At 37.0% G+C, this 72,089-nt stretch overlaps 4 protein-coding genes and 1 pseudogene across 5 annotated transcripts; 2 read left to right on the top strand and 3 right to left on the bottom strand.

Annotated features, from left to right (window-relative positions):
* Nucleotides 1-3,045: 3,045 nt before the first annotated feature.
* Nucleotides 3,046-5,383, top strand: LOC109155066 (protein FAR1-RELATED SEQUENCE 7-like). The gene is made up of 3 exons (XM_019302794.1): nt 3,046-3,123; nt 4,449-4,530; nt 5,073-5,383. Exons 1-3 carry the CDS (start codon nt 3,046-3,048, stop codon nt 5,381-5,383), a joined length of 471 nt encoding a protein of 156 aa, XP_019158339.1.
* A 12,628-nt stretch (nt 5,384-18,011) lies between these two features.
* On the bottom strand, nt 18,012-19,100 carry LOC109155022. Its single transcript, XM_019302752.1, has 5 exons — nt 19,012-19,100; nt 18,798-18,926; nt 18,569-18,712; nt 18,277-18,483; nt 18,012-18,170 (listed from the first exon to the last, which is right to left on the bottom strand). The coding sequence occupies exons 2-4, from the start codon at nt 18,897-18,899 to the stop codon at nt 18,316-18,318; spliced, it is 414 nt and encodes a 137-aa protein (XP_019158297.1). The 5' UTR covers nt 18,900-18,926; nt 19,012-19,100; the 3' UTR covers nt 18,012-18,170; nt 18,277-18,315.
* LOC109155019 lies at nt 19,088-25,332 on the bottom strand. 2 transcript variants are annotated; one of them, XR_002049835.1, is made up of 6 exons: nt 25,162-25,332; nt 24,812-24,996; nt 21,461-22,433; nt 20,143-21,015; nt 19,298-19,492; nt 19,088-19,187 (listed from the first exon to the last, which is right to left on the bottom strand). XR_002049835.1 is itself a non-coding variant. In XM_019302747.1 (4 exons), the coding sequence occupies exon 3, from the start codon at nt 22,429-22,431 to the stop codon at nt 21,472-21,474; it is 960 nt and encodes a 319-aa protein (XP_019158292.1). In that variant the 5' UTR covers nt 22,432-22,433; nt 24,812-24,996; nt 25,162-25,332; the 3' UTR covers nt 20,129-21,015; nt 21,461-21,471. The 2 variants fall into 2 exon arrangements, 1 of the variants encoding a protein (XP_019158292.1); XM_019302747.1 differs by lacking the exons at nt 19,088-19,187; nt 19,298-19,492 and having other exon boundaries at nt 20,129-21,015.
* On the top strand, nt 23,404-34,820 carry LOC109155067 (annotated as a pseudogene).
* A 6,143-nt stretch (nt 34,821-40,963) lies between these two features.
* On the bottom strand, nt 40,964-41,827 carry LOC109155068. The gene has a single exon (XM_019302795.1). It carries the CDS (start codon nt 41,825-41,827, stop codon nt 40,964-40,966), a length of 864 nt encoding a protein of 287 aa, XP_019158340.1.
* Between the last annotated feature and the right edge of the window lie 30,262 nt (nt 41,828-72,089).

The raw sequence follows: 72,089 nt of genomic DNA on the forward strand, positions 1-72,089 counted from the left end.
ATTCAAAGTCAAAGGGAAAGATGATTATATTTGCAGGTTAAAGAAGAGTTTGTATGGATTGAAACAAGCTCCGAGGCAGTGGTATAAAAAGTTTACTTCCGTTATGAGTAAGCATGGGTACAAGAAGACTTCTTCAGACCACTGTGCTTTTGTAAACAGATTCTCTGATGATGACTTTTCTATATTGTTGCTTTATGTTGATGATATGTTGATTGTTGGTCGCAATGTTTCAAGAATTCAACAGTTGAAACAGGAGTTGAGTAAGTCATTTTCAATGAAGGACATGGGACCAGTAAAGCAAATTCTTGGGATGAAGATCATTCGTGACAGGCAAAACAAGAAGTTGTGGTTATCTCAAGAGAAGTATATAGAGAAAGTACTTGAGAGATTTAGTATGGATAAAGCTAAGCCAGTGAATACACCGCTTGGTATGCATTTCAAGTTAAGTAAGAAGCAATGTGCCTCTAGTGAGAAAGAGAATGAAGAAATGCAAAAAGTTCCTTATTCTTCAGCTGTTGGTAGTTTGATGTATGCCATGGTATGTACGAGACCAGATATTGCTCATGCAGTGGGTGTTGTTAGCAGATTTCTCTCAAATCCAGGGAGAGAACATTGGGATGCTGTGAAGTGGGTTCTTAGATATCTTCGGGGTACTTCAAGTCTGAGTTTGTGTTTTGGTACAGAGAAACCTATTCTTGTCGGGTACACTGATTCAGATATGGCCAGGGACATCGACACCAGGAAATCTACTTCAGGTTATCTAATTACCTATGTAGGGGGAGCAGTTTCATGGCAATCAAGATTGCAAAAGTGTGTTTCTTTGTCTACCACTGAAGCTGAGTTCATAGCATCTGTTGAGGCCAGTAAAGAAATGCTATGGATGAAGAAGTTTGTTCAGGAGCTCGGGTTTGTTCAAGACAGGTATGTGCTCTATTGTGATAGTCAAAGTGCAGTTCATCTTGCAAAGAACTCCACGTTTCATTACATGTCAAAACATATTGACACGAGATATCATTGGATTAGAGATATCTTGGAGTGCAAGATGCTTGAACTTGAAAAGATTCATACTGATGATAATGGTCTGACATGATGACTAAAGCATTGCCGAGAGGGAAGTTTGAGGATTGTTGCTCTATCGCCGGGATGGCGATATCTTCCACATAGTCGGGAGGGGGAGATTTGTTGGGTTGGGCTTCCCTCCTATGTGGTAAATAGTCCAATTTGGACCAAGCCTATTTATATCCACTATATATATATATATATATATATATATATATATATATATATATATATAGTAATATATGTGAATTGGGTTTTTTGGTGAATGCAAGACAAAAAAAAAAAAAAAAACGTGAGAGAAGGCAGCAGTTCGGCGGCAGCAGAGGAAGAAAGCATCTTCATCTTGTTTCTTCGTCCTTGATTCAAGTGTGATGAATTTTAGCCGTGAATTTGTCTAACTTCTTGGGTGGTTTCTTGATCAAATATTATTGGAGGTCAGCTTGTTTGTTCCAGGCATCTTTTGGGTATTCTCGTACTATTTGTATTCTTTTCATCTTGCTTGTAGTGGTTGAATATTTTAAGTACGAGTTGGTATTCTGTTTAGGCATGTGGAATATAATAGAAGTCTTTGGCCTAGAATTATTGCATTTGATGATTTGTGGATGTTTGGCTCGTGTGGTAGCTTGAAACTTTGTACCCAAGATTTATTATAGTGGATTATTTGGTTGGTGGTAGTCCCGTGGTTTTTTCCCCGATTTGGGGTTTTCCACGTAAATCTTGTGTCCCTTGTATTCATATTTATTTTTTGGCTGTTTTGTATCCTCTCGTATTTGTGCACTGTGTCGGGTCTGTGATTTTCATTGTCACAGGTAGTGGGATTTTTCCCAACACACATAAACTACCAAGATACAAAATAAATGTGAAATAGCACACAACATGAACCATATAAATAAGTCACAGCCAACTAAACCCTGCACCTCATGCAGCCTGTTATTGAACTTACGATCTTAAAAAGCCTCCATTTTCACTCCTTATATTAGATAGTATATCTTAAAGTGTCAAGAAAATCAAGTCTTACTGAACCATGGCCACTGCCCGACTGACCGACCAACAACCCCCACCCCCTAAACAACTCAGAACCCCCGAAGCACCCAATTTTGAAAATTGCAAGTGAAAAAGCATAGAAACCAGTTGAATATGCACAAACCTCGCATAACCCACTGGTGCGTGATCCGTCGCCGTGCAGACACCCTAGAAGCAATCTCGGGGACGGCCCGTTCGAAACTGACACGATCGATCGGCCGCCGCCGGAGACTGGCGCCCGGCCTCCGCGACTCTGTGCAAAGCAACCGACGGCAGAGTCGTCTGTGAGAACGATGGGCGGGACCTACCCCTCCTAGAACGGCGACTGCCACCTGACCGAGCCATTGCGTATCACACCTCCTTCCGCCGAGAACGACGCCTTAACAGAAACAACGGGTGGAAACAAGAACACAAACCTTGACCCCTAACCCCAGCCAAAATCCTGCCCCTGAAAATTACAAAATCAACCTCACACAATGCATCACTAACAAATGGTAGAGGTGACGGGGTGCACCCGGAACCCCTGCACCCTAATTTACACCCATGGATCAGCCTAATCACACGGCCAGTATGAGTGCACACGTGCACATATTACCTGAAGTTCACACCTGAACTTTTACCTATATATATATATATATATATATATATATATATATATATATATATATATATGCAAAATAAAAAATAATAAAGTTGCCGTTGCAGCAACGGCAACTTCTCAAACCAGTGTGAAATTTCTCCACTGGTTTGAGAACTAAATATAAAATTAATTATATATTACTTTATGAATTACAATTAATTGAATATTAATTAATAGTAATACATATTACATACTAAAATACCACATACTACATTAACGTACCGAAATTGAGAACACATACTACATTAACAAAATTACAAGAATAAAAATTACATTTTAAAATTAAAAATAGAGTTACAAATACGAAAATTGAACATTGGCGGATGACGTACCTAAGGAGATATGATGAGCTACAGCTTGGGGTTGCCAACTTGGAAGGTCTTTCACAATGGCCCATACGTGTTCGTAACCAAAAAAATTTCTCGACCATGTTTTTGTTTACATTCTTCCAAGGCACGCACAACGATATCCGCATCGTTGGCACAGTGGCCACATTGATTGTAACTTACAATAAATTGTATTAAAATCCATGGTCATAAAACGAATATGAGCCCAATGAGCCTTTAATCTTTGGTGAATTCTCCTTGGCTCACCATTGGGATGATTGTTGCTGTAATATATATTTCAATATGCTTCCAAAATGCGCAAATTATGCCGTGGAAACGTGTTCACCATGCTTGGTGAACACGTTTCCAAACGACGCCGTTTTACAGGCGTATCATTAAAAAAAAAAATCATTGTGCTATTAACGGCGTTAGTCGCGATTTTGAAGGCAATTTCCATTATCGTTTTTGGCAGTTTCAATTCGCTATTCACTTCTTTGATTCCATTCGCTATTCACAATTTTCTTCTTCCATTCGCGATTGCTTGATTTGAACTCGTAGATGGAGGAGACAGCGGTTCGCGGAGAAGATTTAATTGGTGATTCGATTTCTGCGGTTCCAGGTTTGTTGCATTTGATTTTCTGCGTTTGATTTCGTTTGGTTTATGAGATTTTAGCATATTGAAATTGAAATTGAATTTGAATGTATATTTGTGTTTGTTATTGCGAGATTGTAGTGTGAGCGTTATAATCTATTAAATGTGTGTTTGTAGGATTTTGTGATTCATGGTGATTATTTGCAATGTTCTTTATTTGAGTTAATACCATCTGAGGTCCTCCGAGTATAGTGGATTTGCCACTTTTAGTCCTAAACTTTCAAATTGACCATTTGTCGTCCTTCGAATTTCAAATTTAACCATTCGTGGTCCAAGTTAACCACCCATGGTCCTTCAAGTTTCGAAATTTAACCAGTGGTAGTCCTCTTGAAAGGACCATGATTGGTTAAAATTTAATAGTTGAAGGACCATTGGTGGTTAACTTGGACCACAAATGGTTAAATTTGAAAGTCGAAGGACCGCAAATGGTCGATTTGAAAGTTTAGGACTAAACGTGGCAAACCCACTATACTCGGAGGACCTCAAATGGTATTAACTCTTCTTTATTTTTAGTTTGTTTTTAATGGTGTTTGTTCAGTATCTATGCAGTTTGAATGTTCATAATGTCGCAATTGTTATTAATATTATGTTTCTGTTATGAATTTTACAATTATGAGATTATGAATTTTCTGTTATGCAATTATGGATTTGATACTCTGTTCCTGCATGTGGTATGGATGTTCATAATTTGATAGTTCTATGTTCATAACATATTAACTGGTATGTTACTCTGTTTGCATATATTCAGAATGAAGATTTTGTTGGTGATTCAATAAGCACTGATCAAGCAGATGCAAAAATTGACATTGATGGCTCGTCTTCAAGTCCAGGTATTTTTCTTAGCTTTTAATGTGAATGTGGTTTCTGGTAGTTGTAGGTATTGATTCATGGTGATTATTTGCAATGTACTTTATTTTTAGTTTGTTTTTACTGGTGTTTATTCAGTATCTATTGCAATTTGAATGTCATTAATGTCGCAATTGATATTAATACTCTGTTTCTGTTATGAATTTACTATGAGATTATGAATTTTATGTTATGAGATTATGACTTTTCTGTTATGCAATTATGAATTTTCTGTATGAGATTATGAATTTTATGTTATGAGATTATGAATTATGTGTAACTGTTATTGATGGACAATATATTCTTTTTCTGTAGAGCATGGTTGGATTTATTCGTCATTCGCCATCCCCCCTCTACTTAAATAAAGAATATATTTCCATCAAATTCATTTCAATTTTGTAGTATATTATATTCATTATAGTTGAATTGCACATTCATAATGTGCAGACTTGTTCTGAAGATATTGCTGGTCAAAAGTTAGTAGTTGGTATAGTTGTGGTTATATTTTTTTTTTTTGCAATTGCAGTTGATGAAGATTTGGTTGGTGTTGTAGTAAGTAATAGTGATGAAGCTTTTGAGTTATATAATGGATATGCATACAGAGTTGGTTTTAGTGTGAGGAAAGGTCAACAACGTTACAAGGCATCTACTAAGTCAATTCAGATGAAAAGGTTCTTCTGTGCTAAAGCTGGGTATAAGGAGAAACCAAATAGTGGTGTCAAGGTTTATTCAAAAATTGATATAAGGACTGGTTGTGGTGCACTTGTTCAGTTTGACGTGTTGGGGGGGGGGATGGATGTGGACAGTTACAAAACATGTGAAAGAGCACAATCATGAGTTATGTTCTTTTGGCAAGAGTTATCTACTCCGTTCACATAGAATGGTGGGAAATAATCATCTTGAATATTTAAAAGATATGAAGAATAGTGGCGTTGCTTTGGTGGATGGTATGAGGTTTTTGAAACATCAGTCAGGGGGTTCTCCATTTGTTAGCTTTACCAACCGTGATGCTTACAATTCGATGGCTTTGAGAGTTTGAAGTGTTTGGATGAAACTGATTCCAATTCTTTGATTGAAATATTTAGGAGGAGGCAATCTAATGAGGCTGATTTCTTTTTTGATTTTGAAGTTGATTTGGATGCAAGACTGTGTAGTTTTTTTTTGGAGGGATGATCAAATGAGACGGGATTATGAGATGTTTGGGGATTTGTTAGTGCACGATACAACATATCGCACTAACAAATATGATATGATTTGTGGTCCTTTTGTAGGGATGAACCATCATTGCATGAATGCAATGTTTGGATGTGGGTTCTTGATGAACAAGAGGATAGAATAATTTGCGTGGTTGTTTAGAGCGTTTTTAAGATGCATGGATGGCAAGTGTTCACAGACTATCATGATGGATCAATGTTAAGCTATGGCTGCTGCCATTTCTATGGTATTTCCTACATCACGCAACCATCTTTGCATATGGCATATTGGTGAGAATTCGAAGAAGCATAACAAGACATTAAGGAATCATAAGGATTTTTTGGATATGTTCAATTGTGTGTTGAAATACACCGAGACTGAAGTTGAGAATGGACAAGGTATATTATTATTTACTTTGTTCATTGGGTAGAGTATCATATTTTGGTATTTTAGTCGTTTATATTGTGTATTCAAGAGGGGGTAAGAATTATGAATATACAGTTAGAAGTTATGAATATGCAGCATAGATATTATGGATATTCTATGTATATATTATGAATGTACATTATTCTGTTTGGACTTTTACTCATTTATATTCTGTATTGCAGAGGATAAGAATTATGAATATGCAGTTTATATATTATGGATCTATAACATAGAAATTATGTATATAGTATTACGTTTTTTTTTTTTATTTATTTTTTTTTTTATGATATTGTTGTTCTGTTTCATATAAGCTTAGTAAACGTGAATTGTAACTTTCAGGATGGTGACATAATATAAGTGTCATAAGAATACTTGGCTAGAGAAGCTTTATGATTGTATGGAGAAGTGGTGTCCAGCATTTAACAAGGATTATTTTTCCGGGGGCATTTTATCTTCTCAAATGAGTGAAACTACAAATCATTCAATTTCTAGAAGGTTATCTAAGACTGCTGGTTTATGTGATTTTTATTCATCCTTTGTTAGTGTTATTTCTGAATGGAGAAGTAAGGAAAATGGTGAAGATTTTCGGTGTTCTCAAGGAGTACCTTCCATGATGATGGATCATGTGAAACTTCTTTCACATGCTAGAGAGGTATATACTATTGAGATATACTTTTTGTTCGAGGAACAATTTATGAAAGGTAGCTCTTGTTATCAAGAAATTGTTTTGAATGATGGATGTAAGTGCAAGTATCATGTGTGGCGACCAGATATATATACATTATAAGGCATGAAGTAATTTTTAAGCCAATCAATTTGGATATATGTTGTAGTTGCAAGTTGTTTTCAGAATTGGGAATACTTTGCTGCCACTGTTTACGTATACTTCAAGTGCACTGTGTTTCTAGTATTCCCGATAAATACATTCTAAAAAGATGGACTAAAAAGGTTGTTGATGGTAGAAATGTGGACATTGCATCTGTGTTTTATAATGTTGGTGTCCCTCCTTAAATTTGGGTTGTCGAGATTAGTAGGAAATTTCACAGATTGATTGTTTCCTATCAAGATAATAGTGTTGCTAGACAATTTTGCGATGAAGCTGTTGAGAATGCAAGGAAAAATGTTGAAGTTGAGATTGGGGATGTGAATATTGAGAAGGGTGTTGTGTATTCTTCAAGTGGTATTGTACAAGATCCTTCAAGCCGGAGGAGTAAAGGTGTGAGAAATAAAAGGAGTAGTAGTGTTATTGAGAAGAAGTACAGTGCAGCAAGGGGGAGAAGGAGTGCTGCAAACAAGCTTGCTTCAATTACAAAGGGTGCTGTCCAATCATTGGTTTTGGAAAATATATCAGAGATTGCCCGGGATGAATATCTCGTACATCCAAGTTCTGGGGGTTCACAGTTTGTTCATTTTAATAAGAATTTAGATCACAATGTAGATATAGATTGAGATTGTGTTAATAGAACTTGATATATGTTAAGCAGTTATGTGATGAACACTATGCAAAATATTCAGATTTGAACTATATATTTGCACTATGTTTGATGTACATCTGCAAGTTTTGAATTATATGTTGAATTTACATTTGTTAAATTATGAATTTTCTCTTATGTGATTATGAATTTACAGTTATGTAATTATGAATTTCATGTTATTGAATTATGAATTGACAATTATATAATTATGAATTTTCTGTTATGAGATTATGAATTTACGATTATGTAATTATGGATATAGAGGTTACAAGTATGGCCAGAAAATCCATAACTATAAATTCATAATCTCATCCCAGAAAGTTCATAATTACATAACAGAAAATTCATAAATCCATATCTGCACATTCATGATTATATTTTCATAATTTATGGACTCAGTAATTATAATAGATTAAAAATTAAACAATAGATTTAAATTAAAATAACAGATTTTTATAATTACATAACTTTGAATTCATAACCCTGCACATTCATAATTATTTAACTTTAAATTTATAATGTCATACAAAAAATTCAGAATTGTATAACTGTAAATTCATAATCACATAACACAAAATTCATTATTACATAACAGAAAATTCATAATTACATAACAGAAAATTCATAATATGATAATAGAAAATCCATAAATCCATATGAACCATATATTCATAATATCTGAAACCTGAATTAACAGTAATAGATTTTATATTCACACGTGCAAAATATTTGTTCACATTACAAAATGAGAGATTATGAAATTAGGGTACCAACAGTCATAATTTCAAAACGAAGTATTCACAAATTCAGTGCTTCATGTTCAAAACATTTTCAAACCCCAAAAACAATATAAATTCATTTCTTCTTTGAGAGCTCCCTTGCTGCCTTCATAACCTGGGTTTTTACAGTGTTCATACCGCATGTGATAATGTTTGATGCATATTTAGCTCTCAATTCACAAATGAGGTCAGCCTTAAAAAAAAACATTAAATAATCAATTTAATGAGATGTTAAAAAATAAAAAAAGTAAATGTAAGTTGAAACTAATATATGTTATACTCTTACATTTACACGAGTGTTTCTCTTGAACCCACTGTTCCAATCTTGCATATTCCCCTTGTATGTTTCTAGGTGTCGCATAACATATATGCCACAGTCAATGACATTGTCAAGCTCTTTCCAGTGAATGGCCAAGAGTTCTACAAGAATCTTTTGTATCTTACGTAATATGGGTGATTTTTTTGCAGTCAAGTATTCCTTTAAAGCAGTCATCTGGAAAAAAATCAAACTGGTGTCATAATGGTTTATAGCAAATGTATAACAAATGATTAGAAGTTCAAGTTTATTGTTAAGTTACCAGTAGACTTGGGCAATCTGTGTAACATCAGTAGGCAGGGATTTGTTGTCTATGATATCCACTTTTTTTGCAATGATGTTAATGCAGACAACAAAGTAATGTTCGTGTCGAAGCACGGGAAAAAATATCTAATGTCAAAAGAAGAAGAAGAAGTTAGAATAGAGAAAAAAAAGTGTCGTTAATAAATAAAAGTTGAACGTGGGTAATTATAAATTACCAAATCATCATCACTGATGTCTAGATTCCAAAACTTGGTAATTTCATATTGTAACCTCTCATTGAAATTTTCCTTCCGTTTTTGAAGTGGAAGATCCTTCATCCATTGATCAGTTGAGTCAAGTTGTAGCTAAGGGGAAAAAATACGTATTAATGATAAGTTGTGCAATATGTAATGAGAATGATTAAATTATATATTCAGAATTATAGAGTCATACATTCATAGTTTTAAATTTTAAAATTGAGTTTTTTCACAAAATGGTCCCTCGACTATTGCTCATTCTCAATTTTGCATTTCGACTTTTAATTGCACCCAATGTGGTCCCTTGACTTTTAGAAACTCCCCCAAATTGGTCCTCCGTTAGAAATTCCGTCTATTGAGTGTTAAAATAAAGGGCATTTTCGTCCATTTACCTATTATATGTCTAATATACTCTGAAAAATAGTCAAGGGACCATTTTGGGAATAGTCGAGGGATCATTTTGAGAAAAACTCATTTATTTATTTCATTTTTGTTTATTTCCATTTTTGTAAGACTATCAAATTAGAGTTTCTATACATATTTTTTTACAAATATAAATAGTTAAAATTCACAATCAAACCTCAAAATTTTAAACTTTCTATACAAATTTGTTCCTTCTGTCTAAACATACAAACTTTTCCTCTAATCCTATCAAGTTTTACAATAAGTTCTGTAAATTTCAAAAATATAATACTCATATACTTTTTATGTTCACACACACACACACTAAAACTTCAATAGACAATCAATCACTATGTATCATATTAAATATTATTTTTACCATTGAAAATAACATTACTAGTTTTATCAGTTTAGACACCCAAAATGTACTATTCACTTCTTGGTCACTATGCCTTTTGAAAATAAAATTATTATTTTTTACAATCAATCGCTATGCTCTGGCACTTCTTCGAACTGAGAAGTACGCGTCACTTCTCGGTCAATGACAAAATTTTAGAAAATATTTTTGGAAAGTTGACTTAAAGGACAAGTAAAATAAACCGAATGCAAAAATAATTAGCACAAAACAAACAATTCTAAACCTAAAGTCTCATCATTTACCAATATTACCAGTTCTTGTCATTTTGAAGTTTGTTTGCATTTTATATATGAATGTTAATAAACTTAAATTTGAAAGTTAAACTTGTTTACCAAAGTACGTAAAAAAATAATAATTTTATTTTAACTATAAAAATAATATTTAATGTAATACATAGTGATTGAATGTCTTTTGAAGTTTTAATATGATTATATGATTATATATATATATATATATATATATATATATATATATATATATATATGAACATAAAAAGATAAAAATAAAAAGTATATGAGTATTTATGAATGTTACGAAAGGAAAAAAATTGTAGAGAACGTTTAAAATTTTGAGATTTGATTGTGGATTTTAACTATTTATATTTGTAAGAAAAAAATGTATAGAAATTCTAATTTGATAGTGTTAAAAAATGGAAATAAAAAAATGTGTTTTTCTCAAAATGATCCCTCGACTATTCCCAAAATGGTCCCTCGACTATTTTTCAGATTATATTAGGCATATAATAGGTGAATGGACGAAAATGCCCTTCATTGTAACACTCAATAGATGGAATTTATAACGGAGGACCAATTTGGGGGAGTTTTTAAAAGTCAAGGGACCACATTGGGTGCAATTAAAAGTCGAAATGCAAAATTGAGAATAAGCGATAGTCGAGGAACCATTTTGGGAAAAAACTCTTTTAAAATTTTTTGGTTTCAACTTACATGTACTAATGTGCTAAAATAGATGCATTTTGGCTGCCCCAATGCGCGCTCTGTGTTGAGCAATGTAAGCCTCAACGCCCATATATCAATGAAGGTGCTATAAATTTCACCACTGCTCAGTGTGTGGAAATCTCCCCGTGTCATAGAGAATTCATCAAAGCTAAATAGTGTTTCACTACAACACCAAAAAAGATAGATAAATAAATAAACAAATTAATACATGTTTATAAATGTTAAATATTCATGATAATAAAAAGTTTATTAAATATTTAGATTCAAACATACTCTATTGGATGAGTTGGAGAAGCATCCATGAAGGCATAGTTTGATACGACCTTCTCTTTGACAGTAGCATTATGAACAAATGGTGCATTTTTTGCCCAGAAAGGTGACCTCAAGTTCAGTGGGATGTTTTTGAATTTTCTGATTGGCCTCTTTCGGATAGTGACATCTTCAACATCAGATTCGCTATCCTGAAATGCACTGTGTGTTTACACAAAATGCATGAAGTTAGTTAACAATATCATAATTGCATAATCTCATATCAGAACATTCATAATTGCATAACTGTAAATTCATAACGGCATAACACAAAATTCATAATTGCATATATCCAAATTCATAATATCATAACAGAAAATTCATAATCTGCTAAATGTAAATTCATAATCTCATAACTGTAAATTCACAATCTCATAACTGTAAATTCATAATCTTATAACAAGAAAATTCATAATTGCATAACAATAAATTCATAATTTTATAACAATAAATTCATAGTCGCATAACAGAAAATCCATAATCTCATAACTTTAAATTCACAATATCATAACAAAAAATTAATAATATCATAACAGAAAATTAATAATATCATAACAGAAAATTAATAATATCATAACATAAAATTCATAATATCATAACTGCATTAGTTTACCTATCAACATCATCAAGGTCAATAGCAGGTGTAGCAGCATCAGCAACACCAAGGATATCTTTGGGGAATGACACCCTAATCAATGGAGTTCTATCTTGGCTTTCAAAGGTCGAAGTAGCAGGAGCGTCTTCCACAATGGTGTGAACGAGGGCATCTAATTGTTGTTCCTCCAATGTGCACTGCCCTTGTGGTTGTTCACCCAATGGTTTTGGGGGATAAGAAATTCCCAGATCAAATGATGGAGGTTCCATCTTCATTTGCTTTTTAGTATTTTGAAATGCTTCGACCAAAGCATCAACTGCCTCTGTGAAAGACTCCAAGCCAAAGAAGATGTCATCGAGTTGAGAGGAGGTTGGGGTTGATGGTCTGTCCATCGTACTAGCCACGGTAATCATGGTAGAAATGCCTGAAAAGGCTGTCTTCATAACCTCAACATGTGCACATTGTTTGCCAACTTCAGCCGTCGCCTCTCCAAATTCCAAGGCCGTAGCACTTGCGTAACTCTGTCAACACTGGATGGCGGCACAGAGACTGATGGGACTGTCTGATGAGCAACACGTCAGGTACATAATACCTGTAAGATAAGTGAAGTAACTTTGAGAATGAGCAATGGAGAGAATGCTTCCGTCTCTTTTGATAATGATGGAGGAAGCGGAGCGTTGTTTATTGTGTGTGAAGAGGAATGTGAGAATGGGGGAAATGGCGTACGAGAGTAGAGAGAATGAGTGTTGAAGAGAGACTGCGAGAATGATCGAGATGGTGGAAATGGCGAATGCAAAAATGCAGAGAGTAGAGAGAATGGTGGAAGAAGGTTGCGTGAAGAGGAAGTGAAACCGGGAGTGGGAAAATGCAGAGTAATAGTTGCGCGTTTAATTTTTATTTATTTATTTTATAAATGTGATTGGTGAGAGATAACGGTGCCACTTACGGGCACCGTTACTCCACTTTGGAAGAAACGACGTCGTATGGGACCGTGTTCACCATCCATGGTGAACACGGTTCCATGGCATAACAATTGTCCAAAATGTTACACCCTTTTGCTCATTGCCAATCTTTGAATCTTGTGAGATTGTGGTGTAAGCACGTGTCAACATTTTGTCATTCTCAATATTTCATAGTTGTCGACGACTCTCCGAGTTGTCCGGTGGTGGAGTAATTGTTACTTCATTTTCGCTTTGGGTAGAAAAAGGCAAAAATTGAGTAAATTGCATATTACCTGCAAATTGGGCACTTTATATGTGGATAGAAAATTGAGAGTTTTGAAATATAGGTGGAAATGATGGAAATTGAACATTACCCGAAGTTGGGCATTTTGTGAAAATTGAGAATTTTGTAAAAATAGAAAATTTGGTGGAAATTGAAAATTTGGGAGAAATTGAGAATTTTGGGGAAATTGAGAATATTGTGAAGAAAAGAAAAATTTGATTGTGAATTTTGATTACTAGAATTGTCTTTTTCCATTATGATTAAATTTTAGTCGTTGCTACCGCCAAAATTAATTAAATTGAGAGTGGCCGCCACTCCCAATCGCCCAAGCGGGAGTGTGTGGTACACCGCAAATTATGCCGTGGAAACGTGTTCACCATGCTTGGTGAACACGCTTCCAAACGACGTCGTTTTTGGCGTCACTTAAAAAAAAAAAAGAAAATTCACTGTTCTATTAACGGCGTTAGTATCGAGTTTGAAGGCAGTTCTAATTTTGGCAGTTTAACAATTCTCTCTCCCATTCGCGATTGATTCGATCCGATATTCACAATTCTTTCCTATTCGCGATTGATTGATTTGAACTCGTAGATGGAGGAGACAGCGGTTCGCGGAGAAGATTCGATCGGTGATTTGATTTCTGCGATTCCAGGTTCGTTCGATTTTATGCGTTTGATGTCGTTTGATTTATGGGATTTTAGCATGTTGAAGATTTAGTTTGTTTTTATTGGTGTTTGTTCAGTATCTATGCAGTTTGAATGTTCATAATGTCGCAATTGTTATTAGTACTATGTTCCTGTTATGAATTTTACAATATGAGATTATGTATTTTCTGTTACGCAATTATTAATTTTGATACTCTGTTCATGCATGTGGTATGAATGTTCATAATTTAATAGTACTATGTTCATAACATATTAACCGGTATGTTACTCTGTTTGCATATATCCAGTGAATGAAGATTTTGTTGGTGATTCAATAAGCACTGATCAAGCAGAGTTAAACATTGACATTGGTGGCTCGTCTTCAAATCCAGGTTCTTTTCTTAGCTTTTTAACAAGAATGTGGTTTCTGGTAGTTGTAGGTACTGATTCATGGTGATTATATGCAATTTGAATGTCAGTAATGTTGCGATTGGTATTAATACTCTGTTTTTGTTATGAATTCACAGTTTTGAGGTTATGAATTTTCTGTTATGTAATTATGAAATTTCTATATGAGATTATGAATTTTATGTTATGAGATTATGAATTTTATGCTATGAGTTTATGAATTATGTGTAACTGTTATTGATGGACAATATATTCTTATTATGTAGAGCATGGCTGGATTTATTCGGCATTCCCCGTCCCCCCTCTACTTGAATTAAGAATATATTTCCATCAAACTTATTTCTGTTATGATATTATTCACTATCTATGCAGCTTTGAATGTCCATAATGTCACAACTGTTATTGATACTCTGTTTCTCTTATGAACTTTCTGATATGATATTATGAATTTTCTCATATGAGATTATGAATTTTCTATTGTGAGTTTATGAAATTCATTATAGTTGACCTGCACATTCATAATTTAGTAGTTGGTATAGGTGTGGTTATATTTTTGTTGCAATTGCAGTTGATGAAGACTTGGTTGGTATTGTAGTAAGTAATGGTGATGAAGCTTTTGGATTATATAATGGATATGCATACAGAGTTGGTTTTAGTGTGTGGAAAGGTCAACAACGTTATAAGGCATCTACTAAGTCAATTCAAATGAAGAGGTTCTTCTGTGCTAAGGCTGGGTATAAGGAAAACCAAATAGTGGTGTTAAGCTTTATTCAAAAATGATATAAGGACTGGTTGTGGTGCACTTGTTCAGTTTGACGTGGGGGGCGATGGGATGTGGACCGTTACAAAACATGTGAAAGAGCACAATCATGAGTTATGTTCATTTGGCAAGAGTCATCTGCTCCGTTCGCATAGAAGAGTGGGAAATAATCATCTTGAATATTTAAAAGATATGAAGAATAGTGGTGTTGCATTGGCGGATGGTATGAGGTTTTTGAAACATCAGTCAGGGGGTTCTCCATTGGTTGGCTTTACCAATCGCGATGCTTACAATTCGATGGCTTCTGAGAGTTTGAAGTGTTTGGATGGAACTGATTCTAATTCTTTGATTGAAATATTTAAGAGGAGGCAATCTAATGAGGCTGATTTCTTTTTTGATTTTGAAGTTGATTTGGATGGAAGATTGTGTAGTTTATTTTGGAGGGATGGTCAAATGAGAAGGGATTGTGAGGTGTTTGGTGATTTGTTAGTGCACGATACAACATATCGCACTAACAAATATGATATGATTTGTGGTCCTTTTGTAGGAATGAACCATCATTGCATGAATGTAATGTTTGGATGTGGGTTTTTGATGAATGAGAGGATAGAGTCATTTGCGTGGTTGTTTAGAGCATTTTTAAGATCCATGGATGGCAAGTGTCCACAGACTATCATGACGGATCAATGTTCAGCTATGGCTGCTGGCATTTCTATGGTGTTCCCTACATCACGCCACCGTCTTTGCATATGACATATTGGTGAGAATTCGCAGAAGCATATCAAGCCATTAAGGAATCATAAGGATTTTCTGGATATGTTCAATTGTGTGTTGAAATACACCGAGACTGAAGCTGAGTTTGAAGTTTATTGGATAAGGTATGTTATTATTTACTTTGTTCATTGGGTACAGTATCATATTTTGGTATTTTTAGTCAGTTATACTGTGTATTCAACAGGGGATAAAAATTATGAATTTACATTATACAATTCTGAATTTTCTGTTATGTTATTATGTATTTTCTGTTATATGATTATGAACTTTCTAATATGAGATTATGAATTTACAGTTATACAATTCTGAATTTTCTGTTATGTTATTATGTATTTTCTGTTATATGATTATGAAATTTCTAATATGAGATTATGAATTTACAGAATAAGCTTAGTAAACATGTGTTGTAACTTTTCAGGATGGTTACAGAATATAAGTGTCATAAGAATACTTGGCTAGAGAAGCTTTATGATTGTAGGGAAAAGTGGTGTCCAGCATTTAACAAAGATTATTTTTCCGGGGGTATTTTATCTTCTCAAAGTAGTGAAACTACAAATCATTCAATTTCTAGGAGGTTGTCTAAGACTGCTGGTTTATGTGATTTTTATTCATCCTTTGTGAGTGTTATTTCTGAATGGAGAAGTAAGGAAAATGGTGAAGATTTTCGGTGTTCTCAAGGAATACCTGTCATGATGATGGATCATGTGAAACTCCTTTCACATGCTAGAGAGGTATATACGATTGAAATATATTTTTTGTTCGAGGAACAATTTATGAAAGGTAGCTCTTGTTATCAAGAAATGGTGTTGAATGATGGATGTAAGTGCAAGTATCACGTGTGGCGACCAGACATAGACATCATAAGGCATGAAGTAACTTTTAAGCCAATCAATTTGGATATATGTTGTAGTTGCAAGATGTTTTCAGAATTGGGAATACTTTGCTGCCATTGCTTACGTATACTTCATGTGCACTGTGTTTCTAGTATTCCCAATAAATACATTCTTAAAAGATGGACTAAAAAGGTTGTTGAGGGTAGAAATGTGGACATTGCATCTGTGTTTTATAATGTTGGTGTCCCTTATTCAATTTGGGCTGTTGAGATTAGTAGGAAATTTCAAAGACTTATTGTTTGTAGTGAAGATAACAGTATTGCTAGATAATTCTGTGATGAAGTTGTTGAGAATGCAAGGAAAAACGTTGAAGATGAGATTGGGGATGTGAATATTGAGGAGGGTGCTATGTCTTCTTCAAGTGGTATTGTCCAATACCCTTCAAGCTGGAGGAGAGAAGGTGTGAGAAATAAAAGGAGTAGTAGTGTTATTGAGAAGAAGTACAATGCAGCAAGGGGGAGAAAGAGTGCTGCAAACAAGCTTGCTTCAATTACAAAGGGCTCTGTCCAATCATTGGTCTTGGAATATATATCAGAGATTGCTCGTGATGGATATCTCGTACATCCAAACTCTGGGGGTTCACAGTTTGTTCATTTTAATAAGAATATAGACCATAATGTAGATATAGATTGCGATTGTGTTAATAGAACTTGATATGTTTAGTAGTGATGTGATGAATACTATGCAAAATATTTAGATTTGAACTATATAGTTGCAATATGTTTGATGTGTACATCTGCAGTTTTGCCTTATGTGTGTCGGATTATGAATTTTCCTTTATGTGATTATTAATTTTCCTTTATATCATTATGAATTTTCCTTTATGTCATTATGAATTTTCCTTTATGTCATTATGAATTTACAGTATGTACTTATGAATTTTATGCTATTTAGATTATGAATTATAGTGTCAGATTATGAATTTTCCTTTATCAGATTATGAATTTTCCTTCATATGATTATGAATTTTCCTTTATATCATTATGAATTTACAGTATGTACTTATGAATTTTATGCTATTTAGATTATGAGAATTATATGTGTCAGATTGTGAATTTTCCTTTATTTGATTATGAATGTTCCTTTATGTGATTATGAATTTTCCTTTATGTCATTATGATTTTAATGTTATGTAATAATAATGAATTTACAGTTATAATTGACAACTATACATCATAATATCATAATAGAAAGTTCATATTTGCATGACAGAAAATTCATAATATGGTAGGTGAAAATTCATAAATCCATATGAACCATATGTAACCTGAATTAAGAGTAATAGATTTCATATTCACAGGTGCAAAATATTTGTGCACATTACAAAATAAGAGATTCTGAAACTAGGGTACCAAGAGTCAAAATTTCAAAATGAAGTATTCACAAAATTACTGTTTCATGTTCACAACATTTTCAAACACCAAAAATAGTATAGTTTCATTTCTTCTTTGAGAGCTCCTTTGCTGCCTTCATAACCCGTGATCTTTCAGTGTTCCTACCCCATGTGATAATGTTTGACGCATATTTAGTTCTCAGTTCCCAAATGAAGTCAGCCTTCAAAAAAAAAAAAAAACATTAAAATAATCAGTTTAATGGGATGTTAAAAAACAAATTAAAAAAAGTAAATCTAAGTTGAAATTAATATATCTTATACTCTTACATTTACACGAGTGTTTCTTTTGAACTCACTATTCCGATCTTAAACATTCCCCTTGTACGATTCCATGTGTCGCATGACATATATGCCACAGTCAATGACATTGTCAAGCTCCTTCCAGTGAATGACCAAGTGTGATACAAGAAGCTTTTGTATCTTACGTAGTAGAGGTGATTTCTCTGCAGTCAAGTACTCCTTTAGAGCAGTCATCTGGACAAAAATCAAACTAGTGTCATAATGATTCATAGGAAATGTGTAACAAATGATTAGAAGTTCAAGTTTAATGTTAAGTTACCAGTAGACTGGGGCAATCTTGATATTTGTCAATTTCTGTAACACCAGGAGGCAGGGTCTTGTTGTCTATGATTTCATCACTTTTTGTGATGGTGTTAATGCACACAATAAAGTAGTGTCCGTGTCGAAACACGGGGAAAAATATCTAATGTCAAAAGAAGAAGAAGTTAGAATAGAGAAGAAAAATGTCATTACTAAATAAAAGTTGAACGTGGGTAATTATAAATTACCAGATCAGCATCATTGATGTCAAGATTTCTAAATTTGGAAATTTCATATTGTAACCGCTCGTTGAAATTTTCCTTCCGCTTTTGAAGTGTAAGATCCTTCATCCATTGTTCAGTCGGGTCAAGTTATAGCTAAGGGGAAAAAAATACGTATTAATGATAAGTTGTGCAATATGAAATTAGTTACAAATTGTAAAATTTTCTGGTCTGAACTTACATGTACCAACGTGCTAAAATATATGCATTTTGGCTTCCCCAATGCGCCGTTTTGTGTTGAGGAATGTAAGCCTCAACGCTCATACATCAATGAAGGTGTTAAAAATTTTACCGTTGCTTAGTGTGTGGAAATCTCTCCGTGTCATAGAGAAATCATCAAAGCTAAATAGAGTTTCACTACAACACCAAAAAAGTTAGATAAATAAGTAAATAAATTAATACATGTTTATAAATGTTAAATATTCATGGAAATAAAAAGTTTATTAAATAGTCAGATTCAAACATACTCTTGGATGATTTGCAGAAGCATCCATGAAGGCATAGTTTGATACGGCCTTCTCTGTGGCACTAGCATTATGGACAATGGTGCATTCTTTGTCCAAAAAGGTGACCTCAAATTCAGCGAGATGTTTTTTAATTTTCGGATTGGTCTCTTTCGGACAGTGACATCTTCAACATCGGATTCGCTCTCCAGAAATGCACTGTGTTTTTACACAAAATGCATGAAGCTAGTTAACATTATCATAACTGCATAATCTCATATCAGAAAATTCATAATTGAATAACTGTAAATTCATAATGGCATAACAGAAAATACATAATTGCACAACAGAAAATTCATAATCTCAAAACTGTAATTTCATAAACTCACAATAGAAAATTCATAATCTCATATGAGAAAATTCATAATCTCACAGAAGAAAATTCATAATATAATATCAGAAAGTTCATAAGAGAAACATATTATCAATAACAGGCATGACATTATGGACATTCAAAGCTGCATAGATAGTGAATAATATCATAACAGAAATAAGTTTGATGGAAATATATTCTTTATTTAAGTAGAGGGGGGATGGGGAATGCCGAATAAATCCAGCCATGCTCTACATAAGAAGAATATATTGTCCATCAATAACAGTTACACATAATTCATAAACTCATAACATAAAATTCATAATCTCATAACATAAAATTCATAATCTCATACAGAAAATTATAATTGCATAACAGAAAAGTCATAACCTCAAAACTGTGAATTCATAATAGAAAATTCATAATATCATATAAGAACATTCATAATTCATAATGATAACATAAAATTCACAATTTCGTAACTTCATTAGTTTACCTATCAATATCATCAAGGTTAGCAGCAAGTGCTGCTGAGCAAGTGTAGCAGCATCAGCATCACCAGGGACATCTTTGGGGAATGGCACCCTAATATATGGAGTTATTTCTTGGGTTTCAGATGTTGAAGCAGCAGGGGTAGCAGCATGTGTAACAGCAGGAGTAGTAGCATGTGTAGCAGCAGGTGTAGCAGGGCATCCAATTGCTGTTCATCCAACGTGCACTGCTCTTGTGGTTCTTCAACCAATGGTGCCGGGGTATAAGAAATTCCCAAATCAAATGATGGAGGTTCAAACTCCATTTTCTTGGTGGTCTTTTGAAAAGCTTCAACCAAAGCATCAACGGCCTTTGTGAAAGACTCCTGGCCGAAGAAGATGTCATCAAGTTGAGAGAAGGTTGGGGTTGGTGGTCTGTCTATCGTACTTGCCACGGTGATCATGGTAGAAATTCCAGAAAAGGCGGTCTTCATAACATCCACAGGGGCATTTTGTTTGCCAACTTCAGCCATTGCCTCTCCAAACTCCAAGACATCAACAGTAAGCCGCCGTAGCACTTGTGTGACTCTATCAACACTGGATGGCGGCACAGAGACTCTTGGGACCGTCGGATGAGCATCAGTAGCAGCAGGTTGGTTTGAAGTAGAAGCAATAGCATCAGGAGCAGCAGGTTGGTTTGAAGTAGAAGCAATAGCATCATGAGCATCAGGAGCAGTAGGCTTTGCAACACGCGGGATAACTTTCCCTTTACCATATCCACCTGACCTTCTTTCCGCAGAAACTCTTTGTCTTGCAAGCTTTTTTGTTCATGCAGTTATGCTTGGATATGTTCTCTCAACTCTCATCCCTTTGAATTGGACCCAATCAAAGTAGAATAGCTACAATTTTCAAGAAAAAGGGAAAAAAAGTTATAATCATAATTCTATAACTGTAAATTCATAATCTCCTAACACAAAATTCATAATTAAATAACAGAAAATTCATAATACCATAGTAGAAAATTCATAATCAATATGAACAGTATATTCATAATATCATAACTGAAAATTCATAATATCATAACTGAAAATTCATAAATCTATAAATGCAAATTCATAATAGCATGATAGAAAATTCATAATCTGATAACAGAAAATTTATAATTGCTTAACAGAAAATTCATAATCTATTAACAGAAAATGCATAATCTCATAAGCTCAATAACCTTATGTTTACAATTTCAAAATTATATATGTGTAATATTATAACATTGTGTTGAAAGTCAGATAATCACACTAAGACAATGAATGCAATAAAGACATTGGATGTGTAACTAGAATTTACCAGTATGAATGTCAACGGTCAGTAAAAAATCCATTACTTTTTTTTTTGTACTTCTTAATGGATTTGATAAGAGAGTTGTAGGTGTAGTTACACCAGTTGTATTCCTTTATTTCATCAACATTAACCAAGGAGTTGAGTATTTTATGGTTGCAGCGGCGTGTCTGAAATCCTCGCATCATGCATGAAACAGTCAAGACCATGAAGCCCCTTTTAAATTCATCACCATAATCTCCTCTTTTAACAATCACATCCCCCATTTTGGTTGTGATTGGGGAACCAATTTTAATATTCCACCTTGTCCTCCAACTTTGTAACAGAGCTCTGTACTTTGGTCTTCCTTGTTCATCATACTTTGGGCCCTCAACAACCACCTTTTCTCCCCGTGGAATGCCAAGAGTGTACTTTATGTCCTCTTCTTCAACAGTGAGCTTATCATTCTCCAATTTGAAATGTGTTTGGTAAAGCTCAAAGTTGTCAAGCAAATACTGCACTAACTGTGAATCACTTGTGCATAGCTGAAGGTTCAACAGGGCTCCAAAACCAATATCACGCACAGATTGTTTTTGTTCTGGCGTTAGTTTCTGTACAAACTTGAACATGGTCTTTGGCCCCATTCGCGTGCTGAAGTAGGGAGTAGCACTCCCTTCTGCATCATTATCTGCATGTTCCCCTTCCCCATTATTTGGGACAAGATGGGCTTCTTTGCCCTTATGCCTATCATTAATTTGTTTTGACCTTTTTTCTCTTATTACTTCATGCTGGAGCAGCTCCTCAAGCTGCTGCTGGGATGGTTCAGCAGATTGCGAATTGAGTACGGCCCTTGTTGTTCTTTGTCTCTTGGCTTTTGTTTTAGATTTGACCACAGTGTTCTGTTCCTCTGCAGCTTGAGAGGGTTGTGATGCCTCTGCAGCTTGAGAGCTCAAAATTGCCCATGTTTGTGAACGTGTTCTCTTGCGCGTAGCAGAGCCCATTGCTTTTATTAAAAACATTAGAAAGCAATTAATTCATATACAACATATAATATAGCACAAAACTGACATGAGTTTGATGGAAATATATTCTTTATTTCAGTAGAGGGGGGATGGGGAATGCCGAATAAATCCAACCATGCTCTACCGAAAAGAATATATTGTCCATCAATAACAGTCCCACATAATTCATAATATCATAACATAAAATTCATAATATCACAAAGAAAATACATAACTGCAGAACAGAAAATTCATAATCTCAAAACTGTAATTTCATAAACTCACGATAGAAAATTCATAATCTCATATGAGAAAATTCATAATCTCATATCAGAAAATTCATAATCTCATATGAGAAAATTCATAATCTCACACAGAAAATACATATTTGCATAACATAAAATACATAATTACTTAACAGAAAATTCATAAGAGAACAGAGTATCAGTAACAGTTGTGACATTATGGAGTATCAATAACCTTATCAGAAAGTTCATAATATCAAAACTGTAATTTTATAAACTCACAATAGAAAATTCATAATCGCATATGAGAAAATTCATAATCTCACACAGTAAATACATATTTGCATAACATAAAATACATAATTGCTTAACAGAAAATTCATAAGAGAATAGAGTATCAATAACAGTTGTGACATTATGGACATTCAAAGCTGCATAGATTGTGAATAAACAGCAGTAAAAACAATCTAAGAATCAATTCATAATGGTTAATCTACATATACATAATGTTACAGATATACATTCATAAGTTCATAACATTACATTCAAAACCCCATTTATAAATTTCAAAATCTGTACAGAATACAAAACCCTAAATTATAAACACATCCGGTACATAATACCTGTAAGATAAGTGAAGCAACTTTGAGAATGAGCGATAGATACTGTCTCTTTTGATAACGATGGAGGACGCGAAGTGTTGTTCGAGGAATGCGAGAACGTGGAAATGGAAACGCGAAGTAGAGAGAATGACTGTGGAACAGAGAATTCGAGAATGATCGGAGGAAATGACGATTGGGAAGACGAAGAGAGAGCAAAGAGGGATGGAGGTTACGTGAAGAAGAAGTGAAACCGGGAGAGTGAGAAAATGGAACGCTATATCGCGCGTTTAATTTAAAAAAAAAAAAAAAAAAAAAACGTGATTGGTGGGAGATAACGGTGCCACTTACGGGCACCGTTACTCCCACACCTATAAAACGGCATCGTATGGAACCGTGTTCACCATGGTGAACACGGTTCCATGGCATAACAATTGGTGGTACACGCACCCACTTGGCGGTGAAACACAATTGCGTCTTACTGACTTTTTTTTTTTTTTTTTTTTTTCTAACATGAACCTTTCCTTGCAGGCCGAAAATTTCTTAAATAACTCATCCTCAAATCAATGTTAAACTTGGGAATGAGATATACCAAAAACTTAGAATTATTTACTAGTGTGGATGTTCTTAGAGTTTTCACTTTCGGATATAGTGACATTTAGTACTAATTCACACGCTGACTTAAAAAAAAAAAAGTCAAATAATGCAATTGAATCCAATAATAAAAAAAATGTCAAATAATGCAATTGAATCCAATAATAAAAATAAGGGAAAATGGCACTTTTTTCCCCTAAGTTATATACTTATAGCACTTTTTCCCCCTGAATTATTTAAGTGGCTCTTTTTCCCCATGAAATGTTAAATGGACATATTTACCCTTAAAATAAATATTTAAAATAAATATTTCATTTATTTTTATTCTCGAACAAATTATTACTATAATTTGGTTCAAACGAAACAAATACTATAGCAACCAAACTGAAATATTCCAATTACAATTTATAATCAAAACGTGATATTTAGAGTTTATTAAAATCACGAACCGGAATGGCCGGTTCATGTTCCGAACTGAAAAAATAAAATACATTTATTGTTGAATTTAGACAATTTTAAAATAAAAAATAAAATTTTAAAATAAAGACGGTTCAAAATCGCGAACTGGATCCGGAACCACCGGTTCACGGTTCGTGATCCAGTTTTTTTTATTCTTAAATTTAATAAATTGAAATTCAAATATTGAGTTCTAAATCTGAATCATAACTGAAAACTTTAAATTCGATTGCTGTAGTGTCTGGTTCAGTTCGAACCAAACCGTGGTAATCGCTACATATACGCAATAATTTGTTGGAGAAGTAAAATAAATAAAATGTTTAATTTAAGGGTAGAAATGTCAATTTAATATATTAGGGGGAAAAACCACAACTTTTAAAATAATTGAGGGGGCTAACATGCTTACATAAATAATTGAGGGGGAAAAAGTGCTATAAGCATATAACTTAAGGGCAAAAAATGCTATTTTCCCTAAAAATAAAATACCTGTAGTATACTTTTCCTAAGCAACATATCCCCATTGACAACATTAGAACCCACAATGACAAAGTCAAATTCTGAAGCAGCAGGCGAACTAATAGTCCTCCCATCCGAATCCTCAAAAAGAGAATAGAAATCAACACAATCCATGAAAAATGTGTGGCGTTGCGGTGTTAGATCAAGGAATACCACTGCAAGCATCAAACAGAAATTTCATCACAACTGTAGCATTTGGGGGTGTTAATCAAGTCGAAATGGAAACTTGACACTTCATTGAGGAATGATAACCAACTAAACATAGTATTCGTATATCAGAGATCTATTGTGTTTCTGCAACGATTAGTGGAAGATATTACCTGAGCAGCAATGGCGAAACGTCGAAGTAGAGGCGGAGGGCGGTGTGGCGGAGGAAAGCTTATCACAGGGCGGAGCACTGGAGCAGAAACCCTAAAGTCTCTAAAATAATTGCGCTAAATGCGGTGTTTATGCACGATGAGAAGAAATGCAAGAAAATACAATTACGTCTATACAATAAATAATAATTTGGCCCTTAACCTTTTCCCTTCTTTCACTTTATACTATCTCGCATTATTCTCGCCCATCTTTACACACTCACTTATGAAATATTAATTTGGGAAAATTGCATCTTTGGTCCCTGAGTTATACCCAAGTTCCGATTCAGTCGCTGAGTTATGACTGTATTCATATTTAGTCCCTCAGTTATGAACAAAGTGGCGTATTTGGTCCTCGGCCGTTAAAAGTGACGGAAAAATTTTAAAAATTTTAAAATTTGACGGGTAAAGTAGGAAATTCACATTTTATTCTCCTTCTTATATCAAAACCACTTTCACAACATTATTTTTCACTTCTTAGCCTCTTATTTCATGATTGTTCAATTTTAAAAGCATTTCAATAACTTTAGTATGACTTGTTAGGAACCTAGCTCTCGTATAACAAACTTAAGACTTAGCACAAATAAAGAAACACACTATACGAAAAAATGTTACATACTAAAAATCTCAAGTTATTCAGTTGGTGAATTTCTCATAAAAGCAACCTGAGAAATTTGACATCATTTTGTATCTCAAAAGTTCTGATTTGATTACATTTGTTTCTTAGTAAGGAAAATTGAAAATTGATAGGATAGTGTGTTTCACACGTCTGAAGACAATGATCAAATGTTTCTTTATTTTTGTGCTAAGTCTTAAGTTTGTTATACGAGAGCTAGGTTCCTAACAAGTCATACTAAAGTTATTGAAATGCTTTTAAAATTGAACAATCATGAAATAAGAGGCTAAGAAGTGAAAAATAATGTTGTGAAAGTGGTTTTGATATAAGAAGGAGAATAAAATGTGAATTTCCTACTTTACCCGTCAAATTTTAAAATTTTTAAAATTTTCCGTCACTTTTAACGGCCGAGGACTAAATACGCCACTTTGTTCATAACTGAGGGACTAAATATGCATACAGTCATAACTCAGGGACTGAATCGGAACTTGGGTATAACTCAGGGACCAAAGATGCAATTTCCCCTATTAATTTTGATACTTAGTTCAATTCGCACACATAAAATGCTTCCTTAATGGATCTCTAAACTTATTCCATAACTTCCAACCATTCTATAGATCTAATTAGTCTTTAGCAAATTATGGTCCACACAGTGCTCTATAAAGCATCACAAAAAGTACATTTTTAATATATTAAAAAGTACATTATTTGTATATTAAATATACGTTATATAAAATAATGTACATTTAATATTTAAATAATATTTTTTTTAATATACTAAAAGTATATTAATTGTGTACTGAATATACATTATTTGATAGTATGATCCACATAGCTATATGGACCATGGTCCACACAATAATCTTTGGTCCTCCACTCCCTAAATCCAATCGACCTTGGACCTATATATATAGTGGACCTCTTGTTAAAATGTGATGTCATGTGGCACTTCATCTTTGTAGTCATTATTTAGGATCTAAAATGCAATGATATTGTATTAGTAAATTAATTTGTAAGTAAATATTGATTTGAGGTGAAATTATTACTGTCTTTGCAAACCAATTAGCAAAATCTCTACTACTCTCTTTGCAAACCAATTAGGACCTCTATTGCTGTTTCTCAATATTCTTTAGTTGAAAAGTTAAAACATTGCCTACTGATTGACCAATTTATTTGAAGATATTACTGCTTTGAATATTTTTAGCATAGAATAGCACATTATCAACACGCCTAAATTAGGTGAACCTTATTTCAACCCATTTCTAGATACTTGAGCAAAATGTAAGGAGTCACATTTGTGTGAGACTGTCTCACGGATCTTAATATGCGAGACGAATTAAATCTTAAATAGTTGTTTGTTACTTATGATATAAATCATAATACTCATTACAGAAAATTTCATACCAATTTGAAATAAATAAATTGTTACTTGTAATAGATATTGTAATATTTATATGTAAAATTGTGATACTATTTAGGATAAAATGATTGTTACTAATGATAAATATTGTAATACTTGTAACTAAAATTTTGATACTTAAGAAGTGTAATTCTAACTTAAATATTGTAATACTTGGGTGGTGCCCTTCCGTCAATTCCTTTAAGTTTCAGTCTTGCGATCATATTCCCTCCGGAACCCAAAGACTTTGATTTCTCATATGTGAAATTGTGATGCTATTTAGGATAAAAATTGATTGTTACTAATAATAAATATTGTAATATTTATAACTGAAATTGTGATACTTACACACTCAGTTGTCTACAAACACAACCCGTCCCACACAATTTTTTTTCAAATGTAGAACATTCTTTAGCAATATAACATTCGGCTGTGTAAAAATTTGACAATGTCAAAATGGATTGAAACCATTAGTAGCTAATCTAAGTCAAACATTTCGTGCATGGCCGGATTTTAGGCTATGCAAGCTGGGCCATCGCACATGGCCCCCAATTTTAGGGGGCCCCAAATTTTAGAGGTCCAATATTTAATTTTTACCTAGCTAGTTTAGAAATAAAATTTAAAAGTTTTCAATTAAATTTAAATGTTTTTATGAAGAGATGGTAAGAATGTGTATTTATTGTATTTTAACTTGGAGGTCAAAAATTCGAAACTTGCATGTATTTATTTAAAAAATTGTTATTTTGATAGGACCACATTTATTTACCAGCCCCTAAAATACGGCCCTGATTTCATGGACATGGACTTCATTATTCGCTTCCATGATTATGCAATTCTTCCTGTGCACCAACTCGTTTTTCATTACTTATTTTCTTTAGTAAATTTTTAATTAATTTTGAATTTATTTATTTTAATTTAATAACACTTTTAAAGTAGTTTCTAAATATATAAATTTTAAATAATAATACTAAATAAATTTAATATTATAAAAAATTGAATTAAAAATAATTTCAGTGAAGCCTTATTAACCGAACCAAAAAACGAAATAAGACAAAGGGAGTACATTTTTAATATGTTAAAGGTATATTGGTGGACTAAATGTCCATTATTTGAATCTTGATAAAAAATACATTATTTTATAGTATACAAAATAATGTATCTTTAGTATTCAGATAATGTATTCATTAAAATATAATAATTTTTTTTTTGAAAGGGAATACTTCATTAAAATCAAGAGATTGTTCAACACAATAAGAAACAATAGAAAACCAACTAACATGACCAGGATGAGAACTACCAGCTCTAGCTAAAGCGTGAGCAAGCTTATTCACTGATCGATTAACATACTGAATAGACACGGATTCAAAGTGTCGTTTTAGAGACCGGCAATACTTAAGAACGCAACCTGCATAAGAAAAATTCGGTAAATTGTTATTCAGGAACTTGCAAACCATTTGACAATCTGATCGCAACACAATTACGCCATCCTTGTTCAAGAATCCACGAGAGGGTTAACCGCTATAGCCTCCGCTAAATGAGGGTCATTTAAACATCGAACGGGTCCACTTCTGATCGCCACAAAGCTTCTATCATTATTCAGAATCACAATGCCATACGCAGTGGCAGAGCGCCAGAGCCAAAATGGGGGTAAAAATTGTGATATTATATTAATGGTCTGTTTGGAAAGCAGGAAAATGACTTCTGAAAAATGAGTCATTTTTCAGGAAATATTTTCTTTTCCAGTGTTTGGCTGCATTGTGGAAAACTGTCTTGGTGTGTTTGGTTTATTTTCTGAAAAATGAGTAAAATTGTATAATTAAACATTTTAATTATTTTATTTAGAATATTACACCATGTATAATAATATATAATAATATAATAACAATTTTAAATATAATAGAAAAATAACTAATAAGATATCAAAATAACTAACTAAAGTCTTGTAATTCAAAACAACAACAACAACAACAACAACAACAACGACAACAATAATAATAATAATAATAATAATAATAATAATAATAATAATAATAATAATAATAATAATAATAATAATAATAAGTGGTATAGTAGTGGTGGTATGGTGGTGGTGGTATAGTGGTGGTAATGTGGTGGTGTAGAGGTAGTGGTAGCGGTGTTATTTGTTATATAATAATAATAATAATAATAATAATAATAATAATAATAATAATAATAATAATAATAATAATAATAATAATAATAATAATAATAACAACTGGTGGTGGTATGGCAGTGGTGGCAGTGGTAACAGTGGTGGTGTGATGGTGGAGGTGGTGGTGGCGGGGGTGGAGCGGCGGTGGTGCTAGTGTGGTCTTGTACTGGTGGTGGTGGTGATGGTGGTAGTGAGGTGGTGGTGGTATGGTGTTGGTGGTGGTAGTGGTGGCAGTGATTGCGGTGGTATGGTGGTGTGGCGGTGGTAGCAGTGGTGGTGGTGGTGGTAGTGTAGTCTTGTACTGGTGGTGGTGGTGATGGTGGTAGTGAGGTAGTGGTGGTATGATGTTGATGGTGTGATGGTGGTGGTGATTGCGGTGGTACGGTGACGGCGGTGGTGGTTGTAGTGTGGTCTTGTACTGGTGGTGGTGGTGCTAGTAGTGGTGGTGTGATGGTAGTGGTGTCGTGGTATGGTGGTGGTGGTAGTGGTAGTGTGGTCTTGTACTAGTGGTGGTGGTGGTGGTGGTGGTATGGTGTTGATGGTGGTGTAAAAGTTAGAAAATAACTTCCCCCCAAAAAAGGGAAGTCATTTTCCTCTAAAACAATCATAATTTCCAAAGTCAATGGAAAATGATTTTCGTTGACTTTTTCCAGGCACATCCAAACACTGGAAACCTAGAAACCGACTACCACCACAATCACAAGGGGATAACTCCCCTATAAAGGACCAAATCGACTGAGACCAAATTGCCTTAGGCAAAGCGTGAGCCAACTGGTTCACTGACCTACGAACAAAACTAATAGAGCAAGAATTAATAGAGTTTAATTACATAACAGATCTAGAATCATGATAGACAAAATCTAAATAAGTTAAATCCTTGAATTTTTTGGTGATTCCATTAAACAAATTTTGGCAATCCGTTTCGAGACGTACATTATTCAAATCCTTATTCTTTATCCACGAAAGAACTTCCTTGCAATCCAATGATTCAACCAGTAAAGGATCAGAATCACATGTAAGATGACCATTTGGGATTGCTACAAAAGTTCTATTGTACCTGATAGTATAAATTGTAGCTGGGTAGTCATTTACTGTATTTGCATGTATGAATGTGTATGAAAACACATGAGAATAGAGAGAAAATATGGGAAATTGGCCTCAATGAGCCTTTATTATTGAATATTATCCAGCAAGAGACTAGAGGGTCTTTCTTCCTTCTAGAGAGGGAGTAGTAGAGAGGAAAAGAAGCTCCATCTAATGGAGGGCTAGGGCTCTTATATCGGCCCTTGACCAACACCCGATACCGAATAGACGTACAAAATGTGTAGGGCGGTATACCCGGGGTATATTCCCTATCAAGTAGCGCCCTAGTCCATGCCCTGACGTCGAGCTAACAAGGAAGGGTTCGGGTTGAAAGATTTGGGTACACAGTCTGTGACGAGCTCCTCATGTCTGAGTTGAGCATAGGGGCGCGATTTACACTGGTTGCCTCGTTAAAAACCTTAGACTAAGAAAAACCTAGTGGAAAAAAGCTTAGCTAAGGGAAAAAGAGTACAACTGCAAGTGCAATCTTTTAGACTATCGAGGGATCGAATTAATTGTGATCTAGAGATCCAATTTTTTCAATTAAGGGATTGGATTTCACTCACGATCTAGGGATCAAATTTTAGCATGATTAAGAGATCAAATTTTACTGATCTAGGGATCGGGTTTCACCAATCGAGAGATTGGATTCTTAGCGAGATCTAGTGATCCAATCTTACCAATCAAGAAATAGGAATTCATTGTCCAAGGACCTCTATTGATCTTTATCGATTATCAGCGGGAACTCTTCTCCCAATGTCGTCTAACAGGGCTGATCAGTCGTAGTTAGTTTGTACTTGGTCAAACCTTGACCTAGATTACTTGGTTTTAAGATCGCTCTTAGTTGATCGCGTTAGGTTAGTTTTAATTATCCACATTAACCATGATGGGTTTTGAAAATCAAAATCATTTGAACAAGGCACTTTCCCCTTTTTATGCTCGATTCACGAATCGAGAGTCCCACGTGGAGGGACGCTTGGAGACCTAGAAGTCTAACGATAACGAGACCGGGATGGTCATTATGCTCGAGAAGTGTGTTACGATGCGTTATGGTCACCAAGTGCCTTACGCTCGGGAAGTGCATTATATATGGTCGGGAAGTGCACTAGCGGGCTCAACAACCTACTTTGTAGGGCTTATGCCGAGATATGATCCTGGGTTTATAGTGCTGGTGGTGGCAATACCGACCTAACCGGGCTTATAGTGCTGACGGTGGTAATACCGACCTAACCAGGCTTATAGTGCTGGTGGTGGCAATGCCGACCTAATCGGGCTTAATTGCCTATTTTGTAGGGCTTATGCCGAGATATGGTCTCGCGCTTATAGGGCCGATGGCGGCAATACCAACCTAACCGGCCTTCGTACATGACTAATCTACATACATGATCATGTACAATTTACAAAGCAAATTAAAAAATTTACAAGTTTTAAACAATTTTGCTTCACTTGGTCATAGCTTCGAACAGGTGGGTTCAAGCACTTGATGGAGTTTGGCGCGATTTTTAACCTTGAAAATCCTTAGTTGGTCGAGAGCATTTCCCCTTGCCTGTCCAGAGACCGTAGATTTTTCTGACTTTGTGGTCATTGCTCTTTTCGACCTGTGGCCGTAGTAAAAAGGAGTTCCTCCTTGTTGGTCCGGAGAGCCTTTGTTTTTTATCTTTTGATTGTAGAGGTATGGAGACCTTTGTTTCTTGATCTTCTGATCGTAGAGGTCCGGAGACCTTTTTCTTTTGATCTTCTAATTGTAGAGGTCCTGGAGACCTTTGTCTTTTGATCTTCTGATTGCAGAGGTCCGGAGACCAATGATTTTTCGATCTTGTGATTGCAGACGATGATAACTTTGCCTTGTCGGTTCGAAGACCAATAATTTTTTGATCTTGTGATTGCAAACGAGGATAACTCTGCCTCGCCGATCCGAAGACCAATACTTTTTTTTTTTTTTTTATATTGTGATCGCAAACGAGGATAACTTTGCCCCGGAGACCAACAAATTTTCGATCTTGTGATCGTAGTCAACTCTTGGGTTAGGTTCCGAGCTTTGCTGGTCAAAATTGCCTACTTTGTAGGGCTTGATGCCGAGATATTCCCGGACTTAATTGCTTACTTTGTAGGGCTTAATGCCGAGATTTTTCCCGAGCTTTAAGATGTCGCTGCTGGAAATACTAACCTAACCGGCTTAGTACATTTAATATGACTATTCTACCTACAAAGCTAGGAAATATCTAAAATTTATAATAATAATTTTACAAATTTAGAAACTTGTGACAACTTGGTCGGGTTAATTTTAGAAATTTAGAAACTTGTGACAACTTGCTCGGGTCAATGGAGCAGTTGGTTGACGCGCAACCGTGAGCACCTCTATGCTCCACCGCCCACCATCAACCAACCAAAACGGCCGCCACTAGTACACATATGACTTTTAACGTTGATTTTTTAGGCTCTTTAGCGTCGGTTAAAAAGTGACGTATCGTAAACATAAAAAAAAACCGACGTCGTAATTTTTTTTATTTAATATAATAGAACCTAAAACGTCGGTTATTAATAAATAACCGACGTTGTACGTTTATTATTTTAAAAAAAATAAAAATATACGACGTCAGATTTTTAAATTAAACGACGTCGCATAGTTTTATTTTGTAAAAAAATAACTTTACAACTTCAATTATTTATTAATAACGATGTTGTATATTAGTTTATTTTTAAAAATAATTTTGAATAATGTACTACGTCGGATTTTAAAAACCGACGTGGTAAGTTAATTTGTTTAAAAAATACATACCACGTCGATTATTGCAATTAATCGACGTTGTATGTATTTGATTTTTTTTAAATATTACATTTATTTATGAATTTAGACTCAAAACCTGCTCAAATATACATTTATCACAACCACATCCAAAACTTGCTCAAATATCTTATCACAACCACATCCAAAACCTGTACAATTTAATATTTATAATCTCACAATTAATAAAAGTAATAAATCTCGCCATTGATACTAATTAATATTAAGGGGTAATCTCACTTTTGGTCCCTCAATTAGTGCCCATTCTGCAATGTCATCCTTAGTTTCCAATTTGATCGAACACATTTGGTCCCTCAATTATTCGACCATTAAGCAGATTTGGTCCTTCTGTCTGTATGGCCGTTTAACACCGTTTAAAGCATGGGTAAAAGTGGAATTTCACATAGCATTGTTTACAATAAGTAGGGAAAATCGCACTTTTGGTCCCTCAATTAGTGCCCAATCTGCAATGTCATCCTTAGTTCCCAATTTGAACACAATTGGTTCCTCCCGTTTAAGTCAAGGGTATAATTGAAATTTCACATAGCCTTGAATATAATAAGCTAATTTTTTCCCCTTTCTCTGCCCGATTGTTATTTTCACTGCCGCAAATGCTCCGCCACCGTCGAGAAATGTCTCAGCATCCACCATTTGCATGTCCACTCCCTACCCATCTTACTGCCAAATTGTTCTCCCCAGCAACAACTCTTCTTCCAATGTCTACGACTATGGCTGATTCTCCGTCTGCAAATTCTTATCCGCTGCGCGCAAGTTTCTGTCATTGATCCAGAAGTACCTTCGCCGCAATTCCAAGTCGTTAACCACCACCGTCATTCGAGCTCTCAAGGATTGCAAGTTCCTTGTCGGTTTAAACATGGATTATCTATCCATTTCTTTCAAGACTGTCAACGGGACTTCCCGGTATCTCCAGGTGTTAGAAGCCGACGACGTGCAAACATTGCTCAATGTCATTCTCACCAACACGCAGACGTGTATAGACAGACTACAAGCGACGTCGTCGGCTTGGAGCGTTAGGAATGGGATCGTGGCGCCGCTGGCGAACGACACGCGGCTGTTTAGTGTTTCTCTAGCTCTGTTCACTAAAGGGTGGGTGCCGAGAAAGAAGAAGGCCACCGGCGCCGGAGCTTGGCGTCCGACCAAGAAATAGCATGGGTTCCGGAATGGGCGTTTGCCTCTGAAGATGTCGGAACGGACGAAGGCGATTTTCGAGCGGGTTAGCCGGAGAAAGCTCCTGCAAACTCAGGAAGATGACCAGGTGACTGGCATTGTGGTTGTGAGTCAAGATGGGAGTGGAAATTTTACCACCATTAATGACGACGTCGCCGCTGCTCCGAACAACACCCTGTCCGACGGCGGCTACTTCCTCGTATACGTGATTACCGGCGTGTACGAGGAATACGTCTCCATTGCCTTGAACAAGAAATACTTGATGATGATCAGCGACGGCATTAACCAGACCATCATCACCGGAAATCACAGCTATGTTGGTGACTAGACTACTTTCAATTCTTACTCCTGTAAAATTTTAATTATACCCCTGATTTAAACGGAGTTAAACTGATTGTCTCACAGAAGGACCAAATCTGCTTAATGGTCAAATAATTGAGGGACCAATTGTGTTCAAATTGGGAACTAAGGATGACATTGCAGATTGGGCACTAATTGAGGGACCAAAAGTGCGATTTCCCCTACTTATTGTAAACAATGCTATGTGAAATTCCACTTTTACCCATGCTTTAAACAGTGTTAAAAGGCCATACAGATAGAAGGACCAAATCTGCTTAATGGTCGAATAATTGAGGGACCAAATGTGTTCAAATTGGGAACTAAGGATGAGATTGCAGAATAGGCACTAATTGAGGGACCAAAAGTGCGATTACCCCTAATATTAATAATACAATTTAAATCTAAAATTATCAAGATCAATTATATTAATTCACGTACTAAAGAAATGTATTTAACCATTTATCAATTAAGAACTTTGCTCATACGTCACTAACTTGATCAATCTCTTGTTGCTTGTAGCTCAATCTACCAACTCTCTCAACAATCTATAAAGTTGATAATTAATTAATAAGCTAGCATTTTTAAAATTTGAATGAGAATGGTATTTTATTAAATTACTTGCCTTATCCATTCCTCTGCATGCTTCTTTGGAAAGAATTTCAAACATGCATTTCATTGCATAATATCGCATTCGGTAATTCCAGGTATTTACTGTGTAGTCTATGCAATGTATCTTCTTGCATATAGGTAGCAAGCTATATGAACTAAAAATGTGTAGAAGAATAAATCAATAAATAAATAAATAAACAAATATATATATATATATATATATATATATATATATATAGGATCCGGATCAGGTGAGAACCTAATCTTTGGTGAGGACGTGAGGACTAATCTTGTGCGTTTGTTTTTTTATTTGGATGACCCAGATTTGAGTTCTTGAGATGACATGGATTGATCTTTTTTGTTAAAGTGGGGTAGTAATGTCTTTTTCTATTTTTTTTAAGTGTGAACGCATGTGTAATCCTTGGCCAAATTGGTTTCCTATTTTCTTGGATCATCACCATTGCAATTTGGAGCCGCGATTTCTTCATTATTGATTGAGTGTTCGCCCATGCAAACTAATCAGTATTTTTTATTTTTTTTCGCTCGTTCTTTTGAGTATAATATTGTCTATATTTGGATTGTCGTGTATATGTATAAATGCTTGGGTAGTACGATTGTGCATTCGTGTGTGTTGATTGTGCAACCTAGTGTTGTAAGTTGTGCACTATAGGCTATAGAGTTGTGCATTATAGCACATAGTTCAGTGCATCGTAGGACATTGGGATGTCCACTGTATGATTTTTTGGCGGGGTTTGAATGTACAATAATAAAGTTATCGATGCACAACACTCAGTTTAGGAATGCACAACATTTTGTATAGGAATGCACATCTTTTAATAAGACTGATTTACCCTAAATTTATATATTTTAATATTTTAAAGGGATTTATTTTCTTAATCCGTGTGATTTGTTCTTTTTAATCTCAGTCATACATCATTATGATTTAATGGTCAAGATTAGTCCTTACGTCCTCACGTAAGATAACGTAAGATTAGGTTATCGATGCACAACACTCAGTTTAGGAATGCACAACATTTTGTATAGTAATGCACATTCTTAATCCGTTGTGCACTATTGTGCATTGATCGAATGCTATCTGACGGTCCAAAATAAACCATACTTCCATAGCGATGGTCCGTCACTTAGAGTGGGCATTGCGCATTCTAGGTATTTCGTTTTGTTTTTGATTGGCTTGAATTTCAAAGTCGAATCTCTGTTTTTGTTATCCGAGGATTACGGCTTGTAAAGCTCATCTAGCGAACTGGTATGGCTGCTGCACCAAGACGATGGAGGTGCACCACCGTGATATCCCGATCGGGGCCACGGACGATACTCAATTATCAGGTTTTGGTTTTGTGGTTCTTTTTCTCTTTCGGTAGCATGGCATTTGAGTTGGAGGTATCCACTGCACTCCTCCCCCGTGTGCATTTGCGTCGGTGGTTTCCATTAGGCCGTAATAGTGCATCCCTATTGTGTAGTGTTCCTTGGCACAACATTTTTTCGTGGTTCCACTGTCTGTGCATCGTGCGTCATGTGGTAGCAGTGCACACACGAGGCCCATGTGGTGCTCGTAATAGTGTCCTTTATGCGCCCGTGCATTGGTGGCCGTGGTAACCATTACCAAATCGGGCGCATGGAGACGTTGTTGCACGCCTGCGAAGTGCTCGAACTCATGGAACTGTTTGAACCCCGTGCAACGAGTCGCCTCGACTTGCCGGTGCACTTCCTTTGCGGAGCGTCGTTTCTGCGTGTGCATGCTAGCGTTGGCGTTCTTGACGGTGATGCATGAGTACAATGCACGGTAGTAAGATTTGTGTTTTCTAATACTGTTTTCTTTAGGCTTAGTTATTTCCCAAAGCAGAATATGAGTTTTTGATATTATACTTTTACTAGTATTAAACCAATACAATCCAGTTCCCAAGTGCATAATGTAGGGGCTCTAGGAATATAGTTAATAAACTTTAATCTTACTGTGTAATTTAGTATGCACTGGGTGCATGTGTGGAATTACTTCTGTGCAGTAGTTCATTGAGAGAACCCATGTGTAATGTAGGATTCACAACGTGCATCTGTAGAATTACTTCTGTGCATTAGTTCATTGAGAGAACCCATGTGCATGCTAGCGTTTGCGTTCTTGACGGTGATGCATGAGTTCAATGCACCGCAGTTTTAATGGTTGGGCTGGGAGGGGTATGTGTGTGGCATGTTTTTTTTTTTTTTTTTTTTTTTTGGGGGGGGGGTGGGGTTTTGTGGTGACAGTGAGTATGTATGGTCTGACCATTCTAATGCACGAAGCTATTTTTGTTAGATTTGTGTTTTCTAGAATGCTTGCTAGCTTCCTGGTACTTCACGTTTTGTTTCAAAAAATGGACTTGGTCTACCGGTATATGTTTTTGGTGTTCAAGAATGCACATGTCGAGACCATCCCGACCCAATACATTGTGGGTCGTTGGTGCAAACAAGTCATAGTGTTGGGGCCATGAATAATGTTGGGATGTTTTTTAACATTAGTACATTAAAGTATTAAACTAGTTATTTGCATTGCACGGCATAGTTTGGGAATATGATGTTGGATAGGTTTTTTATTTATGTTCCAAATATTCTTGGAAATAGGGTTCTATATGTTACGTTGCTACAGTTTAGTATGGTTGTCCGACCTACTTATTGTTTTATGCTATATATGCTTGTTAGCGTACAATGTAATAACATATATCCATTTTCTTGTTGAAACTATAAGTATATATCTAGTATTTCACCTCATACATAGCTTGAAAATATAAAGCTACTTTTACATTTTACATGTGGCTGTGTTATCAAGATTTAGTGTTGTGCTATCTATGTTCATATTTCATAATACGTATAATACCCACCATTATTCTATCAAAAGAGTAATTGTAAACTTTTGATGAAGAGCTAATTCGAGAAATGGTTCAAAAGATGAAAAGAAAATTGGTCTGGTAAAAGTAATTACAAAGAGTAATTGTAAGTCATCCATTCCTCTCGTAGGTTCACAAATTTTTCTCTCTTGCCGTCGTGCAAGCATCTAGGGTTTTGTGTTTTCACTGGTTTTTTCGCCGTTCATTATGGCGGTTTCCGGAGTCGCTGATATGTACGCTAACCTTACGTTGGCGGATGTCGATGATGAAGATGTGTCTGTGCAGCAAAGTGTTCCGATCAGCCAGACTGAGAAGGAAGAGGAGTATTACGCTGTTGGAAGGCTGGTTACGGATAAGCCAATTAAGTTCCAATTTTTTCAGGATACGATAGCGGGGGTTTGGCGGCCGGGATACGGAGTTAATATGAGTCAACTCCATACCCATCGTTTCTTGATCCGATTCTATGATGAGGATGACTTAGAAAAAATTTTGGATGATGGACCCTGGAGCTTTGAGCAGAATCTGTTGGTGTTGCATAAACTCATTTCGAATGAGGATCCAGAGACAATTCCCCTACAACGTGTTGAGTTCTGGATTGAAATTCATAACTTGCCGTCAGGTTTTAGAACGGAGGCTATTGTGGCTGCTATTGGTTCCTTCTTGGGGGTGTTGATAAAGGCTATCGAAAGAAATTTTGATGGTTCCATGCACTTGATCTACCATGTACGTGTTTCCATCGATGTGGCTAAGCCTTTGAGAAAATAGATGAAACTCAAACGTGATAATGATGCCCGGGCAGTGATTGACTTCAAGTATGAATGCCTCCCCACCTTTTGCTTTATTTGTGGTGTCATAGGGCATGGGGACAAGTTATGTCAGAAAGTCAAGCGGGGATCTGGTTTGGTTATTGATAAACTCTATGGTGCCTGGCTTCACGCGAGTCAGCGTGGGGTGGTTACATCGACAGGTCAGCGTTAGGTTGCCCCAGTAACAACCGTTGAACGTAAAAATTGGATTCCACCTGCATGTGAAGGGGACGTGGGGTGTAGTGCTGATAACCCAGTTCTAACTACTGATCAGGGACGGACTACCACCGTTACTGAGTTAGTTTGTGTAGAGCAGAAAAAACGTAGATTGGAGGATGAAGTGGGAGCTGGTACTGCGGTCACTATAATGGATTTTGAAACAACTAGTTCAAAAAACTTGGTTCAGGAGGGTTTTCATGAGTATCTTATTCTGGAATTGCCAGGGGCTTGGCAACCCGACGGCAGTTCAAGTGTTAGCGGATTTGATCCGTACCAAGAGGCCGAAGTTGTTATTTCTAATGGAAACTTTTTTAAATAGACTGCGCATGGAACCGATTCGTAGACAGTTGGGGTTTGCTAGTATGCTGTGTGTTGATGCTCAGGGGCATAGAGGTGGGTTGGCGCTCATGTGGACTGATTATGTTGAAGTGGAAGTGACGAGCTACTCAAATAATCACATAGATGCTACGGTGGTGTTAGATGTAGGAAGTCCTGAATGGCGTTTTACGGGGTATTATGGTTTTCCTAAAAGGCATCGTAGATGTGACTCATGGAATCTCTTGCGCACTCTTGTTGGGCTCAGTACATTACCATGGGTGGTGATGGGCGACCTAAATGATCTGCTTTGTCAGACTGAGAAACGAGTGAAAAAAATATAAGGAGCAACACACACAGTAATGTTGTAACGTATGTTTGTAACACCAGGAAATTGTAACGCAGTTTGGGCGAAAACCCTAATCTGCGAGGCACTTCTCAAATTGAAAATTAACCTAAATTCACTATGAGCAATTTCAAAAGTACAGAGTATAGGAAGAAGAAAACTTTACACAATAGATCTCACAAACTCTCATAATCTATTGTAACCTAAACTCTCGTACTACTCCAAAGTGATAGACTCTCTTTCTCTCAATATATCTGTATGCACTCGGTCAGATGATTCGGGTAAAATCGCTGCTTCTATTCTTCTAAGAGTCTTTCTTAAATAGGTGATACTTGATCATAATCCTAGTTGAAGTATAAGTCCCAATTAGATTAGGATTTGAATGATGCTTGTAGTTTGACTGGGAGACAATTGAATCTGTGTTTTCAATTATCCTTTTTGCCAATAATATTTTTGACAATTCTTTATTCAACAATCTCCCCCTTTTGTCAATATTTTTGGCAAAAACCTTGATTCTTGATTTTCTTGAATATCTCCCCCTTAGTCCTTGCTGTCTAGTAGTCTGCTTATCACAATCTTCAAGTGGTAGTTTTGATTTGAAGTGATTGGTGATAGTGTCAAGTCTTTAAACTGTCTTAGTCCAAGGATTAGTAACCTAGGCAGTTTTTCCTAATAATGCACATAGTCATTTGCTATTGCAATTACATTAGCATGCTATTTTGATAGTAAGACAGAACACAAAAAATAGTCTTTCTAATGATGCACATAGTCATTTGCTATTGCAGTTACATTAGCATGCTACTTTAATAGTAAGACAGAACACAAAAGATAGGCAGATGTCAAAAAGATTGTCTTGGCAGTATCAGTATCAAAAAAAGGCATAATAGTAAGCAGTCATCATCATAATAGTAAGCAGTCATCATCATCAGGATTCATCTCCCCCTGTTTTTGACAAAAACATTTGACAAGTTCAGTCTGAGTCAGAGGATGTTGCTTCTGGGGTTCTAACAGCCTATTCTTCTTCTTGGCTTCCTTCTTGATTTTCTGCATCATCTTCTTGGGACTTTTCAGTCTCTCCTTCAGATTCTTCTTCATCAGCATTTACTTCTTGGGATTTTTCAGCTTCCTTATCAGGCTCTTCTTCATTATTTTCTCCTAAGGCTGTAAGCCATTTGAGTACTTCAACTTTCTCTTCTTGGATTTCCAACTGTCTCTGCTTTATGTACCTTTCAGATGTATTAAGCTCATTGAGTTTTTTCTGGAAGTATTTTTGAAGCATATCAGTGTTCATGGGGTTATCTTCTGGACTTGTGGTTTTCAGGTCATTTTGATGAAATCCCTTTTTCAGTTTAATAGACACATTCAGGGTTTTGATCTGTTGGAGCTTCTTCTTGGTAGTCTTCAGTCCTTGTTTGGTGAGGATTGTTTGGATTAGGTTTGGAGAGATTAGAGAGGCTTTGAGAGATTTGATTTCAGCTAGATTCATGATTTGTTGATGTACCAGTTCTCCATAGCTGATTTTGATCTTTTTCCCAACTTTGTATAATAATTCTGCCAAGCTCCATTTCACAGTGTTCTCATGTAAGGAAGGCATCCAGTTTGCCAGAGCTATTTTCTGTAGGATTGCATATTTGCTTGTCAGGCAGGCAGCTTTGATCTTCTTCTTTTCAAGGACTACATTTCCTGCTGTGATCTCCTGGGCTATGATGTCCCCATTATGATCGAATTGATCATCTTGTTCAAAGGTGTTGTAGCAGGTGTTTATAACATCTGGGGAAAAGTCATAGTACTTTCCTCTTAGGTAAATTTTTCCATACAAAGGACTTGATGGGACTGATGATTCCTTTTTGAGATTGCTATAAAATTCATGAATCATTTTTTCTTCAAATGGTTCAATCTTTGTGACTGTGTCAAGCAACTTTCCTTGAGCTAGGAGTTCTATGATGTGTTCTCCATCTTTAAGGTTCTCCAGATTGACCAGCTTTTGAGGGATGATTTTTCGTTGTGAGGTTTTGTGCCACAGATTGCTTGAAGCTTTATCCTAGAACTGGTTGTTGAGAGGTTGTGGCAGATCAGATGTTGGAAGTGTGGTTTCAACATCTATTTCTGCTGTTTGTTTTCCCTTTTCCTTTGATGTGAACTTCCTTCGTGATTTGCCCTGATTCTTTGAGACATTTACCTGGGGCTTTTTGGACCTTTCATTCTGGCATTCTTTACTATTTTCCCAGGCATCATCAACTTCTTTTTGTTTTCTTTTAGCAGTCCTAGTCATCCTTGGAGGTGGGATGTTAGGTGTCCTTCTTGGAGGCCCCACAGATATTGGAAAATCACATGGTCTTTTAGCTCTGGGGTCAGCTCCTTCATACGGATCCACTCTTCTTCTTTTTCTTAGGAATTCATCAGGATTAGTTTCATTTGGGCTTGTTTCGTGCCTTCTTCTCTTAATTCAGTAGAAATATTGTCTAGCTCTTTTTCAAAGCTGTCAACTGTGTCTGAATTTGTAACCCTAATTTCTGGGTTAGATTCTGATTCCCTAATTTCTTCCTCATTTGTAGGGAGTTTTTCTTGTGGCACTAAGTTTTCACTTTGTTGGTGTATGATTTTGTCTAGGTCAACTATCAATTCCCCAAATATACCCTCTGAACCAGTCGGTTCTGTTTCTGCAATCGGGTTTGATTCTGCAAGTGGGTTATCATCTAGGGGTGATTCGAGAGGGGGAGATGAGTTACCAGGTTGAGAGTAGATGTCTTCGAAAGGTATCTGCGTGATTGGTACTGGATCCATGACTATATCCTTCGAGTGTTGTGGCTGATCGAGTGGAGAATCTTTGCTGATGGCAGGGGTTCCTCGTCGTGGTGGCCGACGGGATGATTTCTTTCCTTTCGGCATCTTGGAACCTCTTGATTTCTTCATAGTTCTGAGATTGGTGAGTGATGAAGAAGATGATCGACAGGAGTGGTGGTCGTGGATGGCGATAGTGGTGGTGATCGTGGATGGTGATGGACAGAACAGAGGAGTGAGATTGCAATCGGACCCGGAAGTGATATTTTGGATTTTGAACCGGATTCATAACATGGGCTATTGGGCTGAGATCCGGATTCAGATTATGGCATTCATGGGTTGGCCCGGTTTGTCATTCGTAAGCTTCCTTCTCTTTTTTTTATTTTTTTTTTATTTTATTTTTTTTATTTTTTTATAAATAATATATGAAAAAAAACTATTATATAAAACAAGAGAAAGAGTAGAGTTTAGTTAATTCTACACAGTCCAATTTCAGACCTTAGTCTTGTGAATTTATTTCCGTCCAATCCTTTTGTCATTATGTCTGCAAGTTGATTTTCTGTGTTGATGTGCCTCATGATAATGATTTCTTCCTCTACTAGTTCTCTGATGAAGTGATGTCGTATGTCAATGTGTTTAGTACGTGAGTGTTGGACTGGATTTTTTGAAATATCTATGGCACTTTTGTTGTCACAATATACTGTTATTTTTGCTTGACTGATTCCATAGTCTTCTAGCATTTGTTTCATCCATAACAATTGAGTGCAACAGCTTCCAGCAGCTATATATTCAGCTTCTGCAGTTGATAGTGATATTGAATTTTGTTTTTTACTTATCCAAGAGACTAGATTCGTTCCAAGTAAGAAACATCCTCCAGTAGTACTTTTTCTGTCATCCATGTTGCCTGCCCAGTCTGCATCGCAGTATGCTGATAGATATTTGTTTGTGTCAAAAGAGTAACATATTCCTAGATCAGATGTTCCTTTGATGTACTTGATAATTCTCTTCACAGTTTTCATGTGTGATTCTTTAGGAGATGATTGATATCTGGCGCATATGCCTACTGCGTAGCAAATGTCTAGTCTACTGGCAGTTAAATATAGTAGACTACCAATTATGCTATGATATAGTTTTTGTTCTACATCTTTTGCTTCTGTATCTTTGGCAATTTTGTCTGATGTTGCAATAGGTGTTCTGGCAACTTTGCTTTCTTTTAGACCGAATCTGTTGACAAGATTGTTTGCATACTTACTTTGTGAGATGAAGATTCCTTCTTCCAGTTGTTTTATTTGCAGACCTAGAAAGTAGCTGAGCTCTCCAACCATGCTCATTTCAAATTCGCTTTTCATGTGACGAATGAATTCATCTTTGTAGGTCTCTCTGGATGATCCAAATACTATATCATCAACATAGATTTGTGCTATGATGATGTCACTTTTATAGTGTTTGACAAATAATGTTTTGTCAACGCTTCCTCTATTGTACCCTTTTGAGAGTAGGAATTGTGTTAACCTTTCATACCAAGCCCGTGGAGCTTGTTTTAAACCATATAAGGCTCTCTTTAGTCTATAGACATGGTTAGGATGGAATGGATCTTCAAACCCTTTGGGTTGGGATACGTACACTTCCTCTTTTATATATCCATTCAGGAATGCTGTTTTCACGTCTATTTGGTAAAGTTTGATTTTTAGGATGCATGCTACGGCGAGGAGAAGGCATATGGATTCTATCCTAGCAACTGGGGCAAAGGTTTCTTGAAAGTCGATTCCTTCTTCTTGAGTGTATCCTTGTGCAACAAGTCGGGCTTTATTTCTCACTATATTTTCCCTTTCATCAGTTTTATTTTTGTAGATCCATTTTGTTCCTATGATGTTAAAGTTGTCTGGTGCAGGGACAAGTTCCCATACTTCATTTCTTTCGAATTGTTATAGCTCTCCTTGCATGGCTTCGATCCAGTATTCGTCAAGGAGGGCCTGCTCGATGTTTTTTGGTTCTATCTTTGAAGTGTAGCATGAATCTCCTTAAGACATTTTGAGGTAATCTCTTTTCTTTCCTCTTGTCCGTATTCCCTGATTTGGGTCACCGATGATATTTTCTGTAGGATGATTCTTCTGGATTTTAGTGTTCTTGTTGATGGGTGCTTCATCGATATTTTCTTCATCATCTTCTGTTGGTTTTCCAGAATTATCATCTTGTTCTGACTCTATAGGTGGTGTTGAAACTTCTGTTTCAACACTTATGGTTTGCTCATCATCATCATCTTTGACTTCTGTTGAATCTATGTCAGTGAATGACACATTGATGGATTCCATTACACTTTGAGTTCTAAGATTGTAAACTCGAAATGCCCTGCTGTTAGTAGAGTATCCTAGGAAAAAACCTTGATCACCTTTGATGTCGAATTTCCCCAATTGTTCTCGGTCTCTTAAGATATAACATGTGCTACCAAATATGTGTATGTGTTTGAGGTTGGGAATTTTTCCTTTCCATATTTGGTATGGTGTCATATTTATCTCTTTCCGTATGTATACCCGGTTGATTAGATAACAGGCTGTACTTACAGCTTCAGCCCAAAACTTTTGAGGAATCCTTTTGTGATTTAGCAATACCCTTGCCATTTCTTGTATAGTTCTATTTTTCCGTTCCACTATTCCATTTTGCTGCGGTGTTTTAGGGGCTGAAAATTCGTGGTGTATTCCTTTTTCGTCGCAAAAATCTTTGAAGTACGAATTTTCGAATTCTCTTCCATGATCACTTCTTAACCGTAAGATTTTTCCTATTTTTCCTTCTTTTTCAGTTTCAATTTTATTGATGAGAATTTTGAAGCTTTTGAAGGTGTCCGATTTTTCTCTGAGGAACATGACCCATGTAAAACGTGAGTAATCGTCTACTGTTACATGTACGTACCGTTTTCCTCCTATGCTTTCAACTTGAGTTGGACCAAAAAGATCCATGTGTGCAAGAGTTCCATAATTCTTGTGGTGTGGATTCCTGATATCTTCTTGTGGGTTTTTCTTGTTAGTTTGTTCTCAAGACATGTTCCACAGGCTTTGTTTTCGTTTATTTCCAGTTGTCGTGGTAAGCCTCGATATGCCCCTATTTTTATCCCTTTCTTCATGTCATGGAAGTTTATGTGTCCCATTCGTTGATGCCAAATTTGTGCTTCAGTTTCTTTGGAAAGATGACAGGTAAGTTGGTTTGTCCAGACGTAGCATTTGTCTGATGATCTATTTCCTTGCATCACACATTGATTGTTTTGGTCATATACATGACAACTGTCTTTGGAGAATTTTACTTGTAGATTATCATCGCATAGTTGACTAATACTGATTAGGTTTGCCTTAAGTCCTTTTACCAAGAAGACTTGAGTAAGTTGTGGTAAACCGGTTACATTTAATGTTCCGCTTCCAATAATTTGGCCTTTTCCTCCATCTCCAAATGTAACATGTCCTCCTTCTTTTGGTAGTATGTTGATCAGATGTTCTGATTTCCCAGTCATGTGATGTGAGCATCCACTATCAAAGTACCAGATTTCCGTATTCTTTTCTGTTTTGGAGGTGAGGGCAACTGTTTGTGTTTGATTTTTCCTGACCCATACCTTTCTGGTTTGTGATTGTCTCCTCATAATATAATTTTGTCTAAACCAGCAGTGTGCTTTAATATGACCTGGTTTGTGGCAATAATAGCACCTGATCCTTCGATGTTGGAAACGTTGTTGAAACATCTCTGGATTTTCTGATTGTCTTTCATTAGTATGTTCAGTTTCCTGGGAGTTTTCTCTCTGGAATTTTTCTTTCTCTATAAGATCTTTTTCTTTTTCTTGAAGTTTCTTCAGTTCCTTTTTTGTTTCCTGATGATCTCGTATTTCTCTTTCCTTTTACTTTGTAAATCACGGTTCTTTTGCATGAGCTCCGTATTAACCCTAATAAGTTCTTGCCATTTTGATTGTAATACTGTGTATGCTTCGAATAACCCTTGAATGTCCTCTTGGGTAGTGTCTTCCTCTTCTTGTCTAGTGGTGAAAGCAACGAAATTTGAATTTTCATTTTCGCTGTCAGAGTCATCACTAAGTGTGGTGACGTAGGTTTTGGTCTTCCTTTTCAGGTACGTCGCACATTCTGATTGGATGTGTCCGTATCCTTTGCATTCGTAGCATTGTATCCCATCGATGTTTTGGGAAGATTTCCCCTTTTTCTGGTTCTCAAATATGCGTGGTTGTGAATTTGAGTTGTTTCCATTGGTGTTTGTGAAGTTCTTGTTTTTACTTCTGAACTTGTTGAATTTCTTAACCACTTTATTGAAATTCTTAGTGAGAAGAGCAATGGTTTCTTCTATGTTCTGTGTGTCATCATCTGAATCGGTAGACTGTGTAGTTTGTAGTGCAATTCCTTTGCTTGACACGTTTGGTTTTCTTTGAAGCATCTCAAGTTCGTATGTGCAAGTTTCCCATCAGGTCACTAAGTTTGTATGTGTCTAGGTTTGTGCTTTCTTGTATGGCAGTGACTTTCATGAGGAACCTTTCAGGTAAAGATCTAAGTACCTTTTTGACCAATTTTGGTTCGGGAAAGGGTTCTCCTAAATTATATGCTGCTCCGGCTATGTCGAGGATCTTTGCATTGAATTGTGTGATATTTTCGTTTTCCTCCATTTCCAAGGTTTCAAATTGAGTCTGGATCATCTGTAGTTTTGATTGTTTAACAATAGTATTGCCTTCATGATGATTGCATAAGATTGTCCAGGCTTCTTTGGCTATTTCAGTGTTTGATATTAGTTTGAATGTTTCTTCACTTACTGCTCCATAAATAGAGTTCATGGCTTTTGAATTAAAGTCAGCTTCTTTGATTTCTTCCTCAGACCACTCCCTTTTAAGTTTCTTTTCTCCTTGTTCATTGGTAGGTGGCACCCACCCTTCTTCTACTGATCTCCATACTCTTTCACCTTGGGACATAACATATACTCTCATTCTAGCCTTCCAATAAGAGTAATTTGCACTGTTTAAAGCTGGGGGTCTGCTGCTTGATAAACCTTCTCTGGGAAAATCCATTGTGTTGTTCCTTTGGGTGGTGTAGGATCCTGCTAGTAGTTTTAGCAGCCCGCTCTGATACCAATTGAAAAAATATAAGGAGCAACACACACAGTAATGTTGTAACGTATGTTTGTAACACCAGGAAATTGTAACGCAGTTTGGGCAAAAACCCTAATCTGCGAGGCACTTCTCAAATTGAGAATTAGCCTAAATTCACTATGAGCAATTTCAAAAGTACAGAGTATAGGAAGAAGAAAACTTTACACAATAGATCTCACAAACTCTCATAATCTATTGTAACCTAAACTCTCGTACTACTCCAAAGTGATAGCTAGACTCTCTTTCTCTCAATATATCTGTATGCACTCGGTCAGATGATTCGGGTAAAATCGCTGCTTCTATTCTTCTAAGAGTCTTTCTTAAATAGGTGATACTTGATCACAATCCTAGTTGAAGTATAAGTCCCAATTATATTAGGATTTGAATGATGCTTGTAGTTTGACTGGGAGACAATTGAATCTGTGTTTTCAATTATCCTTTTTGCCAATAATATTTTTGACAATTCTTTATTCAACAACGAGGATGGACACCACATCCGGAGTGGTTATTACGGGGCTTCCAGGAAACTGTGGCGGATTGTGGCCTCCAGGATTTTCCTTTTACGGGATATCAGTACACCTGGTCGAGATCTCGGGGCTCTCCATTGATGGTTGAGGAGAAGTTGGACAGGATTCTTTTAACCGATTCTTGGCTAACCCTATATGAAGGTGCTCAGGCGTTATTAATTATTTGTCCATATAGTGACCATCTCCCTATTTTTCTTGAGCCGGTAGCTGTTGTACGTACTCCCTGTAAATGCCGGTTTTGTTTTGACAATTTATGGTTACGTGAGGAGGCATGCAGAGAGATAGTTACACACTGCTGGGATTCTACGATTGGGCTGGGCATTTTTGAGAGGATATCTGTTTGCAGTGATAGTATTGGACGTTGGGGTAGCAAGTTTAACAAAGACATTCAGCGGAGAATTGACTTGTGCAAACACAGGCTGGAGTTCCTGAAATCACATACAGATCATGAGGGTATAGTTGAATATAATCATGTTGAGAAGGAACTTCTTACTCTACTTGATCAACAGAATTCCTTTTGGAAACAGAGAGCAAAAGAGCATTGGCGGAGGGGAGGTGATATGAATACTAAGTTTTTTCACAACTCAATCAAAACAAGAAAGCATAGGAATAAGGTAGTTAAATTATTAAATGATGAAGGGAACATGATTGTAGGTGTGGACGTTGTTGGTGGAGTCATGCTCTCTTATTTTAATAAGCTTTTTACATCTGAGCAAGGCAACATGGAGGATGTTATCTCATGTATTGACTCACGGCTTACTACGGAGGACAACACCAGGCTGGACCGTACGGTTAGTATGGAAGAGGTTCGGACGACCCTCTTCCAAATGCATCCGGACAAATCTCCGGGTCCAGATGGATTTGGCCCGGGGTTTTTTCGGCATTTCTGGGGAGTGTTCGGAGGGGAAATTACCATGTTCTGTCGTCGGTTTCTCCAAACGGCGAAGTTAGCGGACCGAGCTAATGATACCTATATTGTTCTGGTGCCGAAGAAAGTCACTCCTGAGTCTATGAAGGATCTGCGCCCCATTGCTCTCTGAAACGTGTTGTATAAAATTGCAGCTAAAGTTTGTGCGAACAGGATGAAGTCGTTGCTAGATGGTATCAATTCTTGTGCGCAGAGTGCGTTTGTACCGGAACGCCTAATTACCGATAATATTATGCTTGCGTATGAAGCTCACCACTACCTTAGATGCAAAACGCGGGGGAGGGAGGGTGTGGAAGCTCTAAAAATTGACATGAGCAAGGCGTATGACCGAGTCGAGTGGCAATTATCCTCTGTGCAATTATGAAGAAAATGGGTTTTTGGCAGCACCGGGTGGACGTTATTTATGAGACGGTGAGTTCAATAAATTATCACATCCTATATGAGCAGCGCCAGTTGGGTCCAATTAAGCCAGGTCGGGGGTTAAGACAAGGTGACCCGTTGTCTCCCTATCTATTTCTGCTGGTGGTTGAGGGTCTCAGTGCATTGATTGAAAGTAGGATATGGAGGGGGACTTTGCATGGTATAACTATAGCTCAGGGAGCTCCTCCAATCTCTCATCTGCTTTTTGCAGATGACTATTTCTTGTTCCTCAGGGCTAATATTGCTGAGAGCAGTGAGATGAAAGATGTTTTATGCAGATATTCGGTGGCCTCGAGTCAACGAATTAATTTTGATAAGTCGCTTATTTGCTTCAGCTCAAATGTGCTCTAGATCATGCGGGGAGAAGTGGTTAACATTATGGGTGTTAATCAGGGAGATACTTCAGGGAAATATTTAGGCCTCCCCTCTTTGGTCACCAGGAATAAGAAAGTAATCCTGGATTTTTTGGAGGATCGCATTATGAACCGGGTACGTAGTTGGAACTCCGAATTTCTATCTTGTGCCGGGAGGGAAGTTTTGCTCAAGAATGTCCTGCAAACAATGCCTTGTTACGCTATGCTGGTATTCCTGTTACCAGCCGGTATGTGCAATGAGATGGAGGTTCTAATGAATAAATGTTTTTGGACTTGGTCTATAAACAACGAGAAGGGTTTGCAGTGGAAATCATGAAAAGGCTTATTGTAACACCCCGTGTTACGGCCTTCAATCCCGGATTAATTATTTAATTAATTCCGTTAATAATAATTAAAAAGGATTTAATTTGGCTAGGATTCTCTTTAATTAATTAATGTGGTCCACCATGAATCATGGACCCTTGGCTAAACTAGAGTCTTAAGCCCATTAGGAATAAAAAGAGTAAACCTTTTACTAATCAGATTCTAATTAGGAGTCCTAGACCTAATTATCTATTGGGAATGTAGAAAGTAGGCCTTTACTATTCAGATTATGATTAGGATTCCTGATGCTATAAATAGGGGATTAGAAAGCATTAGAACCCTTAACACCATAGTTATATTACACAAAAGTATTCCCAAAGGGTTCCCCACCACCAAGCCTAGGGAGATCAATCGGATGGAAATTTTAGGGAATAACCTTAATAGCCAAGGGAGGATTAATTAAGGCTAAGAGGTAACCCATGTCTCAACAAAACCTATTTTCCTTGCTATAATCTCCTTCTTTGGCTCCCTATTCTATACTTGTGTCTTGGTGAAATTTTCTATGATAATTGTGTTATGATCTTGATAATTGTTGTGATGATTTTATGTGTGATCTTGATGATGATAAGAGGATCTTGATAATTATGTGGTGTTCTTGATAAATCTTGACGTTCTTGATTTTTAAAGATAAAGCATGATTTTGTGATTTAAATATGATTAGAGCCCTAGGTTGAATCATGAATTTCGTATTGGGATTTTCTTGGTATATTTGGGTGGGAATTCACATGTTCGGGTGTTGATTATGCTTAGGAGTCATGATAGGTCATGTTCTATGTGATTGTTGCTTTCGATCCGTTAATTGCCTATGTGGTGCCGTTATTTGCGTTTAATGGTGTCTAAGCATGGTTTCGGGTTCCACAAAGGATCCCGGGACGTTTAATTTGATAAAGAGTCAGTGGGGGGTAGGGGGACCCGCCACCTACCCGCTGCCCAAAAAGACACCGCCAGGCTGCGGGCAGCCGGCGGGCAGACGTCTGCCCGCCGGGCACCCGCTGTCCGGAAATTCGTCGCCGTCGGGCAGCAGGCGGGTGGCCCTCCACCCACCGGCTACCCGCTGGTTTGTCACCCACCCCGGGTCTTTGGCTTCCCCGTTTGATGTTCCCCATTCCCCGTTGTCGTGCTTGAGTCTAGTTTGATGTTTCGGGTGCTATTCGTAGGATAGAAGAGTCTTAGGTGTTGCATGCTAGATGAATCGGTAACCCGTTGGCCTAGGAGGAAGATGCATGAACCCCTTAGGTCTATTCTTAGTATGTGAATGATCACACGTAAGTTTATTTATACGTCTCCCCCTTCCCAATGTACTAATACGTGCTACTATGTGTTATGTGATGCATGATTCCCCAATTTGGTTGCGATCAAATTGGGTGTTCCTGAGCTGCGGTTTAGAAGTTGGTTGCGGTCAAATTGGTTATTTATGAGCTGCGGTTCATTTTCCTGGCTGCGGTCAGTGATTCACTTCTTGGGCTGCGGTCCACATGGGCCTCGTGTGCTATGGTCCACCGACTGGACGCGCCAGGCGGTGTGTAGGGCCATTAGCCCAAGGAAGGCTGTAGCCCACCGAATGAGTGATCAGGCGGTGTGTAGGGCTACGGATGGCTGCGATCCACCGAGTGTATGGGCCAGCGGTGTGTAGGGTCGTAGTCTCCGAAGATCATCGCCCACCGAATGAGTCCCTCAGGCGGTGTGTAGGGCTTGATCTACTACGACCCACCGACTGAGTTCGTCAAGCGGTGTGTAGGGTTGCAGTCCCCCCTTGTAAAGAGGATCACAGTCCACCGACTGAGCGCGTCAGCGGTGTGTAGGGCTGTGATCCGCCGTCGAGTTCGTCGACGGTCTATATGGTTGGTTGCGATCAACCCCTTCATGCTGCGGTATGAGGTAGGGTGCTGCGGGGCCGTGTTAGTACTATATGTACTAACCTTCATGTTCGGGGCATGCGATTGGTCCCGTGGCGCCACCAAAGTGTGCTTGTGTGACCTAAATGATGATTGAATGATAATGTGAATGATTTGAAAGTGAACGGTGACCTTAGATACATGTTCTTTATGATATTGTCCCTATATAACTGTTTATCATCGTTTAATATGCTTATCCCTATCTGTCAAGTCTATCCCTGGTTTTAAAGCTAGAGTCTCCTAAGTATATATCTTCCTGCTTCAAAATGGTTTTCATATATATATATATATATATAAATATATATATATATATATATATATATATATATATATATATATTTATTTATTTATTTATTTATTTATTTATTTACCTATATTGTATTTCAACGCGTTGGAGTGAGTTACCAGCATCATTCGCTGAACATATATATTTGGCTTTCAAGCACAGATTAGTAGACCCCGGAGCGCGCTAGAGATCCAAAGCGTAGATTAGTTAGTTTCCCTTTCGGCCTGCGTGCCATGATTATGTATTGACATTGTTTTAAGGATATTTAGTTAGTTTAGCCTGTGCATATGAGTTCTCCAGCTCAGATGTGGCACAGCACCCCACACTCTTATGTTTGGTTTTGGGATTTAATGAGAATTCACCTTTATTATATAAGTTTTTAAAGTTTCAAAATTTTGGGGTGTTACACTTATGTTATCCAAAAGACAAGGGCGGCATGGGTTTTAAAAGCTTACACGAGATGAATTTAGCTCTCTTGGGAAAACAAGTTTGGCGACTGCTAACTAGACCGAACTCTCTTGTGGCTAAAGTATATAAATGTAGGTATTATCCTCATTTTGATTTGTTTGATGCGTCTGCGGGGAGCAATCCTTCTTTCATCTGGCAAGGATTGTTTAAAGCTCTAGACATTGTACAGAAGGGAAGCCGCCGATGTATAGGTGATGGTCGGAATACAATAATTGGTTCGGATCCTTGGCTTCCTGCTAAGGAAAATCCGTATGTGTCCACGCCTTTGCATGAAACCATTATGTCTGCGCCTGTTGTCTCCTTATTTAATGAAGGGGGTTCCGGTTGGGATGAGTTTTGTTTTAGGGACATCTTCAATGACCGGGATGCTGCTCTTATTTTAAGTATTTCGGTAAGCTCGCGCAAACCACCTGATGTATTGATTTGGCGTGAGGAGTCTAAGGGGAGCTACTTGGTGAAATCTTGTTATAGGCTCCTTACGGGGGAGGTGCAGGGATCTCGTTCGTGGAATGTGATTTGGAACTTGCAGGTACCACCAAAAGTTAAAATTTTCTGTTGGCAACTTGCAAATTTAATCCTACCTACCCGTGACGCCTCGTTGCTAAAACAGGTGTCATGCTAGTTGTTGTGCCACATGTGTAATCAAGTTGAGGAATCTGTTGTACATTTGTTTCTAAAATGCCCAGTCATTTCTGCTATTTAGGCGTGCATGGGGTTCAATATTATACCAGCAACCAAAGGTAATATCTCGGATTGGTTCTTTGATAACCTTTCTATGCTAAGTATGGATCTCAAGTCTAATTTTGCAATGGTGTGCTGGAGTTTATGGGGAAGCAGGAACGAGAAGGTATGGAATGGCATCCCTTTTGCGATCAGGTGGCCACTAGAGCTTTGAACTTTCGAGCAAATTTGAAGGCAGCTTGTGAACTCCCAGTGTCGGCAGCTGATTCTTTGCAATGTCTAGCCAGGTGGTCAGCACCGAGTCTTGGCCGACTAAAGCTCAACACGGATGTCTCTTTGGACCAGCGCAATAATGTTATGGGGTTGGGTTGGGTCTTAAGAGACGATGCTGGAGGATTTTTAGCAGCTAAGGGGGTATGTATGACGGGTAATTACACAGTCAAGGAGGCAGAAGCAGTTTGTGTTCGTGAAGCCCTTTCTTGGCTAAAAGAAACGGGTTTGGGTCATGTTGATCTTGAGACACACTCCCTGTAACACCCCGTGTTACGACCTCTAATCCCGGATTAATTATTTAATTGATTCCGTTAATAATAATTAGAAAGGATTTAATTTGGTTAGGATTCCCTTTAATTAATTGATGTGACCCACCATGGATCATGAACCCTATCCTTAAACCAAATTCTTAATCCTATAAGAAATAGGATAAGTGGATCCTTACTATTCAAACCCTAGATGGGACTCCTAAATCTATATATAGGGACTTAGGAAGCATTTAGAAACCCTACCACAGTTAATTCTACCACACAAGATATTCCCAGAGAGAAACCTATAGAGGAATCCCCCCCCCCTGCCATCAAACGTAGGAAAATCCAAGGAAAGAAGATCTTAGAGAAGAACCTTAGTAGCCAAAGATATTGATTAAGGCTAAGAGGTAACCCATGTCTCGACAAAACCTATTTTCCTTGCTATATCTTATTCATTGGCTCCTTTGATATATGATTTTGTGCTTGAGTCTTGATAGAGCTTTGCCTAAGGTTTATATTGTGTTATGTGATAATCTTGATGTTTATGTGATAATCTTGACGTTCTTGATACTATGATAAATTATATGAATGATCTTGTATTTTGATTATGTCTAGAGCCCTAGGGTTATAACATGGATTTCGTATTATGATGTTCCTGGTATATTTGGGTGGGATTTCGCATGATCGGGTGTTGAGTCTAGCCTTGGACTTGTGTTTAGGACTTTGCATATAGATTTCTTGATGTTCTTGTGATTCTGGATGTCCCTGGATCGTTATATGGTTTATGTTGAGTCTTGGCATGTTTAGGAATCGTGTTAGGATGTATTTGGTGTGATTCTTGGTTTAATTCCGTTAATTGAATACGTGGTGTTGTCGTTATGTGTTTGGACATGGTTTCGGGTTCCACAAGAGATCCTGGAACAAAAAGTTGCATGTGTATCAGTGGGGGTAGGTGGGGGGACTGACCACCTGCCACCAACCCACTGCCCGCAACACTGTTGCTCGGGAAGCTGTTTCTGTGTCAGGTTGCGGGGAGTAGTTTGATGTCCATCATTATCTTGTTGATTGTCTTCACTCTGATTTAATGAATTAATTATTTATTCTAAAAAAAAATTTGTCCGGTCATTTAATTTTTGTATGGTTCAAAAGAGAATGACCTCTTTCGGCCAACCCTAACAGTTTTCAGAAATTTATTTTTACATATGATACTTTATGAAACTATGAATTAATTGTTATAAATATATTTATTGTGGTCATTATTTGTATTGATTATGTTACTGATAGTGATTAATGACTACATTATGTCTTCCGTTACATTTGTATATTATATGTGTTATGGTTGTATGGATGAGATAGATGAATGAATATAAATTCTCATTACCTATTGCCTACTTTTCTTTCTCTTTCTCTCTTTACATATTTATATTACTGTTATTGGATTTGTTTCACCGGGATAAACGCTAAGGGCCAAATGAATTACAACACGTTATCAGCAGCTCAACCACGGTGAACAGTGAATAATAATTTTATACATTTTTTGGGGTTGTCTAAAATCGCATCGCATAAATATATATTCTTTCATTCTTTTTACGATGATATGATTTTTCAACCATCCGTCAATTTCAACAAATATCACTAATATCTGCTTTGGCGATTGAGGCGCGGCTTTGAGACAACGATCAGCCCTGCTCGACAGCGGATCTGTGATTGAATACGACGATCAGCAAAGGCGGCCCTACGTGATCGGAGTCGACAACAGCGAGTTTAGAATTTGCTCAGGCATACTGTTTGGTGTTTGAATTTGTCTTTAGTTTTTTTTTTTGTTGGAAAAAAATAGCTTAAAATGGCATGTTAAGTGGCTATCTTGTGGTACAATTATCAGTGGGGTCCACTTTCGATTTGGGTCGGGTCAAAGTGGATTCGGATTCTTCGTAGTGAGACGAAGAGATTGATACATTGTACGTTCAAAATGGATAATGGGTGAATGAGATATTGATTCTCAAAGTAGACCAATTTGAGTTGGAAAATGAAGAGAAAAAGTGAGCTTTTGTCCCACATTGGTTTGGGAAGAGGATTTGCCCCACTATTTATAAAAGAGCTCTTTTTAGGCTTATTGAATTGTATAGCACAGAGGCTTTCTCTTGCGCGCAGCGGGGGAGGGGGGGGGGGATGCAAATCAAATCCCAAAATGAGATCGAAAAGGCTTGGCTCAAGCCTAATCTCGTGTGCGCCGGCACATGCGGGAAAACTCTGGAGCTTGGAGGCCGAAACAGAAAGTTTCGGCCTGCACGAACATGTCATGTTGTGACCATTGGGTGTGTTAGGAATAAAGTGTAATGATTTTGATATGCCAAATTTGTATTTGTAGATCCCCCAATTTTATTTATAGGTCTAGTAGAGTCTTAGACCATGATCGGGAAATTATTTAATTATGAAAAGAGAAAAACAGAGGAAAATGGATGAAAATAGAAGAAGAAGATATAAAGCCGAAAATCAAGAATTTGTCTGGAGAAAATGACAAATTGAAGAAGAAGATGAATGATACAATATTCACGTCGCTACTACTCAAAGAAGATATCCCAGAAGAATTTTCGTGAAGAAAATTAATATTGGAAGAATGCATGAAATTGACTTAGAGATCAAGCATCTATGGAAAGAAAGAAGTACATCAAATGTGATTGGAGATTTAATCAAAAGCTGTACGGACGAAGTGGATGATGCTTGATATATTATCCGAAATGGCTCAAGTTCGAAACTCACCATCAACAATTTCACAAGGTAAAACTTGAGAAGTCAAATTAAATTAATCTGATGGAGTTGGGCGCCGATTACAAGTGGAAATTGGGAGCAAGTTTCACATGGAAATCAATTCCTCAATTGGGAGCCAATTGAGGTTGTAGTATGGGATGCAATTTCAAAGAATTGGGAAGCAAGCAATTGAAAGCACCATATTCAGTGCTCATCAGAGAAGCCATTCTACACCAAAACTGAGACCCAGATAGCTTTCCACTGAAAGCACCATATTCAGTGCTCATCAGAGAAGCCATTCTACACCAAAACTGAGACCCAGATATTTCCACTCAACGTTAAACCAGAGGAATATCAGATGAAGTTTGGGAGTTCATTTACATGGAGATGAAATTCCATCAACGGCTAGCTTATCTCTTTCTGACATTTTTGCAGAAGATAAGATAAGATCTCTGACAAAAGATACAAGATTTCAAAAATGAGAGCGTCTCTTTCCAACGGACAGATTCTCATTACCAGCTATAAAAAGATGAAGATATGAAGACTTGAAAAAATAAGAGCAATAGAGCAGATCACGAACTCACGAACAAGAGAGCAGAAAATTCGAATCCATCAAAGGATCGAATAGAGCAATTAAGCTTAAAAGAGCTAAAATCTTCAAGTGTGAGAAAAAGAACTCAGAGAGCTTCAAGAGAAAAATATTCTGAGAGTTCTTAAACAGAGCAAAGCAGAGCAAAAATATCAAGTGCTTTACTTGATATATTCAAAGAGAGAAAACACTCAGAGCTATCAAGAGAAATCATTCCAGAGTGTTTATCTTCATCAAAGAGACCTGCGCATCATTGAAGATCATCTACAGAGTCTCAGAAGTTGGAAGCAAGACAACACTTGTTTTGGAAGCAAAACAAGAGAAGGGAGGAAAGTAGCACGGAGCTGTGAAATCCTGGATTGTCACACGGAGCTGTGAGATCCGAAGCAGCAGTGTCGGAGGCACTGGGCGTGATTGGTGTGGGCTTGGTGATCAAAGCACCAGATCACGGATACGTTTCTACCGGAGTGTGGAAGACGGGGGGAAAGTAACGCGGAGTCGTGAAATCCTGGGATAGTAGCGCGGCGACGTGAAACCCGAAGCAGCAGTGTGGTGTCACTGGGCGTGATTAGTGCGGGCTTTGTGATCAAAGCACTAGATCACGGAAATTCATTGTATCTTGGAACCAAGGAGTGGTAGATATAGTGAATTGGCTCTTGGAGAAAAGAGCAAGTGGAGTAGGAGGATTACACCACCTCGCGAACCACTATAATTGTCTTGTGTTCTTTACTTCTTTCTTTACATACCGCTCTTTACATATTCGCTCTCACGAAGATATACTGCTCACACGATCTCACACACACTTTATGTTTATTTATTTCCGCTGTGCACCATACTCTAACAATCTAGTTAAGAGTTTTGGTTTATCTCTGTCTTAGCAATTGTTGTGCTGTGCGAAAAAGTTTGAAAGTCTATTCACCCCCCCCCCCCCCTCTAGACTTTCACCCTACCTCTTTTGGGACCAACAATTGGTATCAGAGCAGGTGTTCACCCGAGTCAAAATTGTCCCTAAAGTGGGTCAACTATTTTTGACTGCTAGACAGATTCATTCTACAAAGTGTGTGAATTGGATTAATCTTTCATATCTCTCGTGATGATGATGAAGAAAGATTTAGCTCAAAATCTATTATTCTCTCTTGATAAATTTGATGATTGGAAAGTTCGTATGCAGGTACACTTATCGGCCTTACACGATGAAATGTGGGAAGTTATTTCCACTGGCCCTATAGAAATATTAAAAATCAATACGGCGTTTGTTATATCCCCGGATGCTCCACAGTACGTACAAAAGCCAAAACCGGAATGGACATCGGACGATAGAACGCGGAATAATCTTGACAATATTGCCAAGGATATTCTATTCAAAGCCGTTGATGATACAATATTTCCAAAGATCCGAAAGTGTGCCGCTGCCAAAGAAATATGGGAAACTCTCATCAAGATTGGCGAAGGAGATGAACAAGAAAAAGACAATAAGCTCACAATCGCCATGAAGAAGTTCGAAGATTTCAAAATGCTCTCAAATGAAAGTGTTGCAGACATGGAAGCTCGAATGATCAAAGTTCTTGGAGAGATTAGTGATCTTGGCAAAAATATTGGCCAAAAAGAAATTAATCTCAAAATCCTACGAGGCTTACCATCTGCATGGGATATGAAGGTTACGGCTATGCGCGATCACCGAGATCTAAGAATGTTGTCAACAGACAAATTATTTAGTGATCTAAAAGCATATGAGTTCGAAATGAAGGCCAAAGATGATGATGTACATGAAGCTCGAAATTCTGCTCTAATGGCCGAACAACCGTCAACCTCCAGGTCAGTAGAAAATAATGTTGATTTTATGACTGACGAACAATTTGCTCTTTTTGTCAAAAAGTTTAGAAGGTTTATGCGAAAAGGAGACAACAAAAATTCTGCTCGTGGAAAATTCATCTCTCGCATAACACAAGAAGAAAAAGTCGAAGAAAATAAGGATTTGTGCTACAATTGCCGCAAACCCGGACATTTTAAAATAAATTGTCCGTATCCGATCGTTAGCAAGTATCAAGGAAAAAATGTTGAATCTACACCGAACAAATCCGAAAGCAAAAGGTTCAAGCGCGACAAAAGAAAAGCTCTCGTTGGCAACGAATCAAACGAAAATGATGATTCGGAGGATTCATCATCAAGCGATGAAAGCTCATATTCGGATGATGATACGGCGCTAATATGCAAGTCAAATGAGTTGAGTACAAGTGAAGATTGTCTTATGGCTCTTGAAGCAGAGGAAGAAGAGGTAAGTTCTAATTCTTTCAATTCTGTTAATTCCTCTTTTTCTCGCGAATCTATTGACAATCTAATGCGAGAATGTCAAAAGATTATGCTCACTCATCCTCAACTCAAGGAGCGCAATAATATTCTAATTCTTGAAAAAGAAGAAATGAATAAAAAATTGCAAGATGCTTTACTTGAAGTGAGTAAATTGAAGAATGAAAATATTCATCTTCAAGAAGAGTGTAAAGCAAGAGAGATTAGAGAACATAATCTTAGAGCTACTATTGCTACGTTCACTAATTCGTCTAAAATTATAGATAAAATGGTGAGCATGCAAAAGCCATCAGGAGATAGAACCGGAATCGGTTATGACTCCACATGTTCTCAAACCCCTCAAAATCTGACTAATTCTACTACTACTTTAAATAATAAAGTTCAAGTGGTAAAATTTGTTAAAAGTCAGAATAGCACGATGAGACAAGGACTTGGCTATCAATCAAACGCAAAGTTGAATGTTGAAAGGCCGAAACAAGTTTATACTACGGCAAAGCAACAAAAATTCTACAAGCAAAGATATGCCAAAGAGTCAAGTGCAAAAAGATTTCATAGAAAAGAGGGAAGCTTTTCTAGAAATAAAGTTGGGAGATTTTATTCCACTCAAAAAGATTGGTTGTGCAATAGATGTAATGCTTTTTATAGACCAAAGCAACCATTCTCTTCCCAGGTGCCAAAATATAAAAATAATTTTCAAAACCCGGCGCCAAAAATATTTTCTAATGTGAGTTATGATTATCGTGTCTCAAATGGTTACAAATCGCCTCATCTTAATTCAATAAGATCAAGGTGGGTTTGGTTACCAAAAATCACTAACAGTAAAGGACCCAAGCAAGTATGGGTACCTAAAATTAATTAATCTTTTTTGCAGGATGTTTGGTACATCGATAGTGGTTGCTCACGCCACATGACTAGAAATAAATCACATCTAGTGAATTTCAAAGAAATCGATGGACCAAAAGTTATATTCGGAGGAAATCAAAATTATGGAATTACAAAAGGAGTTGGCACGATCAAGAAAAATGGTTTGAAGATTGAAGATGTTTCTTTCGTTGAAGGATTAAAATTTAATTTGTTGAGCACTAGTCAATTTTGTGATAAATGCTATCTTGTAGAATTTTCTAAAGATAATTGCCTAATCAAAAATGAGCTCACAAATGAGATTATTTTATCTGGAAAACGGCGAAAGAACATGTATATTGTGGATTGGAGCACAAGCAAAGATTCAGTGTGCTTAATGGCCAGAAATTCAAATGAAGCTAATTAGGAATGGCATAGAAAGCTCAACCACTTAAACTTCAAGACCATCAATCAGCTTGCAAAGAAGAATCTAGTAGAAGGCTTGCCAGATATTATCTTCAAGAAGGACCAAGTGTGTGATGCATGCCAACGCGGAAAGCAAATCAAATCATCATTCAAATCAAAGACACACGAGTCAACGTCAAGACCGCTAAGCTTACTACATATGGACTTATTTGGACCGGTTGATCCAATAAGTGTAAGTGGTAAGAAATATACTCTCGTTGTTGTTGATGATTTTTCCAGGTACACTTGGACCGTGTTTCTCAAGAAGAAAAATGAAGTTGAGAAAGTTCTACCGAAGCTGTTGAAGCAACTACAAAATGAGAAAGAATTGCAAATATAAAAAATACGAACGGATCGCAGAACCGAGTTCGTGAATGGAGTTATACAAACTTTTTGCAATTCACATGGAATTTCTCATCAATTATCTGCCGCAAGAACACCGCAACAAAACGGTGTTGCCGAAAGAAGAAACCGGACGCTCAAAGAAGCCGCACGAGTGATGATTAGTGCTGCCGGTCTCCCGAAACGCTATTGGGCGGAAGCTATCAACACTGCTTGTTACACGCAAAATCGAAGCATGATCCATAAGCAGTACAAGAAGACGCCATATGAGTTATATAAAGGGAGAAAACCAAATATTGGTTATTTTCATATTTTTAGATGTAAATGCTTTATTCATATTAATGATAAATTGCATCTAAAAGCTTTTGATGAGCGTGCAGATGAAGGAATTTTTCTAGGATATTCAGCTACCAGCAAGGCGTACAGAGTTCTGAATAAAAGATCAATGGTGGTTGAAGAATCCATACACGTGGTATTTGATGAAAAATCACAGATCAAGAATGATGCTCTAGACGAAGAAATTGCACAAAATGGTAACAAGTGTCATATTGATTTTTGTGATACTAATGATACGTGTGAAGATGATGTTTTGCAGGGAATGGATGAGTTGGAAATTAATTCTCTAGAAAATCCCATCCCTCACCCAGAAGAAGTTGGAAATTCTTTAAATAATAATTTTGGGAGTGATGCCTCACGTGGGAATGGAGATGCAGTACAAGTTGGTGATCCAATTAATGATCAAATTGCATGTGATGTTGGTAATCAATTTCAAGACAATTTAATTGATGAAATTCGAACCAACACTGCAAATTCACAACAAATGGATCCATCCAGTACCATGCACCCATTTCAACCAGATTTAAGATGGCTCAAAAATCACCCTCCAGAATTAATTATTGGGAATATTCATGAAGGCGTGAAAACAAGATCATCTACCATGGAAGCATTGTTCACGTGTTATCTATCTCAGATTGAACCAAAAGAAATTGACGAAGCTCTCAATGATCCGGATTGGATAAATGCTATGCAAGAGGAGCTCGATCAATTCAAAAGAAATGATGTTTGGGAACTTGTTCCAAGACCGCCGAACCACAATATTGTAGGAACCAAATGGGTCTTCCGGAACAAAGCAAACGAAGAAGGCGTGATTGTTAGGAATAAAGCAAGGCTCGTTGCAAAAGGATACTCTCAAGAAGAAGGAATTGATTTTGATGAAACTTTTGCACCCGTGGCTCGACTTGAAGCAATCAGAATTTTCCTAGCCTACGCCGCACACAAAGATTTCACCGTTTATCAAATGGACGTGAAAAGCGCATTCTTGAATGGTCTACTCGAAGAAGAAGTTTATGTCGAACAACCCCCAGGTTTTGAGGTAAAAGGCGAAGGTGATAAAGTCTACAAACTTAAAAAGGCATTGTATGGGTTGAAACAAGCACCTAGAGCTTGGTATGATACTTTGTCAATGTTATTAATAAGCTGTGGATTCACCAAAGGCCTTGTTGACAAAACTTTATTTAGAATTCAAGATGGTGATCATATTTTATTAGTGCAAATATATGTTGATGATATTATTTTTGGAAGCACTAACAATTCTTTGTGTGAGAAATTTTCGAAGCTTATGCAGAATAAATTCGAAATGAGCATGATGGGTGAATTGAATTACTTCTTGGGCTTACAAGTCAAACAACTGAAAGAAGGAGTATTCATCAATCAAGCAAAGTACACCCACGACTTGATAAAGAAGTTTGGCCTTAATGGAAAATCATCGATCAAAATTCCAATGAGCACATCAATAAGGCTAGACAAAGATGAAGATGGAAAGGATGTCGATCAAACAAAATATAGAGGAATGATTGGTTCACTTCTATATCTTACTGCAAGCAGGCCGGACATTTCTTATGCTGTGGGAGTGTGTGCAAGATTCCAAGCAAATCCAAAAGAAAGCCACCTCACCGCAACAAAGAAGATCATACGATATCTGAAAGGCACAATCAATGTTGGATTGTGGTATCCAAAAGGTACAGATTTTACTCTAACGGGTTTTTCAGATGCGGATTTTGCAGGTTGCAAAATAGACAGAAAAAGCACTTCCGGGACATGCCAGTTCTTGGGGGGAAGGCTTGTTTCTTGGTTCAGCAAAAAGCAAAATTCCATCGCAACTAGTACCGCCGAGGCCGAATATATTGCTGCAGGAAGTTGTTGTGTGCAAATTTTGTGGATGAAGCAACAATTGAAGGATTACGGAGTAAATTGTGATGACGTTAGTATTTATTGTGATAATACTAGTGCAATCGCTATCACTCACAATCCGGTGCTTCACTCAAGAACCAAACACATCGACATTTGACATCATTTTATAAGGGATCACGTTGAAAAGAAAAATCTGAAGATCGAATATATCCCTACGGAAAACCAAGTTGCTGATATTCTCACGAAGCCTTTATGCGAAACGAGATTTTCAACCTTAAGGCACGAGTTGGGAATGATCGAAATGAGCTAAGTATCACTGAACTTAATCTCTCTATTTAAATTGATACTTGTGCTCAAAATTAATTGTTTATGTGGATAAATTGTTTTATGTGTTTCTATGCATGTTTTTATTCGAAATATTTATGTGATAAAATTGCAATATGTGTTAGGAATTTATTTGTGCATTTGCATGTATTATTTAACGTGAGATCATATGCCATGCAAGTTAATTTGATGAAATGTGCAATTCGTGATTTATTTGATAATTTGTTTAAAATTGCATGTTTTAATGTGTTAATCAGTTTTTGAGTATGTGTTCATGTTTCTGTAAATTAACTAACTTGTTTGCATGAACAATTTGCTCTAAAAATGATTTACCATGTTTATTTGTTAATATATATGTGCTATGTGCAAAATGTGATTTAATATGTTATTTATATGTGTGTTTTGTATATATGCAGTATATGTGATATAAATTGCTATAAAATGTTTTAGAAATCTAAAAATCAGTATTTTTGTTAGTTTCTAAAATAGTTTGGAATCTGATTAATATGTTTTATATAAAGTTGTTTCTAATTATAAATTAGGAATATGTGTGTTAATTGTGTTAATTTCCAAATTATATGTATTTTATTTAGGAATGCCGTGTATATGTGTTTTGGTATGTGTGATTAATTATTTGTGGTACACGAATTTGAGAAGGAAATCAGGAGATAAAGGAGGAAATTTAGAGTTTAATTGGGCATCAAACCTCCACCCATAAACTCCTACCCTTTCTAAACCTCCACCCAACCTAAACCTCCCCCCATAATCCTCTCCTAGATCAAATCTTTCCAAACTGATATTCGTTCTCTCTCAAATCGGCACCCCATACCTTCTCTCAGCCTAATAATATCAATCGTCTCCCACAGAGCAATTAAAACCTAACCCCTCATTAAACTCTCCCCTCTAAACCGTTGGCCATCAAATCTCTTCCCATCCACCGCCATCTTAGCCAATGAGAAGTCTTGTCGCTATCCATCACATCCGTAAACTCTAAACGACGGCAAGAAGAATTAACTCTTCATCGGCAAGTGAACCGGTTACACTCCTGATCGCCCTATATATTGGGAGACAGCCGAGACATACCTGTTGTGGAAGATTTTGTTGTTTGAATTTTTGCAGGTGCAAGATGGTGTCCAGCGAGTCTCAGGAAAACAAGGTGAGGAAGGAAACTCAGAGAACTTGGGAGAAAGTTCTCAAACAACCCCGAAGGGCAACACGCACGGACGGACGAAAAATGGCAGGAGAAACACCAAGCAACCCTCTGGTGTTAATATCTGATGAAAAGGAGCAAGAAAAGGAGTCACCAAAAATTCAAGCTGTAGCAGAATCACCACCGCGTGAGCCGGGCTTTATCTATGAAGAAGATGATGGTGCCAGGAAACCATTGGCAGAACAAGACCGAGTGGAAGGGTCTGAGCCTCCATTCATGAAATTTTCTCCGGTTGTTCAACCTGACATATATGCTGAAATTCTGAATATGAGCAATTCAGAATATCTTCAGTATTTAAAACAACTGACTTTTGGACCGGTTCTACCTCCTCCCGGTTTCGGTTTTGATGGGCTCTATCAACCTCCTCCCCCACCAGAGCCTCTCCCGAAGATTCCACCAAGTCTGCCAGTTCTTGCACCTCTGCCACAAGAAATCCCTGCTCCTCCACCGCCTCCTCAGCGCAGATGCCACTCAACCCGTTCATCCGTCCTCGAGTGGACTTTACTAGGTTTTTTAATCAAACCTATTCATCTTCAAGCTCAAACGGGTCGATGTTCGAGGAAAGTGAGTCAAGTGGTGACTCAGGACCGGGATATGCTCCTTCACCACCAGGAGGCTATGACTCAGAAGACTGCATGAGTACGGGCTTTTCTGCCTGTTGAAGAAATGTTATGCTATCTCTCTCTCTCTCTCTCTCCTTCTCTGTAAGAAGGAGATAAATAAAATTTTTTTGGATGTTTTTGCTACTGGTTGTGTCTATCTCTATTTTCTCTCTGCCTCTCTCTCCTACAAAATGAAACATCCCTACGTATATAAAAAGATCAAAAGTCTCGTAGCCAAAAAGACACACAAAAAAATTATATGAATAAAAATAAAAAGGAATTAAAAAAAAATTATTATGGCTACAAAAGGGATAAAAGAAGAAAAGATTAAGAGGAGAAGTGTCAGTACGAGAAGAAATAAGAAGAACAAGTGTCAGAAGAAAGAAGAAGAGATATACCAGTGGAAGTTGCAGTAGAAGTTGCTCCTGAAAATAGACTGCAAATCACAGAGGATTTATCCAGTGTATTGCCGGTACACCATACCGAGTCTACCATGCCTACCATGGACCCTGTTCTAGAAAATGAAGATTTATTTACAGAGAACTACACGAGAACAGAGGTCTTAGAAGAAGAAATTGGTGATCTCAATCAAGAAGCCGAATCACCTGAAGAAGAAGGGATGCAACTTATTGATACAGTTGTTCTCACAGATCCGAATAGAAGTCCGTTCGGATCCCCTCAAAACTTTGTGCAGATGAATGAACAAGAAGATGACATATTTTCATCCTTATTTGCCAAAGTGGCCGAATCCAGTGATGTTGTTTGTCAAACTATTGGAGAAAAATTGGTTGAACAAAACCAAATGCTAGAACAACAACACACGGATACCCGAGTCAATCTGAAAGAATTAATGGAGCATCAAAATTCTTTGAAGACTCAGATTGACAAAGCAGAAAGAATTCTGAAAGGAGAATTGACAAAAGGCTTACTTGAAGTACTTCAGCTCATGAAGAAAAAACGTGAAGCAGCTGAAAAGATTCACAACGAACGTCACTTGCGACAAATCAAGGCGATTCAAGACCAAGAAAGTCGAATCAACAAACTTGAAGCTGAACTCGCAGTTACAACAAACAAGCTGGACAACGTGCAAACCGTTTCCATTGAAACGCACAACAGTGTTGAAACTGTGAAGGCAAACCAAGACCGAGATTTTAAGACCCTTGCATTTTTAGTTGATAACGCCAAAAGGGGGGAAGAAATTCTCAGTCACTTGGCTTTGCAACAACAAGAATTTATTCTTGGAAGTCAACAATAGCCAGTAATGTCTACTCAAGGTAGAGGCCGAAGCCGCGGACAATCCTCACAAGGACCATCTCAGATTGGTTTTGCTCAGTTCGCGAATCCTAGTCTTGGTACGAGTACATCAAAGGTTGCTGAACAGCGTGGCTGGTTCGAATGCTCTAAGGGTACCGCCACTCAGACAACAATATGGACTAAGGAAAATTTACCAAGCATGATCAAGAAATGGCCTGCAGCCGATCAAGCCCAATGGATCTCGGAAACGAATAAAGAAGAAGAAGGCAAAAGGAAAAGAACCGAGAAGTGGTATGAACTAAGAGATTTCACCGGAAACATGGGCATGAATCTTGGAGAAAAAAGAAGCTTCGAAGAATGTGTCTTATGGTGGGAAAACGGAGTTCTTCCGGGCAACAATATCAAAGAAGCTTTTGGACATTACATGGTCGGACAGCTTACAAAGAAATTTCAGAATGCAAAGTTCAAAGATGATTTCTTCAAGCTCAGAGAACATGTCAAGGAAATTTTGAAGAAAGACTTTGGTGTGAAGAAACCCAGAAGGTAATCTGAAAATTCTCTTAAGCTGATATTCTCTATTTTCGAACCTCTATTGCGTTTTTCTCTATAAATTCGAAATATATCAATAATAATTTCCCATGGTCTATTTTGAGTCTTTAATTTTATTTGTTTAATGTAATTAGACTTTCGTGAATTAAAAGACAAGAAATATGTCAAACGCACGACAAAATTAAAAATTGATGATTATCAAAATAAAAATAATTCAAGATGCGTTTAGGAGCTTGTCTAAAAATTTAATTCACAAGTTTCTTTTGATTGTGTCTAGAAAACCATTTGTTAAACTCATCTTGGCTTTGTCAAATAAAATTGAGCAAAAAGATTATTTTTCAAAGACTTAAAGCCAATGACTGAGTATAGGTTTTGGCATTATCAAAAGGGGGGAAATTGTTAGGAATAAAGTGGGGAAATTTCAAAATCAATTGAAATTGGGAGCAAGTTTCACATGGAAATCAATTCAAGATGGGAGCCAATGTAGAATTGAAATTGGGAGCCAATTGAGGTTGTAGTATGGGATGCAATTTCAAAGTTGGGGACTGGAAATCTTACAAGTGGAAATTGGGAGATGCAATTGCACTTGGGAGCCGATTTCATAGAAATTGAAATTGGGAGCTAGTTCAAAGCAATTGAAATTGGGAGCCAGTTTCAGAGAAATCAAAATCAATTGAAATTGGGAGCAAGTTTCACATGGAAATCAATTCAAGATGGGAGCCAATGTAGAATTGAAATTGGAAGCCAATTGAGGTTGTAGTATGGGATGCAATTTCAAAGTTGGGGACTGGAAATCTTACAAGTGGAAATTGGGAGATGCAATTGCACTTGGGAGCCGATTTCATAGAAATTGAAATTGGGAGCTAGTTCAAAGCAATTGAAATTGGGAGCCAGTTTCAGAGATATCAAAATCAATTGAAATTGGGAGCAAGTTTCACATGAAAATTCAAGATGGGAGCCAATGTAGAATTGAAATTGGGAGCCAATTGAGGTTGTAGTATGGGATGCAATTTCAAAGTTGGGGACTGGAAATCAATTCAAGATGGCTCCGAATTGAAATTGGGAGCCAATTGAGGTTGTAGTATGGGATGCAATTTCAAAGTTGGGGACCGATTCAAAGAAGACATGGAGATCAAATTGAATTGAGATGAAATTCAAATATCAGGAGAAGTCTGGGAGCCAATTTCAAAGTCAAAGTCAACAATTCAAATTGGGAAGCAATTGAAAGCACCAGGAGCAGTTGGGAGCCAATTGCAAGTCAAAGTCAATTGGGAGCCAATTACAATGGAGAAATTCAAATTGGGTGCCAATTACAAGCCAATTGAAATTGGGTGTCAATTACAAAGGAGAAATTCAAATTGGGTGGAAGTTCAAAGCCAGTTTGAAGTCTGAGAACACCCAGACGTGAGAATGAAGAAGATGAAGCAGAACTTACAGTGAAAAATATTCTCACAAGGAAAATACTAGTCTAACTAGTATGGGATTAAAATAAAGATTATTTTTGAATCCCAGAGATACAAGGACCACTTCAGAGCTCATCAGAGAAGCCATTCTACACCAAAACTGAGACCCAGATATTTCCACTCAACGTTAAACTAGAGGAATATCAGATGAAGTTTGGGAGTTCATTTACATGGAGATGAAACTCCATCAACGGCTAGCTTATCTCTTTCTGACATTTTTGCAGAAGATAAGATAAGATCTTTGACAAAAGATACAAGATTTCAAAAATGAGAGCGTCTCTTTCCAACGGACAGATTCTCATTACCAGCTATAAAAAGATGAAGATATGAAGACTTGAAAAAATAAGAGCAGTAGAGCAGATCACAAACTCACGAACAAGAGAGCAGAAAATTCGAATCCATCAAAGGATCGAATAGAGCAATTAAGCTTAAAAGAGCTAAAATCTTCAAGTGTGAGAAAAAGAACTCAGAGAGCTTCAAGAGAAAAATATTCTGAGAGTTCTTAAACAGAACAAAGCAGAGCAAAAATATCAAGTGCTTTACTTGATATATTCAAAGAGAGAAAACACTCAGAGCTATCAAGAGAAATCATTCCAGAGTGTTTATCTTCATCAAAGAGACCTGCGCATCATTGAAGATCATCTACAGAGTCTCAGAAGTTGGAAGCAAGACAACACTTGTTTTGGAAGCAAAACAAGAGAAGGGAGGAAAGTAGCACGGAGCTGTGAAATCCTGGATTATCACACGGAGCTGTGAGATCCGAAGCAGCAGTGTCGGAGGCACTGGGCGTGATTGGTGTGGGCTTGGTGATCAAAGCACCAGATCACGGATACGTTTCTACCGGAGTGTGGAAGACGGGGGGAAAGTAACGCGGAGTCGTGAAATCCTGGGATAGTAGCGCGGCGACGTGAAACCCGAAGCAGCAGTGTGGTGTCACTGGGAGTGATTAGTGCGGGCTTTGTGATCAAAGCACTAGATCACGGAAATTCATTGTATCTTGGAACCAAGGAGTGGTAGATATAGTGAATTGGCTCTTGGAGAAAAGAGCAAGTGGAGTAGGAGGATTACACCACCTCGCGAACCACTATAATTGTCTTGAGTTCTTTACTGCTTTCTTTACATACCGCTCTTTACATATTTGCTCTCACGAAGATATACTGCTCACACAATCTCACACACACTTTATGTTTATTTATTTCCGCTGTGCACCATACTCTAACAATCTAGTTAAGAGTTTTGGTTTATCTCTGTCTTAGCAATTGTTGTGCTGTGCGAAAAAGTTTGAAAGTCTATTCACCCCCCCCCCCCTCTAGACTTTCACCCTACCTCTTTTGGGACCAACAGGGTGTTCAATTCTGCTGTTACGAAGTTAATTCTTTGAATTAATTCCAATTTTAATTTTTGAATTGAAACCCATGTTAATGGTTGCTGTTACAGGAAGGTGGATGTGACACCCCGTAAATCCAAATTCTATTTAAGGATTAATTAAGTAATTAATCCTATCTTAATTGATAGTTTAATTCCTAAAATCCTGAAAATTCAATAGTCGGAGACTAGAAATTGACTAGTCAACCCAAGTCAATGAGTTGTACTCTAAGCTTTGTGAATTGTTCCCTTGTCTCCTTACACTTTTCCATCTTAGTAAGGGTGATGAAGACCTTTCATCTCATGATGGTATTCCAAGCTAACTTAGAATCATCTTTCATTCTTTTCCCTAACACTCTAAAAAGAAAAGCTCCTCCTTCTCTCTAGAAATTAGCTAGCTTCTTCTTCAAGCCAAGTTTGGGCATTCCAAGATTCTTCAAGTTGATCTTCAAGATTCAAACTTTCTTACTCTTGAGCATATAGGAGGGTAAGATCATTGGTCCTTTAGTGTTTTTAGTACCTTTTAAGGTGTCTTTTTATAAAGATGAAATCTTTGTTGCCTTTTGGTGTGTTTGTGAAGTAGAAGTTGAAGGAGAGCCTTGTTAGAAACTTGTAAAGGTGTGATAAGTGAAGGTTTAGGCTACAAGAGGTAACCCATGCTTACAAAATCTATTTTCTTACCTATATGATGATTTCTTGACTTCTACATGTGATTTTTGCTATGAAATGTGAGATTTGATGCATTGTCTTGTGAGAATGCATATCTAGAGCTTGTTATTGGGGTTCTTGTATGCCATTGCTTGGCTATTCCTTTAATTCAAGTCATATTGTTGTATTTTGTGAGATTTTGGGTGTTTTGGACTTGAATTTGGACTTGTTGTTGAAAATCTCTGAAGGGATTATTTTAGGTACAGGTTGGTACCCGCGGGCGGAACAGCGGGCAGTGGCCTACCCGCCGCCCCACCCGCGGGGTACAGGCCCTTGGGTGATGCTACCCGCGGGCGGAACCACGGGTGAAGGTCCATGTAGGATTTGGTGTCTTGAATCATGCTAAGTGTTCAACCTTGTGATTCGTTGAACCATGATGAGTCTTGTATGTTCTTCGGAACTATGTTTGGTTTACCCGTTTGATAAGCATGCTAGTTTGATGTTGAAATGCTAGCGTGTGTCGTTTGTTCTTTCCTATTGTGGATGATAACTTGTGTTGATCATCGTTGGTGTCGGATTGTAATCCTTCCTTGATTGAGTATGGTTTCATATCTTCGTTGTGATCCGTTGATTGATTCCTATGATGATGTGTGTATTGGCTGTACCTGGATTGCACGATTAAAGGTATGGGACATTAATCACCAAGGTACAGATGTGGTCCTAGTGGTGGCCATGATGTGATTATGGAGTTGTAATTAGGCTTCAAGCTCATGTGATTTGGGCTTCAGGCTCATGTGTTGGGTGGCTTCAGGCCGTGAAATGAACTGTACCCTCGTGTACTATGAAATCGGTGGTTGATGATTTGGTGGT

The sequence above is a fragment of the Ipomoea nil genome, unplaced genomic scaffold (genome assembly GCF_001879475.1).
Source record: "Ipomoea nil cultivar Tokyo-kokei standard unplaced genomic scaffold, Asagao_1.1 scaffold2690, whole genome shotgun sequence".
NCBI lineage: Eukaryota > Viridiplantae > Streptophyta > Magnoliopsida > Solanales > Convolvulaceae > Ipomoea > Ipomoea nil.

Bases quoted from the DNA above. Each gene is read 5' to 3' on its own strand.
- LOC109155066 (XM_019302794.1), top strand. From the start codon at position 3,046: ATGACGTACCTAAGGAGATATGATGAGCTACAGCTTGGGGTTGCCAAC. The intron at 3,124-4,448 runs GTTCGTAACCAA...GCATATATTCAG, and splicing joins TTTCACAATGGCCCATACGT to AATGAAGATTTTGTTGGTGA. The intron at 4,531-5,072 runs GTATTTTTCTTA...TTGCAATTGCAG, and splicing joins TGGCTCGTCTTCAAGTCCAG to TTGATGAAGATTTGGTTGGT.
- LOC109155022 (XM_019302752.1), bottom strand. From the start codon at position 18,899: ATGAAGGATCTTACACTTCAAAAGCGGAAGGAAAATTTCAACGAGCGG. The intron at 18,713-18,797 runs GTAATTTATAAT...TTTTGACATTAG, and splicing joins ACATCAATGATGCTGATCTG to ATATTTTTCCCCGTGTTTCG. The intron at 18,484-18,568 runs GTAACTTAACAT...ATTTTTGTCCAG, and splicing joins AAGATTGCCCCAGTCTACTG to ATGACTGCTCTAAAGGAGTA.
- LOC109155019 (XM_019302747.1), bottom strand. From the start codon at position 22,431: ATGGGCTCTGCTACGCGCAAGAGAACACGTTCACAAACATGGGCAATT.
- LOC109155068 (XM_019302795.1), bottom strand. From the start codon at position 41,827: ATGATTCATGAATTTTATAGCAATCTCAAAAAGGAATCATCAGTCCCA.